Source organism: Coffea arabica, chromosome 3e, assembly GCF_036785885.1.
Source record: "Coffea arabica cultivar ET-39 chromosome 3e, Coffea Arabica ET-39 HiFi, whole genome shotgun sequence".
NCBI lineage: Eukaryota > Viridiplantae > Streptophyta > Magnoliopsida > Gentianales > Rubiaceae > Coffea > Coffea arabica.
Genome location: NC_092315.1, coordinates 47014761 through 47086849, shown reverse-complemented (window position 1 = coordinate 47086849; position 72089 = coordinate 47014761). Strand labels below are relative to the sequence as shown.

The 72089-nt window shown below is 33.7% G+C and overlaps 1 protein-coding gene, 2 long non-coding RNA genes and 1 pseudogene across 3 annotated transcripts; 3 read left to right on the top strand and 1 right to left on the bottom strand.

Moving 5' to 3' along the window:
- Positions 1 to 12966: 12966 nt before the first annotated feature.
- On the top strand, positions 12967 to 14260 carry LOC140038580 (feruloyl CoA ortho-hydroxylase F6H1-3-like; annotated as a pseudogene).
- Positions 14261 to 36324: 22064 nt separating this feature from the next.
- On the top strand, positions 36325 to 38711 carry LOC140038579 (WAT1-related protein At5g64700-like). The gene is made up of 7 exons (XM_072083965.1): positions 36325 to 36518; positions 36665 to 36727; positions 37266 to 37382; positions 37521 to 37755; positions 37924 to 38082; positions 38329 to 38480; positions 38579 to 38711. Exons 1-7 carry the CDS (start codon positions 36325 to 36327, stop codon positions 38709 to 38711), a joined length of 1053 nt encoding a protein of 350 aa, XP_071940066.1.
- Positions 38712 to 44413: 5702 nt separating this feature from the next.
- LOC140038752 (uncharacterized) lies at positions 44414 to 44913 on the top strand. The gene is made up of 2 exons (XR_011842327.1): positions 44414 to 44575; positions 44718 to 44913. It is a non-coding gene; the product is annotated as an uncharacterized lncRNA (long non-coding RNA).
- A 22317-nt stretch (positions 44914 to 67230) lies between these two features.
- LOC140038315 (uncharacterized) lies at positions 67231 to 70424 on the bottom strand. The gene is made up of 2 exons (XR_011842144.1): positions 69721 to 70424; positions 67231 to 68372 (listed from the first exon to the last, which is right to left on the bottom strand). It is a non-coding gene; the product is annotated as an uncharacterized lncRNA (long non-coding RNA).
- Positions 70425 to 72089: the final 1665 nt, after the last annotated feature.

The following is a 72089-nucleotide window of genomic DNA, read 5'->3' as shown; positions in this document are numbered from 1 at the left end:
ACATACCCGTGATCGATATATCAAATTGGAATGACCCTAACATTGAGAATATGATGTGTGATGCAGCTGAGAAATGGGGATTGATCCGACTTGTTAATCATGGGATTTCTACTGAGGTACTTTCAAATTTAAGGAATGCAACTCGTGAATTCTTTGAATTGCCACCAGTTGAGAAATTGAAATATACCATAAACAACTTTCCAAACAAAAATCTTTCTTTTCGAACAAACTTTCACCTAGAAATTGAGAAGATTCATGAGTGGCATGATAAACTTATATTTATGTATGTTTCTAATGAAGAGGCCTTGGGGCTTTAGCTTCCAATTTGCAGGTATTATACATAGAATAGAAATTTTTCTTATATACTTTGCCACTTTGCTTCTCATGGTATTGGATTCTTGAACTTTCTCATTTGGATTCCTTTACTTCAATAAAATAAATTTCTAAATGATTTTTCATAAAGATTTTACATTAACAATTTGGCAGTATATTGTTATTTATTGCCCTAATAATTCTTATATAAAGATGTCCTTTTTGTTGGGTTTCCGGAAAGAAGTGTTGGAATATATAAAATCATGCAAAGTGCTTACTAAAAATTTACTAAAAATTCTCCTGAAGCGGTTGAATGTAAAAGAGATTGAATAAAGAAAACACTCAATGCTTATGGGTACAAAAAGAATCAACTTAAATTATTATCCGAAATGTCCCTAACCTGAGCTTGCTATTGGCATAGGCCGTCATTTCGACTCATCAACTATCACTATCCTTCCTCAAGGTGTGATAGGAGGTCTTTGGGTTCGAAAATCAGAAAGTGATCCATGGATACATGTCACTCCAATAAATGGAGCTTTAGTGATAAATGTTGGTGATGCTCTAGAAATCATGAGCAATGGGCGTTACAAGAGTATCGAGCATTTTGTGACTGTTAGTAAAAATCACAATAGAATTTCAATGCCATTTTTTGTAGGTCCAACACCTTGTGCAATTATCGCACCTTTTGAAGAAGTGCTTGAGAGCACCGGAGAAGAAAGACTCTATAAAAAGTGTCTCTCCTCGGAGTATGCAGCACATTTTTACTCAAAAGCTCATCCTGAAAAAGACAAGATTCAATTTGTCCTGATATGAGATTCTGCATTTTGATGTTAAAGTGTTATAGGATGTTCGCATCCCATATTGAAAAATAAATCATGTAATTTATATTCCAAGAACACAAGGACCGTGAATTCAAGAGCTTGATAATAGTATTGATTTTTAATAGTAACAATAATAAAGCAAACCTCTCAATTTGAAGCACGACCAACTTGTAGGTGAAAAATAATAGAATCAAGTTCTTGCTAAACAAACCACACCAAAAAAAAAACACACACACACACTCAAAATACTCATTTTGAGTACCAAAATTTTACTTATCTAAGCAACCAAAAGAGTCTAAAAAAATCAAAATTTCCAAAAATAGAACATGGAACCACAGGAAAACATTAACTTTTGTTCTATCAATACTCATAATTAGAATTCTTGGGGGAGCCCATACTAATGTGATGATTATATTCACGGGCAAAGGTTTCTTCCCACTGATTATAAGAATATTGTGTTTGTCCATGCTGGTGATCCTCTCAATTCCCATGGTGCGTAGTTTGCTGATTCCCCTAATAACTATTATGGGCAGACTCTTCTGGAGCCTTTTGCTTCTCCTCTTCCTCCTTAGTTTCACTATCCCACTCAACCAACTACAATATCCATCCCCTGGTCGTCGTAAACATGCTTATTCTCATCGTAGTCTGTCTCCCATTTCACCTTCGGCGACTTCTCATCAGACTCCGAATCCTATTCCAAACCTGAATCCTCATTCTTTCTGCTGTACTCTTCATACTACCTCGTACTGGGGTCATAGTATGGACTAGTAATCCGTTCATATGGTTCATCGTTTGGATGGATTCTAGACAAGGAAGTAAAAGTTTTCTTCACCCCTGACTTCCATTCTTTGACGACATTGTCATGTACAAAAGATTCAATTTACCAAGATTTCTCGACAGGAGAAGAAAAGAAGCAGGAATGCTCAGATAATAAGTTTAAAGAAACAAAGACGTTACAATGTCGAACCTCAGTACACAGTGTTGCCATTTTATTCCAAGTTCCCAATTTCGTATAGTCACTGTAACACCGGATATGGAAACTTCTTGAAACTTAATTTTTAGTAACAATCAAATATGGAAGCTGAAGCTTAAAAATGTTGTACCAAAGGTTTCTATAAACGAGTCTTACTTAGTTTTACGTTAAATGACTCTGACCCAACCGTGACATAGGAAAAAAATACGGTATTTACTGACCCCAACAACTTTGTGGCATTTCCCTTTGTTGTGGTACCATATCTTTAACTTAATAAATGGTTTGACTTATTTTTCAAATGAAAATGTCAAATAATTGAACATGAAATTGTTTTTAGGAATCCGACATGATCATTTTGGTTTTCAATTTTTATCAAAATTTTTAATTTTTACGAGGAAATATATAGTAAGTTATAATTTTTACAATGGTAAGTTTTGGAAGTCAAATAGTAAGTTTGCGTAATAAAATAGTCAATTTAATAAGTGATAAAAACTTACTAAATTTTAAAAACTTACCATTTTGTTTGAGAAACTTACAAATAACTAGATAAGTAAGTTCGACTAGAATAATAGTAAGCTTTGGAAGATGAATGGTAAGTTTGTGTAGTAAAATGGTAAATTTTATGAATGACTAACACTTACGGTTTATTGCACAAACTTATTACTTTATTTGAGAAATTAACATATAACTGGATTCGCTAGCAATAATGGATCGGCTAATAGGTATCCAATAAGCACTCAATTACAGAGGTTTTAGACTCTTAGGCATTAGCTAACTCGTGAAAATGTCTAAATATGAGAGGCCCGCTTGGGGGGATGTTGGGGAAGGTGCATTAATTGTAACTCTGTGTATCAACATCACAACTTATATATAATTTAGGTATATTAACAAGTACCTACTGAGCATCCATTAGAAAAATCCTTAAGAGTAATAGTAAATTTTAGGAGACAAATGGTAATAAGTTTGTGCAATAAAAAGTTAAATTTTATAAATGACTATAGCTTACCATGTTATTGCAGAAACTTAGCATTTTACTTGAGAATAAAATATATCTGGAGTCTTAGACCCTCTTGGCCAGTCGTGCTTGATGCGTCATTCCCCATGTCTTTCTGAGATAGAGGCCACCTTACCATGATTTGAAAAGATCACCTCAGTAAGTAAGTGTAACTTTGAAACTGCAGAAATGTACATCTCTGGGAACAACCCTTTCGACAAAAATTCCTCATCGTCTTTTGATGATTTGCTGTATTTTTCAAAATTGCCACTATTCCTTATGTGATAGCAGGCAAGGCTCCTATTGCCTAAGGGACTACAATGACGAAGATATTCTAATTTCACATCACTCCTCCTTATTTCCTGAACCTCTTGTTCTCCACTGCTTTTGAGTGCAATGAGAAGTTTAAGTGCTAAGTTTTATATGTCAGCTTCTAGAATGAAATTCACATGATTCCAGTGCACTTTATTTTCTACAGAATATTTATCAGCAAAAAGATTTTAGAATTGACAAATTTGACCGAAGTACATTTTTAATACTAATTCAATTACATTCTCTATAAAACATGCACTATGCAGTTGCTGATTCAACAGGCAAATTTTCTACTTCACCACTAACGTTTGTTGTCTAGACTTTTATCTTTTTATTCTTTGCCCATAGGAAAGGACAGATGCTCACGATGATGAGAGACATAATAATCAAGCTACAAAAATAATAATTGCCAATTGATTGTGAAAAAGATGAATATTGTCATCCCAACTTTTTCATGTTATTGTCACCCCAACTTAATTTAGCAATCCTTTGGATTGTAAAAAAAAAGTAAAAGTAAAAATACAACTGGGTATACCCTATACAAAAAAAGGAAAGAAAATTACATAGTCGGGAAAGAAAATTACACAGCCGATTAGTGCAACCGCGAAGAGTCACAAGAAAATGCACTAGTAGATATCAACAACAAGGATTTATCAAAGCTATTCCCAAAGTCTAGTAGATATCAACATATATTCCTGACAAGGTCAGAAAAAAACAAGGTTCATCCCTCTGGCTCTAATACCAGACGGGTCGAGGGGGTAGGCATTTGTTTAGCAAATCATTGTTGATAATTCTTTCGATATTTCTTTGATCCATTCCTTGTAATGCTGTGTATTGACTCCTTGTTTGTCAAGCAAATATTTGTTGAGAATCATTCTTTGAATATTTCTTCTTTGCATGAAGCATTGTTCTTTCAATGTTTGTGCTAAGTAGTTTGAGCTTGCTGCCTTGATGTGATTGTATCTGTGAGTGTTGTAATAAGGGATTCTTTCTCCAGTATCCCTGTTAAAGTATATGATGTCAAAGTTTCTAATTCTGGATTCTTTTTTCTCGTTTTGGAGATAGTGATATTCCATCCAGAGTTGTGAGAAAGTATCATCTCTGAGTTTGATCTAGAAGGATTGAGTAGTAGGATCTTCAGGAATTAGAAATGGATTTTCGTCTTCTTCAGTTTCCTGGATCCAGTTTATTGTTGAAGTCTCATCAATTACTTGGAATTGATTTGAGATTGCTTCATCAGGCACCCAATTTGAAGTAGATTCTGTAGGTATCCAGTTTGAGCATGATTCCTCAGGGATTCACTCCTAATTAGCTTTATTCTGATCTAAAGATGTTTGGTATTTATTAGTTTGATTGCTGGATATTTCTCCGTAGGAGGTTTGTTCCCAAGTTGAGTATTCATTGAAGAGACAGTTTTTCTCTTCTGAACTGTATGATGATGAACTTCCTTCTCCTACCATATTTCTGCACAAAGAAGTAGTTAGTTTAAAGAGTATAGTATTATATATATATATATATATATGTATATGAATTTTTAGGGAGGGGTTGTACTTTTGCTGAACTTGAAATGCTCGGGACGAGCCTACCAAGCTGAGATTTACTCGTCTCGAATTCCCTCACGTTACCCAGAAAATCGGATCAATGTCAATAATGAATTTGATTTCTTTTGTTCAACTAGAGACATGTTTTTGTTTCCTAAACAAACTGAAACTCCTAAGTATAAGAAAAATGAAAAATGTTCATACTGATCATCCGAACAACCAACTTAATTTGCAACCAATATAAGTTTGTTAGGACATGAGATGTTTATTTCGTCTGTCTCTCTCTTACTGCTTCTACTTGACGTTGTACGCGATAGTATTGGTAATAGTATAAAGATCACTTAACGTTGTAGGTGATAGTATAAAGACCATATATTTATATTTATATAGGTGATACACCCGTCTCAAATTCCCTCATCTTACCCAAGAAAGTCGGATCAATATCAAAAATGAATTTCATTTCTTTCGTTCAACTAGAGACATGTTTTTGTTTCCTAAACAAACTGAAACTCCGAAGTATAAGAAAAATGAAAAATGTTCATAATGATCATCCGAACAACCAACTTAATTTGCGACCAGTACAAGTTTGTTAGGATTTGATATTTATTCAAGGTTTGTTAGGAGATATTTTCGTCATAGATGTAGAAGGAGGCTTGTTAGGAGATTGAAATTTGTTAGGAAAGAAAAAGGTATTTTCGTTCACATACTTCAGGATTGTTACAAATATAAACATGCTATCACCTTTATAAATATAAATATATGATTTTTACCCCAACTCTATTATATAAAAAAGAGTTTTACTAATTGTCCTATTACAAAGAGTTTAACAAAGAATATAATGCTTTTAAATTATACAAAAAAATTAATTTCACAATTGCCAAATTAGTGTGTATATCTTATCTTTTCAAATTAATTACTTCCAACTCTACACAGATTAAATAGTGGGGAAAAAGCTTATACATTTTAAACATTAATGTTTTCATATTTGTACTGAAATCATAGCATCTCCTTAAAATCACATTTCATCACAAGGATTTCATAATTTATTCAATTTATTGTGAAAGTTGTAAATTAATTTTTGAAAATTTGTTACTTCTATGCGTTTCACCAGTTCAAATTTTCTAAACGCTTTCCTTACTAAATTTATCAAGTTTACATTTATGTTTAAATTTTCATAAATTTTAGTATACACGATATCATATATCTTTACAAATTACAAAGAATCACTAATTGCATGTAATTGTAAAGATTTTAAATAGATTCTACAGCTTTCTATGATAATAAAAGTATTAAGTACAATATTCTAAAATTTAAATTATTTTTAAATATTTATAGTTGCATGGGACATAATGCTAGTGTGTGTTTATGTGTGTGTCATAGTTTCAGTTTAATGATTTTTCATAAGGTGTAATTGTTTTGATATAATGTGCTCAGTCACAAGATTATCTACCAACTAGATAAGAGAACAACTGAAGTTCTCCATTGAATGCCAAGTGTCAGTGTGTTATTGGAGAAAGCAAATTTTTTTTTTGAATTTTGGGGTATAAGGAGTGAGAAATGTCTATTTGAGACTTGGTATCCAAATTCAAAGGCTTAATAGTTCCTTACTATTTAGGGGCTAATTGGTAACAATGGTTTTATTATTTTCATTTGTTTCTTTTGTTTGGTTTTTAATTGGTAGGAAAGGTCAATTGAATCCTTCTATGAAAACTAACTTTTTGAATAGTTGCTAACTATTTAGGGTTATTTTTGTACATTTGAAATTATTTCTTTTATAATTTTCTAGTCAAATACAAATAGTTGTAGACTATTTGTGGGCTCCTTTTATCACATGGGCTATTTTTGAATTAATTAAAATAATGGAGTCATACCTGTTAGAACTGATGTTGCTGTGTCATGCCCGTTAGTATAACTCATGTAAGTTAGTCAAGACCACCTTAATGGTCTTATTAGTCAGTGAAGTTCCTTCCCCTTCATAAGTCAGTCTTGTTAGTATAATAAGAACTTCCTTCCCTTTTCTTTCCGTGGGATAGGTACCTATGGGCCTGCAAAATCTTCACTTTTCTATCAATTCTTCCAACAACTAATTGTCCTTCCTTTTGATTGCAACCCAGAAAATCCTCCACAGGCACGTGAAGTTTTCTTTGGCCCTAAAAATCAGCTCAGTGAAATTTCTTTTCCCCCAAAATCTATGAGCCTGCAAAATCTTCAGTTTTTTACCAATTCCGCTAACAACTAATTGTACTTCCTTTCGATTGCAACCCAAAAAATCCTCCACATGCACGTGAAGTTTTCTTTTGCCCCAAAAATCAACTCAGTGAAATTTCTTTTCCCCCAAAATCAACTCACTTTAGGGATGACTGTTGTACCAATTTATCATGTATGGTACAGCTTTCAAAACCTACTATTTAGACAAAAGAGATACAACAAGCCTTATATATACTTCTGTTTCTGACTTTTGCCAGCATTCAGACGAGCAAAGAAAATATAGGTATGTTTCTATTTTCTCTCCTTCTATTTTGAACTGCAATTTTTTAGTTTGAATGTTGTTGCATTCTATTTATTGCCTTCCGTTAATTAAAGACTACCATGTGTTTGATGTTATGCATAAAAGAATAATTATGATGGTAATTTTTAGGATTAGCTTATGTTTACTTTTTCCTCTGTTTTTAATTTCAAATGTTGCATGATGATGTTAGCTGTTTATTTATTCAATAATTACATAATTTAGTATGATTGTAGTTTGGGTTATTAAGGTAGTCATTTTATATATATTAGTTAGTTTTAGCTATTTGAGGATGCTTTCATGTTGTCATTGTTGTGTGCCTTTTGCTTAGTATCTTAGTTTCTTTATAGTAAAATTAGATTTTGATCTTTTGTGTTTCAAAATGAAGAAAAAAAGAAAATTTAGTACAAGTGTTAGATTGATAGATGAGTTGTTTGATGATACTTTTGATCTAAGAATGTTAGAAAGAAACAAAAAGACAAACTTAAATATGCTCACAGAGCATATGAAGTTTAATGTTAATTCTTCTGTTTCTCAGGCATATGAAATAAATGATCAATTGATCGAAAAATTTCCAGAAGATTTGACTGAGTACTTAAGCTATGATGAAATGTTGAATGAAATCATCAGTCTGAATATATTGATCTCCTGAATACTCTTACACCTAGCAACATACCTCCACATAGGTTGCTGTTAAAACCCAATGCCCTAATAATTCTTTTAAGAAATCTTGATCCTACTAAAGGATTATGCAATGGAACGAGACTCATAATAAGAGTTTGAGTAATAATGTTATTTGTGCTAAAATTGCAGTCCGTGATTTTTGTGGCAAAGAAGTTTTTATACATAGAACTTCTATGCAGCCACCAAGTGATGAACAATATCCAGTTCCATATAAAAGAACACAATTTCCAATTTGTTTGTACTTTGCAATGACAATAAATAAAGTACAAAGCCAAACATTCGATTTTGTTGGTATTTATTTGAAAGAACCTGTGTTTTCACATGGCCAATTATATGTTGCACTTTCAAGGGCCAAAACCGCTTCAGCTGTAAAAGTGCTTATCATGCCAACTTATTTTGATGAATCATGCACTGATCATACTAAAAATATAGTATATGAAGAAGTTCTTGAAGCTTCCTAGATTACATTACCAGGTTTGAATATTCATGGCCTTTTTTGTTTTGAAATTTATTATTTTGTTTAATTGACTATCTAATTTCTCTACGAATATAGGTCATCATACCTAGACATATATCTTCAGTGCTAGACATTCAGAAAGGAGCAGAAAAATGGACTGTTTTAGCACAAGTTGTTCACAGAGGCCATAATCAATTAACTCGTGAAGTTCCGCCTAGGCAAATTATGCACTTTCTGCTCACAGATATTGAGGTTAGCAAGTACTTTCCTATTTGTCTGCTCATTAAATTCATATATGAGAATATTTCACGATCTGTATAAGAACATTTCATGATTTGTCTACTCATTACATTTGCTTAAGAAAAAATCTTTAGTATTCATGCAAGTTTATACATACTATGATAGCACAACTATAGTTTCATTGTGAGTGAATAGTCACCTAACTATTAAAGTATTCATACCTATAATTTTAATTTTTGTATGATAAATATGATGTTAGCCATCAACATGACACTTATGGTTTTAACTCATGATATATATAAAACTAACTTTTTGTAATCCTAATCAGGGAACAAAAGTTTCTGTTGTGACTTATGAACAACACATTAAGGTTTTCAGCAAATTTCTCCAGCATTATCAAAGATATTATGTTTCTAATGCAATTGTCATTCCTACTGACCCAACATACAGAGTTGGGACCTATGAATGCTCCTAGATTTTGAACCACAAGACTTTGGTTGAAAATTATACTGAACCTGTGCCGCCTATGTTGCCTTGCATATTTGAGCTGACAAAGTTCTCTGATGTGTACAAATATGCTGATTCAGATAATCTTTGCAGTAATTTTTCTTACATTATTTTTTAATTTACTTGACAATCATTTGATATTTTATTGATTACGTATATCAATATTTTTATTTTAGATATAAGAGGCTTTATGATTCAGGCATTACCAGTAAAACAAGCAGATCCAGATTGTACTTCTAGAGACATTATAATAGTGAATGAAGAGTAAATCAAAACTGAATACTACTTTTTTATTAAGTCATTTTAGATTAATGATAGTAGTTACAATTTTTTGTTATACCTGACAGGAAAAGACTCATGCTTATGACTCTTTGGAATGAATTTGAACATGATGAAGGGAGCAAAATAGCAGACATGATTAGCACTGCCCCTCTAATCATAGCTCTCCGTGTCAAAGTGACCACATTCAATAGTAAAATTTTCATTATGCATTATGATTGCTTTACTGTTTGACTTCTAAATACTTGATATGTTATATTACTAAAAATTTTCATCATTTTTACAGCTCTGTCATTCACTACAAGGTATTCATCTGGCATTCTGATAAATCCTCCACTCCCAGATGACCGCTCTTTTAGGCAATGGTAAATATAATTTTCTTTTTATTTTTTACCATAAATTATCAATTTATTTTGTTGGTAAATTTTTTATTTGTACTCTAAACATAACCATTCAGGTATAGTTTCAACAAAGAAGAAATCAGAAATTTGCTTGATGCTAAAACATACAATGATTCAAACTGTTTACTTCCTCCTCCAAATGAAGAAGATATCAAAGCAATCGGCAATTTTCAAACATCATTTTCAGTTGTAAGTGCCATTTGTTATTTAAAAATTTCGCTTAAATATAACTATTTTGTCTCTAACTTACATTCAAATACCATTCATACTTGATTCACTCAGCAAAAGACAGCTTGGGTGCAAGGAACTATCAAACTTGCACATGGATTCACCAAATATTGGACTACTGCTTGTGTGAATTGTCACAAAATTGTAAATGTTGACATTGACTGGACCATCCATTGTCCTTCATGCAAACAGCAAAGTGAAGTTGAACCCAGGTTAGATCATTAACTTATACTTCTAAATTAAACATTATTCCGATTTGTCACCATATATTAATCTTAATTCCTTCACTCAATTAAAGGGCTCGCATTCCAATTATTATAACTGATGCTTTGAGCTCAATACATTGCATTATATCTGGAGAAGATGCTGAAAAAATGATTGAGTTCACTCCACTGCAACTTAAGCAAGCACAAGAAGATGTAAGTAAAAATTTTCTGTCTTATATTCAACCATAAATACAAATATACATACAAAACAATTCACTAAACCTAACCAAAAAAATTTTCTAGTGTAGGGCTGTGGAATAGACACTCAACTAAATGATACCTTGAAAAAGTACACAGTGGTTTGTTTTCTGAAATCCTATGAGTCTTCCTTTCAAGGTCAACTCCAAAGAAAGAATACTGTCATTAAGGCTTACACTGTAGCTGAACTATCGCATAATCCATTTTCACTAGCACTTCCAGAAAACACTGAAGTTTCTTCTGCACTTGGTAGTTCATCAGCAAAGCATGCAAAAAAATCATCAAAGGATCAAATGTTCACACCAACTGCAAAGTTGGTACTTGAAGAAATTGCTGCAGCCAGTTCTTGCAAAGAAAGCCGCACATCTACAACCAGTGGAGTAAAAAGAAATCTTGAGTTTCCAGAAAGCCCATCTCAAAATCAAGCTTTACCAGCAGACACACTTGCTAAACATGCAACAAAGGCTCCTAAACAGTTTGCCAAAGAAGCTGCAAAACAATATATAGTCCACCTGGCAATATCAAAGACAGTCAAGCAAAGAAAGCTAAAGCTAAGCAAGTCTGATATGGCCTAATTCTGTACTTTTGTTAATTACCTTAGTGCCTGCTTTCATTGCTTAGACAATATGTTTTGAATTATATTATGATCCATTAGTAATGGATCCTAATATAACTATTAATAGTTTAACCAACAATGTTTTAATTCAATAGGCAATGAAGCGTATTTAAGCCTCCTAATATGTAATTGTGGCTAGTACTCAAGTATGTATTCTACTAAGACATGAATGACTTAGTTTATGTAATCTATGGTTGTGATTTGCATATTATTTACCTCTTGAACCTATATATACATTATGATCTTTTAGCAAATTATCCTCATTGTTACAGCAAATCCAAAAAATTTAGTTGGTCATATCAGTGGGTAGGCCACTGCGTAGCACAGCCAGACCCATGCTAGTTTAGTTATATGCTGAGTGAATGATGTAAAATATTTTGTAATGAACATAAGCTTCCTTTTTCCTAAAATAAATTTAAAAAATATAATAACCACCATGACTATTGATTGAATCAAATTGTCACTTACAATTAAATAGAGTGAAAATACCTTTGTCATAAAAATTGAACAAAGAGCATGTGTAAAGTAATATCTCCAATTGATGATAGATTCCAAGGATTTGGTGATTCAAATGTTCAAATGTTTCAAGGATTTGGTGGGTGATTTAGACGTTCCAAAGATTTGGTGATAAGATAAGACTAGGTGTAGGTGTGTCATTATATATTCCTCTCCAGAGATACACAAGGTTTCTTATATTTTTCTCTAGGTACAAACGGTTTCTTATATCCTATCTTCAGATATAGAGGGTTTCTTATATTTCTCTCCAAATACAAAGGGTTTCTTATATCTTGTCCACATAGAGGGTTTCTTATATCCAAATAGATTGGTGACCATCTTTGCTGCAAACCCAACTTCTTCAACAATATCTGCACTTTGCTGACACTGGTTGATATTGCAATCCGGTTTCCAACATGAACCAATTCAAAGCCGAAATTTATTGATCTATTTGGCATATATTGATGTGATTTTTGGTCTGATTTGATATTTTCTATTGATAATGTTTTTCTCTCATTGGATGCAATCGAAATGAGTTTATTTTGGGTTTAACTTTGAAGTATTTTTGGTGTTAATGGGAAAGAATTTTCTGGTGTAACTTTGATTTTTACTAATGATTAATGTTTTGCTCTCCTAACGTCTGTACAAAGTGTACATCTCATTTTTGCTTTTGCCAACTCAAATGTGGCATAAGAAAATCTCAAATGATGAGTTTTGCTTATTAGATTAGATCATAGAATAAATTGTAAGTCATATAACTGTTGATACGTATTTTGCATTGTAACAATGACTAATATTTTTTAACTTGTGTGTCTCTTAATAGGTCCAAATAGGCTCTTGCAAGTGGAAAAGGAAAAGGTGGAAAAGGAACAGGCACTTTTAGATATTGACGGCTTGGTAAATGCTGTGGTGCTTTTTTTTTTTTTTTTTGAAAATGTCACTTTTTATTGATTTGCAATATAGCTTTACAATGGAGTTATAACTCCAGCTACATTTGGGACTCACCGATGATTAACCATTATACACTATGGATAATTGTTAATAACTAAAACTTGACTATCTACAACTTCTGAAACAATTACTATTCATTTGCAGATAAGCTAGTGACGAGTACCATTCTAACTCCATAAATTCCAATGGCCGATTTGAAAAAGACGGCAATTGCTTTGAATTCAAATAATATCAAAGCACTAATAAACGAAGGTCATGGGGTCAAGGGCCTGTCTGAGATGGACCTTAAAACTCTGCCACAGGTATTCATTCAATCACTTGAAGAACGGTTCAATGTTGACAATAGTTTAGAAAAATACATACCCGTGATCGATATATCAAATTGATATGACCCTAATATTGAGAACATGGTGTGTGATGCATCTGAGGATGGAGATTGATCTGACTTGTTAATCATGGGATTTCTACTGAGGTACTTTCAAATTTAAGGAATGCAGCTCGTGAATTCTTTGAATTGCCACTAACTGAAAAATTGAAATATATCATAAACAACTCTCCAAGCAAAAACGTTTCTCTTCGAACAAGCTTTCTCCTAGAAATTAAGAAGATTCATGAGTGGCATGACAAACTTACATTTACGTATGTTTCTGATGAAGGGGCCTTGGGGCTTTGGCCTCCAATTTGCAGGTATTATACATAGAATGGAAACTTTTCTTATATACTTTGCCTCTTTGCCTCTCATGATATTGGATTCTTGAACTTACTCATTTGGATTCCATTACTTCAAAAAAGTAAATTTCTAAATGATTTTTCATATAGATTTTACAATCACAATTTGGCAGTATATTATTATATATTGCCCTAATAATTCTTATATAAAGATGTCCTTTTTGTTGGGCTTCCAGAAAAAAGTGTTGGAATATGTAAAATCATGCGAAGTACTTGTTAAAAAGCTACTAAAAATCCTCTTGAAGCGGTTGAATGTGAAAGAGATTGAAGAAACAAAACACTCAGTGCTTATGGGTACAAAAGGAGTCAATTTAAATTATTATCCGAAATGTTCCCAACCTGAGCTTGCTATTGGCATAGGCCGTCACTCCGACTCATCACTGTCACTATACTTTCTCAAGGTGTGATAGGAGGTTTTTGGGTTCGGAAATCAGAAAGTGATCCGTGGATACATGTCGCTCCAATAAATGGAGCTTTATGATAAATGTTGGTGATGCTCTAGAAATCATGAGCAATGGCCGCTACAAGAGTATCGAGCATTTTGTGACTGTTAGTAAAAATCACAATAGGATTTCAATGCCATTTTTTGTAGGTCCAACACCTTGTGCAATTATCGCACCTTTTGAAGAAGTGCTTGAGAGCACCGGAGAAAAACTACTTTATAAAGAGTGTCTCTACTCGGAGTATGCAGCACATTTTTACTCAAAGGCTCATCGTGGAAAAGACAAGATTCAATTTGTCCTGATATGAGATTCTATAATTTGATGTTATAGTGTTATAGGATGTTCGCATCCCATATTGAAAAATAAATTATGTAATTTATATTCCAAAAGCACAAGGACTGTGAATTCAAGAGTTTGATAATACTAATGATTTTTAATAGTAACAATAACGAAGCAAACCTCTCAATTTGAAGCACGACCAACTTGTAGGTGAAAAATAATAGAATCAAGTTCTTGCCAAACAAACCACACCAAAAAAACACACACACACACACACACATGCACACACAAAATACTCATTCCGAGTACCAAAATTTTACTTATCTAAGCAACCCAAAGAGTCTAAAAAACCAAAATTACCAAAAATTACCAAAAATAGAATATGAAATCACAGGAAAACATTAACTTTTGTTCTATCAATACTGATAATTAGAATTCTTGGGAGAGCCAATACTAATGTGATGATTATATTCACGGGCAATGGTTTCTTCCCACTGATTATAAGAATATTGTGTTAGTTCATGCTGGTGATCCTCTCAATTCTCATGGTGCGTAGTTTGCTGATTCCCCCAATAACTATTATGGGCAGACTCTTCTGGAGCCTTTTGCTTCTCCTCTTCCTCCTTAGTTTCACTATCCAGCTTGACCAACTGCAATATCCATCCCCTGGTCATCGTAAACATGTTTATTCTCATCATAGTCTGCCTCCCATTTCACCTCTTCTCATCAGACTCCGAATCCTATTCCAAGACTGAATCCTCCTTCTTTCTGCTGTACTTTTCATACTGCCTCGTACTGGGGTCATAGTATGGACTAGTAATCCGTTCGTATGGTTCATCGTTTGGATGGATTCCAGACGAGGAAGTAAAAGTTTTCTTCACCCCTGACTTCTATTCTTTGACGACATTGTCATGTACAAAAGATTCAATTTACCAAGATTTCTCGGCAAGAGAAGAAAAGAAGCAGCAATGCTCAGATAATAAGTTTAAAGAAACAAAGACGTTACAATGTCGAACCACAGTACACAGTGTTGCCATTTCATTCCATGTTCCCAATTTCGTATAGTCACTGTAACACCGGATATGGAAATTTCTTGCAACTTAATTTTTAGTAACAATCAAATATGGAAGCTGAAGCTTAAAAATGTTGTACCAAAGGTTTCTATAAACGAGTCTTACCTAGTTTTACGTCAAATGACTCTGACCCAACCGTGACATAGGAAAAAAATACGGTATTTACTGACTCCAATGATAAGTGACTAATTTACGCTATATTTGAATGATATTTTATGTTATTTTTAGTCACTTTGGCTATATTATTGGAAGAAAATGGATTATTTTGGCTATAATTAGTTTAAAATACTTCTAAGTGTTTAAATGAGATTTTTATCACTTTTTACTTGCATTTTGTCCATAATTTGTGTAGGAGTTGGAAATATACTTCATTTGGATGAAAAGGAAGTTGATAGTTTTGACATATTTTTGTATTTCGGCTATAAATTGAGCTACAATAATCAGATTGAGATTATTCTTGAACTATTTTGAAGCTAAGAGATAGATCTACAATTCATATGAAGATATCAAAATCCAGTTTGAAGGTTTTCTAGGTCAAAAAGCTAAATTACAATAGCTAATCTTCTATGGTCAAAGCTGAGACAAGGCATTGAGCAGTGAAGGGGGTTTCAGTCATTTCTTAGACTACAAAAAGCCAAAAGAGGTGATTCTTGATGTATTGGAAAGCTAACTCAAAAAACTACAAGTTTTATGTTTTGATAAAGAGTTAATTCAGCTTTTATCATCAACAAAAGTTCAGTTGAAATTGAGGCAAAATTGGAGCAATATTGAAGATTGAACAGAAATTGGGAAGAATAGCAGGGGAGTAATTAGGCCAACAATCCGACTGGATTCTGGCCGGATTTGTGGCCGGATTATGGTCAGAAAAGGCTACTCTCCACTTGCACAACTTGTTTCCTCCTCCAATAATTCACAGCTATTAAGGGACATGTGACAATAACTTTACAGCTGTAAAAGTGATGTTTAAAGCCTCATTTTTTGACTAAATCATCTATAAATAGCCATGGACTTGCAAGGATAGTGAGAGCTTGGAGAGTGCAAGAAATATCACAAAAATGTAGTTCTTACATTTTCTTAATGTTAGGTTAGTATAGTGTAGGATAGTTTAGCTAGTTAGTTCATCCTTCTTGTTTATTAACTAGATGAAGAAGATGTTGGAGGATGAAGAAGGCAAGGAGATGAACTCATGTGACAAGGGTTACATTCCTTTCCAACTCTTTATGTTTTGTACTTGATTCCAAATTTAGTTAATATACAAGTCTTGGATTCTATGTTTATTATGTGTCTTTCAAAGTTTATGCCTTGGGTTTGGTTGAACTTTCTATGATTATTAATGTTTATTATTTGGCTATTTATTTCTATTATTTTGAGCAAGTTATTTAGCACTTTTGCTCTTTAAATCATAATTAATTTGGTACCATTAATTGTGATTATCTAAAGGTGTTGTTTCTTCAATGAAAATTGAGATTTAACACTAGTTCAAGAAGTGCTAAATCTAGGGAGTACACTCACGAGAGTAGATGTGCACCTATGTGGTTTTAGTGATTCATTTCATGTAATTTCATAGAAGAAATAAACTTGTAACTAATTCATAACCACGAGATAGGTATGGATTAGTTATAAATATAATTGATTTACTACGAAAGCAGATTTCACATACATAAGGAAATTACGCCATAACTAACCAAGATAGTAGTACTTAATGATTTAAAAATAGCACTTGCATGAGTAATTAGGAATGCCATAACCTAAGGAGTTTTCATTTTTTATTTTCTTGCATAAGTTTAGTATAGTTTTATTTCTTTTAAGTCATTGATCGTCTAAATAATAGAGAAATTTTACTAGTGCCGGTAATTGTCCAATCTTTCTTATGGGATCGACCCAATATATGCCCTAAACTACTAGTTGACCTGTATACTTGCAGTCAAAATGGGTATAAATTAGATTTAAACTTGTACTTATGTCAAAATCCCATCAAGTTTTGACGCCGTTGCGGGGAAGATTAGTGGCAATATCGGTGTGAAGAGCAACTTTATTAGTTTGGACATTTTATTAGTTTTCTAACGTGTTAATTGAGTCTAGTTTGTTGTGTTTGTCTTGAATTTTATTTTATTTTTATGTTTTATGTGTGTATGTGTTTTATTACCTATTTTTCTTACTAATTTTGTTTTTAAATGGTTTAAAAGCAATTTTATGAGGAGGGTAGGCCAATTTGGAGGACAATGCATGAGAAATAGAAGATCGACAATGAATGGTTACTACGTGCAAAGCTCCTTGAATAGAGGTAACCAAAAAATTATCAAAGGTATGTCATTTGAAAATGATTTAAAGTGCTTAAAGGCAAAATTTGATGTTATTATGTTACAAGTTCAAATGGACAACATTAAGCATGAGATTGAGCAAAAGAGGAATGTTAATACTTTTAATTCTTATCATATAATTTGTGACTTGTGTGGAGGTTATCATGCTACTCATACATGTAGACAAGCACAAAATGTGGATTATTATGATGAATTTGGGCATTGCAATCCTTATCTTGATCAATATGGTCCTAATTGGGGCAATTCTTATGCTTATGGTTGGAATAATCGATGTACTTTAGTGATTCTCCATGTTTTTATGATTACTCCCCTGAATGTGTTCAATTTGAATCAAAATCATTTTGAAAATTGGCAATAGAAAAGTTAGCTAATGCACCTCTACCTTGGGAATTAGAAAGTGAACCATTAGCTAATGATTCTAATGCATCTTGGGAGCTAGTTGTAGAAAATTCTTCTAATCAATTTGATTTAACTATAGAAAAGCTAGCTAATGCAACTTCTGATTGTTTTGATAGGGTTGAGGAAAGATTAGATGAATTAACTGCTACTTTTGTAGAATACAAGAACAATTATATGTATTGTGTGAAGTTATTTCTTCTAATAATATGCAAAATGACCTTATTATGAATTGTGGGAATGTTGTATGTGACAATGGATTAAATTATGATCAAAACGATGAATTTAATTTGAGTTTCAATGAAAAAATGTCCATTTCACATGATAGTATCGTTGGAGCTAACATGGAACCTCAAGAGGTGAGCCTTAACGACTCATTGATAACCCCTCTTGAGGAATGTGTTGAAGGTGTAAGTTCTAAAGGTATTATTGCCCAAGAAACTCTCATGACATCTCCTTTGGTGAGTACTCAAGTGATGTACATCCAAGGTAATATCTATGACTCACTTGAATTAGGTAAGTTACTTCCACCTCTCATATCATTAGAACACGTGGCTCTAGTTGTTAAGCTACCTTTTAATGATCCACCACGTCCTTTAATGGTGGATTATTCATTAACTAAATCTCCTAAAAAAAATAAGGTGCTATAGTCAAGCTAATGACTCTAAAGAAGTGCTTGTTGGGAAGCAACCCAACGATTTTGTGTTTTTAGTAGATTTTAGTTGTTTAACTAATGTTTTTGTGTGTTTTATAGATGGCAATGACAAGGGTTCATGCAATTTGTTTCAAATGCGAAAGAACGTAGAAGGAAACAAAAAGGAAGTTTTCATATTCATTTGATGCATTTAAAGTGCTTTATGCTAAAGTTAAATTGATGTATGATTTCAAGCATTTGGTTAAGAAAAGCACATTTTTATGGTTTAAAGTAAATTTTTATTGAAGAACATGAAAATAGTTGAAAATCAGATGAGTGCGGAAACTTGATCAAGCAAAAAAACTAGAGGAAAAATTGCAGAAAACAGATTCTTCTGTAGCAATCCAGCCACAAATCCGGCCAGTTTCTGGCCAGATATGCACAAAACAGAAAATTTTTTGCTCTTATCGGCCGGATTCTGGCTAGAAACGTGCACACTTTTCTTCTTTCTTTCTCCTTCAACCTTCACACACAGTCACACCTAAAACACATACTACTCACTAAAATCACTCTTTTCACCATTCAATCTTTAAACCAACTTCACCAAAACACTTCCCTGTACCTCTAGAGATGATTTCATAGATTAAACTTCAACAAAAACAAACTTTAATACGGATTTGAGTTTGACAAGAACAAGGGTTTCAAATTTTTGAACTCTCCATTTGAGGTCGAATTGGAGTGAGATTTTTGGGGTTTTTTCACCATTTGCATCTATAATCATCAACCAACAAGTTTGAGGTAACAAATCTTCACCAAATATTGTCATTTAAATCTTGCCATGTTTCACTTTTTTTTCTAATTTTTGGATAATTTCAAATTTCTTCATTTTAAGAAGTTTGGTGATTTACATTGTGCTTATTGAGGTTATTGATGATTATTGGTGATATTTAACTCATGGGTTTGTGATAGTTTGGTGAATTTAGCAATTTTTAGCTAATTTTGAGGATTAATATGACTTGATAATTATTAGCTAAATTCTTGAGTTAATTGGATTAAAGAAATTTTTATGAGAAAAATGGATTGTTCTAGGGTATTTACATGCTAAGTTTAGGTTTAATTTGCTTATCTCTTGATTTTTGGCATAATTATTCTAGAATTTTGGTGAAAGGAGAATTAATGACCTTTTTAAGGCTAAAACTCATGGTTAAGGTGTTATTTAGCATTTAATTATACTTATTTAAGTCCTTAAGTTGGGAGTGAGTTATATGATTGTTTAATTGCTTTCTCTAATTATTTGGACATTATATGCTTAATGTCGCACCCATTTTTTAAAAAATAAAAAAATAACAGCTTTTATAAAAATGATTTTTGGTTTATTTTGAGTTAAGATGAGTTTTTGATTAGAAAATAAATAAAGAGAAATCGGCCTAAATAAGACTTAAAAAGTGTGACGATTTTGACCCAAAAATAGTAGTTTAAAAAGGATTTTTAATGAAAAATAGGAGTCGCCACTTGGTATTGAATTAAGGTGTATCAAATCACCTAAAATGAATTTTAAATGAAATGTAGAGAAAACCTTTTTTAAACGACTCCAAATCTACGCAAATCAAAGAAAAAGATTCGAGAGTCACGGTTGAAGAAAGGAAAGACAAGGATAAAATCCAACACACCCTTTCAACCTAACCAAGGTTAGTTGTGTGATTGAGTCAAAAAATTTTTTATTTTAACATAAAAATTTATCACATTTGGATGTCACTATATGAATACAAACCTAAATCTAATGTATATCGGAATGGTCAATATGTCTCTTCAAAACTTGATTGGTGCAAATCGCATTAATTGCGACGCCCAACAATGATTCTTTAAATATGTTACGAATATGCAACTTATGAGACTTGAAAAAAAGAAAGAAAATAATATACAAGACCTAAGGGAATGCATCATAATGGGTGCAGGGAACTAAGATTCATGACTCTATTTTTCCTTTTATAGAGAGAATACGAGCGTGCTAAGGCTAGAAAGCCATACTCGGTCATATCCCATATTTGAAGGGTATTTTCTATCTAATCAAGCAAATGATCTAACCTAGTTCTAATTCTCTTAAATGAAATGCAACTCTAATGTCATGTTTCACATATAGGGGTAAGGAATATACATATAGGGGAAATATGGGATAAGTGATATACATATAAGGGAAATGTCATGCAAAAATGGAAAAAATCTAAAAAATAGAAAATATGCATGAAAATGTAGTGATTGTCACACAAATATGATCTAGCGCGTGGATGGTTCCTAAAAGTCTAGCATTGGACGCCCATATCTATAACTTCTCACTAGCGTTGGACTACTAAGAAATCGAAAAAAAATGGCCACAACTAGTGTTGAACTAGTGTGGAGTCGGGAAAAGAGCCACAACTAGCGTTGGACTAGTGTGGTGACGTTATGCACCTATTATAATAAGATAAAACATAATAAAGCAAATAAACACATAAATCACATATAACACATAGCACATAAGCATGATATCTAGATGCAAAGTTCTAAGAAAGCAAGTAACACATAAACACATAAGCATGCAAAACACTCAAAACAAATAAGAGCAAATAAAAACTTAACTATTACATTTGAAGGCCCTAACCACAATCTAAAGGGGGGAAAGAATAAAATAACTAAAATAAATACCTAACTATTACATATTCTATCTAAATACATGTCTTGAATCCTCTAACTATTACAATTTGGCATTTAATTGCCTAAAAAATTAAATTAAAATAAATATACAAAATTAAAAACAAATAAAGCGAATAAATAAATGAAACACAATCAATAAATAAAGAAAACATTCAAAAAACATTCAATTATACACATAAATCACATAGGAACACATAGGATCAAGTAATATCAAAACTAAATGTGTAGAGTGTACCTCTCTTGAATTACTGACCTAATGAAATGAAAATTTTCTTATTTACCCTCAAAAAAAAAAAGTCAAGGCACCACTTTAAGTAACAAATAATCATAAGAGATGGAAATAACCATGAAATTGAACAATTAAAGCAAGCAATCTAGATTCAAAAATTTTAAACAAGTGGGGACTTAATTGAAAAAATTAAGAAAGTTTAGGGATTAATTTGTAATTATCATAAAGATTAGGGGCCAAAATTGAAAAAATAAAGTTTAGGAACCTATTTATAATTAAATTAAGGACCTAATTGAAAGAAATTAAAAGTTTTTAGGGCTCTAGTATAATTATTCAAAAGGTCAGGGACTTTTATGAACATTTTGTGACCAGATTCTTAGCCAAACAGGCCATTGGGCCGTTTTATTAATTTTTTGGGCTAAAATCCCCTTTTGGCCTCTTCGGAAATCCAAGTAAATATGCACGCAAGCCCTCATTTTTCAGCAAACAAAATCCAACCAAATAAATGGGGTTTAATCTGCCAAGCCCATGCTCAAGCCCATAAAAGGTAAGCCAAAGTCCACTTCTAAAACCCAAGCAAAATAAACCAGATTTTTATACCAAACAAACCTCAATCCAACCCTCCAACTATTTTTATTAAATCCAATTAGATAAGATTCTACTAAAATTTATTAAAGACTGATTATACCCTAAATCCTAGAAATAATTTACTTAAAAACGCATTTAAACATGGAAAATAGGATCAGAACTCAATAGGGGCATAAATGGTTCGATTGTAAAAGTTTTTGGGCCATAATGGAAATATCTAAAACATCAGGGGGCAAAACACAAATTTTAAAGGTTTCCATGCATCTTGTTTGTAGCTTTCTGCAACTCCAAAGGGCGCTTATGCAAACCCAGAAAGATTTCTTTTACCTAGAAAAGCAAAACCCATTGATTTATTCAACAAAACTCAACACCAAGACTTCAAACTCGTTTCTTAATAAAATCCAATGACAAAACACTCCCTCAGCAAGATTAAAGCAACAGAGAAGAACCAAAAACATATAAAAACAGCAAGAAAATGCCATCAACCGCAGCGACAAAAATGCAAGAGGATAACCCAACAACGAATAAAGGTGGAAGGAATTAAGACGTGAGTTCAAGAAGATACCTGAAGAAGCTTTTTGGATCGAAATTAGGATAGGAATCGACGTGAAATAGGTGCTGGGGTTGCTTCGTTGCGGCTTCGAACCCGCACCAGTGAAACGAAGCAGCGAGATTTGGGGTTGAATTCGGGAGCCCTCTCAATATTATTTGCAAAAGTAATCTAAACAAAACTCCTTCTCCTAACTACCTAGTGTTCGCAGAAACAGAAATCTACCCGAATCAAGCAAAAATGAAAGAGATAAATTCGTCCCAAATGGGCTGAAAGACAGCCCTTTTTGCCAAAATTTTCTGTAAATTCTCTCTTTTTCTCCCTCTCTTTTCTCTCCTTTCTTTCTTTCTTGAGGGAAATCATTTAAAAAAAAAGAAAAGAGAGAAAAAATTAGAAAGAAAGAAAAGGAAACAGAAAAGAAAAGAAAAGAAAAGAAATAAAAATAAAAATAAAATAAACAAAAATATGAATAAAATAAAATGAAATTTTGGTGTCTACAGCTTGCCCCTTTTTGTCTGGATTTCAAAGAAATTTGAGACAAAGACATAGACACCAAATTATTTATCTGTTAGCTCTGATCATGATAGAAATGACTAGTGAAACCTAAACCTAAAAAAGAAAAGGGTTAGGGGGATAGAACCTAAGCCCAACAGAATAAAACGGTCAGTGGAATAAAATCCAAACTTGCCAGGTTGGTGGGATAAAATTCAAGACTAACAGAATAAAATGGTCAGTGGGATAAAATCCAAACCTGCCGAGATTGATTGGATACAACCCAAATCCAACAAGATAAAACGGTCAGTGGAATAAAACACAAGCCTGCCGAGGTTGGTGGGATACAACTTAAGCCCAACAAGATAAAAACGGTCAGTGGAATAAAACCCAAACCTGCCGAGATTGGTGGGATTAAATCCAAACTCAACAAGATAAAATGGTTATTGGGATAAAACCCAAGCCTGCCGAGGTTGGGTTTGGGTTGATACAACCTAAGTCCAACAAGATAAAACAGTCAGTGGGATAAAATTCAAGTCTGCCGAAATTGATGAGATACAATCCAACAAGATAAAAAAAAAAAGGTCAGTGGGATACAATCGAAACCTGCCGAGGTAGGAAGACACGTTAGTAGGATAAATCCGATATAACAGTAATACAAAAACATGGTACACGTTAGTGAGAAAAACTCGATGTCAACGGTGACAGAAAAAACACGTTAGTAAAATAAACTCGATGCTAACGTATATAGAAGCCACGTTAGTGGGTTGGACCCGATGCTAACAGTGATAGAAAAATACGGCACATGTTAGTGAGAAAAACTAGATGCTAACGGTGATAGAAAAATATATTAGTGAGATAAACTCGATGCTAACGGACATAGAAGCCACGTTAGTGGGTTGGACCCAATGCTAACGGTAATAGAAGCCACGTTAGTGGGTTAAATCCGATGCTAACGGTGATAGAAAAAAAGGGCACATGTCAGTGAGAAAAACTCGATGCTAACGGTGAAAGAAAAAACACGTTAGTGAGATAAACTCAATGCTAACGGATATAGAAGCCACATTAGTGGATTGGACCCGATGCTAACGCACGTTAGTGGGTTAAAACCGAGGCTAACGATTATAGAAGCCACATTATTGCATGAAAAAAAATCTTGAATATTTACCTGAAAAATCTTCTAAAAAATTGCCCCAGTTTGAATCAATTTTTATGCAATCAATCATTTGCTTTGCATTGTGGCATTGTTGCTCCTTCTTAAGGCCTTGATTTGCACCTCCTCTTCTATTTGAATCCTGAATGTTTAGTTGTTGGGCGACAATCCCTGACTTCATTACAAAAATAATTTTTCCTATTTTTGCCATGTGAAACAATCAAAATAATGCCACCACCATTCGATACGTCTGACTTTCGAGAAACGGGTAAACATGAGTATTTTGATATTTTTTCCTCGATGCTGCAAAACCAGACCTTGCACCGTAAATTGTATCCCGGTTGCCTTAGCTTCCAATGCTAACATAACATAAAAACTTATACATATGCACCTTTCGATAAATCGAGGAAACTGTCATTTGATAAAATCCAATGAGATAAATGAAACTATGCAACACCCAAAGAATTTTTATACAAAAATGTCAAAAACCAAAGTAATGCAAAAAAATAACCATCGACTTGTATTGAAAGAAAAAGACTTACTCTATTATTTAGACTAATAATCAATTTAAGAAAGAGACGTTATAATTACTACTACCTAACTAGTCTTAACTAGATATTTGCAAGGTAATAATGGAAAAAATTGACTAAATACTTGAGTCTAGGGATACAGATTCCACTTATGGCATAAAAGATACAAACAATTGGATTTACCTCTTGTTACAACTCTTGTTTAATTAGGGATTCATTTCCAATATTATCAAAGTAGCCATAAGTTTCATCTGCTCCCTAGATTTAGGAACTTAGCTACTCATATGATAAATAACATGAAAGAACATAACTTCATTGTATAAACACATATTGAATCATAAATAAAAAGATAGATAAAGAAAGTTTAACCAAAATTAGTGAAGAAGCTCCCAATGATCTTCTATTTCTTCAACAAAATGAGTTGTACAATGAAGTCTCTAATTGTTCTCACAAAAGGTCTAGTTAGAGAGAACAAGAAAAGACTCACTACTAAGCTCTAATGCTAAAATCTGATCATAACTCCTCTAAAATATCATATTCTCTTTTTCTAATGATTCTTACATCCCTTGTGTTAAGAAAGTCAAAAAGTGGTTTTTGGAGAAGATATAAAGCTCCTTTTCTCTTCCAAAATGTCCCTTGAACATGTGCAGCCGAAATTATTATCTAGAGTAGAGTTGGAAAGTAGTGTGAAAACAAATCAAGTTGATAACCTAGTTGCAGAAATCAAGAGAGAATACCCGACCTTGGAATACGCGATTTCAGCTCGCGTATGCAAGGGTTGCGTATTCACTTCTGTAAATTTGGCATCAGTTCAATTGCTATTTTCTCAATGATAGAGGCCGAACTAGCTCTTATATAAAACATGAAAGTTATAAGCCTTTGAATTAACTTTCCAATGCTTCGAGAATAATCTAATTTGAAGCTCTGTGATCCAAGAAATGACCATAATACCCTCAACTAGTCAGAGCTCTATTTCAGCTTTCGACCATGCACATGCACTTCTTTATTTCGACTTTTTGACAAGGAAAACGACTGAACTAGATTTCGATGTCTCATACCAAATGTAGATCTATTTCTTAGCTTCAAAATACATAAGAATCACTTCAATCCGATACTTGTAACTGAAGATATAGCCAAAATACCACAAGGTGTCAAAACCGTCTTCACTTGCATTTCTTCCTTGGAATGTTTTGCACTTCGTGTCTTCTTTAAATCACTTCAATTCATCAATAATCATCCAATTCTCTTCTCAATTCATGCCATTTAATGACTGAGTCATTAAACCTACAAAAACATGAAGTTTTCACCATTAAAATCCATAGAAATACAATTTTTATCACTTAAACCACAAAATGTATATTTTTACTAAAATCTAGTTAAACTACTTTATCTATATGCCTCCCTAATCTACCTATTTATTAGTTGAGACATTCTAGAAGTTTTCTAATACTAACAGTACGGTATGTATTTTATAATTTTTTAATGCTCTAAAAATTTTAAACTCATCACTTAACCTTCTGCAATACTAAACATGTTATGCTATATAAGGCTAACATGTCCGATTTTTTTATAATTCCACCATCTAAATTCTAATCCAATAATTTTCATTATCTAATTTGCTTTCATATTCAACAAACCAATTAAACTCTACCGAAGCTCAAGCTTAAAAATGTTAGAGATGATAAAACAAACAAGTACAGTTCTCTGATCAAAAAATACGACCTAAATATGCTGGGAAAATATGATAAACTTCTCATTTTAGTTGGAGCAAAAAAGGACAAACAAAACACAGGAGAACCAATACGGGGGTGCAATATGTGACCTTACACCTGCGTATTGACCTTGAGTATTCTTAAGGCAGCTATGCAACTTGCATAGCCAGTTGCTCAATTTTTACGCAAATTTTCCAACTCATTTACATATCAATTTTGGGCTAGTTTCTGTGAAAGTGACATTGGAAACTTCAAGAAGCATCCTTTAGTGATTTCAAGACACAAGTTGCACAACATTAACAAATTGATAAGAGTATATTTTACGTGTGTTTTTAGTGTATTTTATTGATTAGTTTTGATGTGTTTTATTTAGTTTTATAGCTAATTAACTAGGGGTTCGTTTGGATTAGCTGTTTTTGGGGTTGTTTTTCAAAAACAGCACTGTAGCATTTCGTTTTTCAAATACAAGTTCGTTTGGATTAGTTGTTTTTGGGGTTGTTTTTCAAAAATTATATAAAAAGCTTTTACTGTAGATGTTTTATGGATTATTTTTAGATGTATTTTTAAAACATATTTTCGAGTATTTTATAATTTATAATTTTTATATTTTTATAACAATATATAATTATACATTTATAAATATTTATAAATAAATAAATTTATATAAAAATATATAAATGTATTATATTATATATAATACATAATATAAATATATTTATAAATGCATAAATTATAAATGAATATTATATAAATGTATAAATTATAAATTATAAATTTTATATTTTTATATTTATATACATTTATGCATTTATAAAACATTTATTAATATTTATAAATAAATATATTTAAATATTTATAAATAAATATATTTGTACTTTTATAAATAAATATATTCATATATTTATATATAAATGTATTATATTATATATAATACATAATATAAATATATTTATAAATGTTTAAATGTATATTACTATAAATATATAAATTATAAATGAATATTATATAAATGTATATTATAATTTATAATTTTTATGTTTTTATATTTATATACATTTATGCATTTATAATACAATTATAAATATTTATAAATAAATATATTTATATATTGATGAATAAATATATTTATATATTATTCTAAATAAGTAAGTGTATTATATTTATAAATAAATTTATATATTATATATAAATAAATAAGTGTATTATATTTATTTATTTATTATATATTATATTTATAAATAAATATATAAATGTATTATAAGTGTATTATATTATATATAATACATAATATAAATATATTTGTAAATGTATAAATGTATATTATTATAAATGTGTATAAATTATAAATGAATATTATATAAATGTATATTATAATTTATAATTTATAATTTTTATGTTTTTATATTTATATACATTTATGCATTTATAATACAATTATAAATATTTATAAATAAATATATTTATATATTATGTATAAATAAATAAGTATATTATATTTATAAATAAATTTATATATTATATATAAATAAATAAGTGTATTATATTTATTTATTATATATTATATTTATAAATAAATATATAAATGTATTATAAGTGTATTATATTATATATAATACATAATATAAATATATTTATAAATATATAAATGTATATTATTATAAATGTGTATAAATTATAAATGAATATTATATAAATGTATAAATTAATATATTATAAATATATATTAATACTATGTATAAATGTATTAATGTAATAAATATAAATGTATACATTTATTAATATTATGTATAAATGTGTAATTAATATTATGTATATTAATATAAATGTATAAATGTATTATATTATATATAATACATAATTTAAATGTATATTATAAATATGCATAAATATATATATTATGTTTAAATGTACATTTATATAAATGTTCAATATATATAATATATATTATGTATATATTAAATATATATAATATATAACATTTATATAAATGTATAATAACATATTTATAATATATATAATTTATATAATATATAATATTTATATAAATATATAAAAATATATTTTATATAAAGTAAAATATTTATAATATGTATAAATAAATATATTTAAATTAATATAATATATATATCCTATACATAATTGAAATATATAAATTGAAATAAACATATTAAATATGTATTTGGAGTTGTTTTTGATATATTGTTTGGATATTGATGTTTTTGGAGTTGTTTTTGAAATACACATTTACTGTAGCATTTGGATTGTGAAAAACAGTTTTTCAAAAACAGGCCCAAAAACAAGAATCCAAACGGACCCTACGATTTTTATTACTCGATAGGAAACGTTAAAGTAAAGAATTTTTTAATTAGTTTTTTTAACTAAGTTAGTTAAACCTTGCTAAACTAACAGATAAACAAGCTTTTAATAAGTTAGTTTAACCACAATTTTTTCCTATCATATTTAAGCATTTCAATTAAACCAATAGATAAGTATTAGATAACATTAATTAAACTTGTTAAAGAATAAATGATTCAAAAATCTTGGAAAATAATAGATGTCATATTATTAAAAATCTTCTAGAACATATCCATTGGTAAATAATATATAGCATAGATTACCGTACTTAGACAAATCCGATTCACTTATCTTATCTACTAGCTATAGTATCGGCCCAACAAGACTGGCTGAATTTCTTAAGCTAATAAACTTAACTAAACGATGGACTTAAACTAGCCAACTAATGACTCAAATCAAAACAAACGAATTAAAGACAGCGAGCCATCCTTGATCTGCCAAGCTTGATCCACAGTCTAGTCCAACTCCTTGACAGATCCTTCTTCAACAACTTGAATGAGGTTATACATAGTTGCTTGTTCAAGTTCGATCCCTTCAAGTGACTTGTAAGTTCCAATTTTGTTGAGCAACACAAACCAAAGTTTGAAGTGACTCTTTGAATTTTTTGGCACGAACTCTTGTAACTGGACCAATTGGAACCTTCATTTGATCATCACAAGCTACTTGGACGACCTTGATGTCCGCATCATTTGCAGTTTCAAATTTACACTTAGCTGGTGAGGTGATCTTTTTAGGTCATGGTAAGTGGCCTCTATCTTAAAAAGACGTGGGAAATGAAGCATCAAGCATGGCAGGCCAAGGGACTTTAAGACTCCAAATCTATATCTTCCTTATCCTAGAGCCTTATTCTTACTTAGAAAAACAGTTGATTGTTGCTACAGGAATGAGTACTTCGGAATAAAAAGACAATAATGTCCTATTTATTTTCATGAAGGGAAAAAATAACGAGACAACAATCTACTTTTTTTTTTCCTCGTCTACTATTTTCACAAGAAAAAATAATTAAGGTTTTGGGGAATTTAATGCCTGTGCTCCTTACTTGTCTTTTATATTTATGTGCCAATTCTTTACCTTGCCCGTTTTGTCAATAATACATTGGCAAAATGAACTACAGAAACCAAGAGACAATACAAAACCATGATCATAGGAAAAAATGACTAAATACTAAATACTGCATTTTTCCTAGGTTGTGGTTCATTGATGTAGTAAATTGTCCATAAAATTTACTTTTTTATCTATCAAAACTTACTGTTAATCTAATAAAACTTAGTAATCTAGTTATATAAATTGGTAAGTTTCTGTAATGAAGTAGTAAATCATCCATAAATTTACCTTTTTATTACACAAATTTATCATTTATCTTCCAAAACTTATCATTATTATTCTATTACTCTAATTAAACTGACCAATCTAGTTATATGTAAGCTTTTCAAGTAAAATTTATAAATTTGTGCAATAAAGCAATAAGTTTTAGTCATTCATAAAATTTACCTTTGTGCTACACAAACTTACCCTTCATCTTCCAAAACTTACTATTATTCTAGTCAAACTTACTAATCTAGTTATATGTAAGTTTTTCATAGAAAATGGTAAGTTTTTAAAATTAAGTAGTAAGTTTTTGTCACTCATAAAATTCACAATTTTATTACACAAACTTACTATTTAACTTTCAAAACTTACTATTGGAAAAATTAAAACGTACAATAAGTTTCCTTGTAGAAATTAAAAATTTTGATAAGAATTGAAAACCAAAATGATCAAGTTGGGTTCCTCAAAAATTTTCATAATTAATTATTTTACATTTTCATTTGATTGTAATCCCTAAGATATTTGATTTTTGTCTGAATTCCAAATTAAGATGAGACTTAATAACCAAAAATCAGCCAAACAATTTATTAAGCTAAAGACATGTTTTTGGGAGAGAGAGGAAGGGAGTGTAAGTAATAGATCTCAGATTCAAAACCTCATGCTTACACTTTAAAAAAAAAAAAAAGCACATATTTTTCCTATGTCACGGTTCAGTCAGAGTCATTTGATTAAAAATTAGGAAAGACTCGTTTATAGAAACCTTTGGTACAACATTTTTAAGCTTGAGCTTCCAGATTTGATTGCTACTAAAAATTAAGTTGCACAAAGTTTCCATATCCGGTGTTATAGTTTCTCTGCGAAATTGGGGACATAGAAAGAATTGGCAACACAGTGTACTATAAAATGACCAGTAGTCAGGTTCGAAAGTGTAAGATCTTTGTTTCTTGAAGCTTGTTATCTAAGCATTGCCGCTTCTCTTCTTAGCTTCTTCTGTCAAGAAATCTTGGTAGATTTTAATCTTTAGTACCTGACAATGTCGTCAAAGAAGTCATGGAAGTCACGGGTGAAGAAAACCTTTACTTCCTCGTCCAGAATCCATTCAAAGGATGAACCATTTGAACGGATTACTAGTCCATACTAAGACCCCAGTACGAGGCAGCACGTGGAGTACAGTAGAAAGCAGGATGGCTCCGAGTCTGAATCAGATTCGGAGTCTGATGAGGAGTGGCCGGAGTTGAAGTGGGAGGCAGAATATGACGAGAATGAGCATGTTTACCAAGGCCATGGGAGGGAATATGGCGGTCGAGTCAAGTCGGATAGTGAAACTGAGAAGGAAGAAGAGAAAAAAAAAGGCTCCAGAGGAGTCTGCCTACAATAGTTACTGGGGGAATCAGCAAACTACGTACTATGGGAATTGGGAGGATCATCATCAGCATGGACAAACACAATATTCTTCTTATAGTCAGTGGGAAGACAACTTTGCTCATGAATATGATCAGCACATGAGGATTGGCCCGCCCGAGAATTCTGATTACAAGTATTGATGAACCAAAAGTTAATGTTTTCCTCTGATTCCATGTTTTAGTTTTGGTGCTTTTGGCGCTGCAAAGTTACGAGTTTGTATTTTATTTTCCCAACTAAAATTCCTTTTGAATCTAAATGCCTAAATTTGTTTCTACGAGTAGTGATATTATTGACTATGCCAATAAGGAATGAAAATTCGGTGATTGAGGGTTCTACTCTGAGTTTTGAGGAGCAAAAGAGTCTTTCAAACTTTTGGCTTAAAAGATTTGCAACTGATACCAGGAATAATCAACTAAATTACTCAAATATCTCATTATTAACTAAAAAGGTTGCAAAATTATATAAAATACAAAAAAAAGGAACTTTAGGGTGCGTTTCATAAAAGTGAAGAATCTAAAATCTGAAGTTTGAATTCATTAAATTATTGAATTGTTAAATATTAAATTAAATATATTTGAATGTATATTACATTCATTGATAAGTAAATAGCTTATCACTTATTTTTGGAAACAAGTTCTGCCTAGGAAATTCAGTGCTAAATAATTAATTCAGATGTTTAATTTTTGATTATCAAACGCATCTTAACATATTAAGATTTGAATCCATTAAATTTAAATGATTAATTGGGTTATCAAATAGGACCTTAATAACCCTTTTGGTCAAACGGATGAGCTCTTGCTTGCTTTTATGCTTGGCCTATAAAGGAAGAATGGGGGACTTTGAAATAGATAAATAAAAAATAAAAGAAAGTAACATGCTAGAGATACCTTGTAACAAAATGTTCCAATTTCTTTTTGCTTGTGCAATGCACACCCTCTCAATCTATAAGACTCATACACCAATGAAAAAAAAATTAACTTTTTCGATAAATTAAAATGTTGACTTCATTCAATTGAAAAACCATAATATAATAAATTAAAGAAAATTAATTGCCCGATACTCAAAATTTAAAGGACTATCAATTTTTTTGTGTTCATGTGCATACTTGTGACTTGTTCATAGAATTTCAGTCTACATTCATCGGTTGCCACTAAATAAACTCAAACAACATTTAGTAATTATCAACTGTTTTATTTCAACTCGAATCAAATTCTCCCTTTTTCTTCTTCCTCTCATAATATTCAAAATTTCTTGAATTGAACAAAAAAAGTCAACTCGATAAAAGCAACAAATTACAAATTTCTAGTTGCTTAACAAATTTACCAAACTCTTGAACAAAAAAGAAATAATAATATTAGAACCCAAAAGAAAAAGCTATAAATAACTAATATTTCGTTCAATTAAACTCGTTTGCGTTCCTTACGTTATTGGCTTGTACGATGTGCTTCATGTATTGTACATATGCTGTGTTTAAACTTTAAGCCAATGGATAGCTATTTCTTCTGGCAATGAGGATAGCCTCTGCCTTTTCCCCTGAAGCACCAGCAAACTTATCGTAGCTCAACAAGAAAAGGAGGTGCTACAAAATTTCAGAACTGGTCGGCTACTTTTTTTTTTCTTTCTTCACTGGTTGGAAATTACTAGCAAGTAATGAAATTTGGATCCTTATTTTCACTTTTCTATCTCATATTCATACTGATCATCCGAACAACCAACTTAATTTGCTACCACTACAAGTTTGTTAGGATATGATATTTATTCAAGGTTTGTTTGGAGATATTTTCGTCATAGATGTAGAAGGAGGCTTTTTAGGAGATTGAAATTTTTTAAAGTGAATAATGAAAAAGTGATGCTTAAATTTAAGGTTGTAAAGTAGATTTAGCCTTTGAGAAAAATGAACGTATTTGCCGCTAATTTCCCATCTATATTTGTATAGTCGTTTGTTTGTAGAATGTTGAAGACACCCTTTAAGCATGATTTGGTGTCTTGCACGGTTTGTGCTCACAAGAGATTCATGAAAAACTGTCCTATGTCCCAATAAATTGGAAACCGCCTTTGGCTTTCTTGCATGAAGCGAAAAGGTCGTCTCTCGCGTCTTGGATTGACCTTTTCTTAAATTATGTCTTGTTTTGTCGCTGAACCAAAATCTTTATTCTGTCAACTTTGGTATGAACCTGTAACTTTCAAAATAAATTCTGAACCACCCAATTGGAAGCTGATTCAGACAAATTAGAATTGGTAGGGACTGATGTTTTTCATGCACGAGTTAGATGAAAAACAAATACGTTTGAAAGATTGAAAGAGATCAGTGGCAATTTGAAGTCAGGCCTACGTTGTGCTAGTACAAAAAATCATGCAGCGGAAGATATTTGTATTTTGTAAACCAAGAATTTGTTGGTTAGATAGTACACAAACAAACAATGAACAAATATGATAAGTCGTGAGGCTATTTGAACATACTAGAAAAGGACGGAAAAGATCCCGAAGCCGGAAAACACACAGCTTGATAAGCTGGACTAATGAATATGAAGGCACAGGAGGATAAAGAAATTTATTCAACTAATTGATTCTCCTCAACTACAAACCTAGACTTAAGTCTTTAAATAGAGAAGCAAATGATAAAACCTATTTTGATTCTAATTCTTAAACAAAATTCAACTAGATTTTCAGAACAAACTATGACGCCAATTCTAATCTAATTACCAAATAAAAAATATACTTCTAAATATTGCTTGGTTTAATTATTCCAATATTGCTTCCCTTAGAATCAATCTTCCTCTTGCATTAAGTCCAACACAATCACAAACAATAATCTCCTTTGCAAATTGTGCTAATATCAGTTTGAATTCTTCATCTTCAAAAGTTTTTGTTGCTGTAATATTCCATGCACTTGGACAAATTTATCTCGCCGCTCAATTTTTCCTCAACTACAGTTTTTTGTTGCTATAATATTCCCCGCAACTGGACGAATTTATCTCGTCATTCAATTTTTCCTCAACTACAGTTTTTGTTGCTGAAATTGCTCAGTTTTTTTTTTCAACTATAGTTTTTGCTCAATTTTTTTCAACTATATATAGTTTAGTTTTTGTTGTTGTAATATTCCACACACTTGAACAAATTTATCTCGTCACTCAATTTTACGGGGCTGGGGGCAGTGACGGGCTGAGAGAGGAGGAGAAACAGCAAGCAAGGGTTCGTAACTGAGAGTAAGCAGAGGAGAAACTAAGAGAAAAGGGAAGAACTTTGCGGCTGAGGTTGTAAGAAAGCTACGGCAAGGTTTCTCCATCAAAGCCTGGGTTGATTCTTCATCAAACTCAAGCTGAGGCTTCAGATCCAAAGGCGGTGAATAGGTAGTCTTCAATCTTTTCTTTTTTTTTCTTTCTTGTCCACTTCCATTCCATATGAAACCTGGTCTGCGTAACCAGAGATTCTGGGCTCTTACTCATGCTTAAATGTTGAAATACTGTGTCTTGATTGCTAGAGTAAAGTTTGGTACTTGTTTGAATCTCTTGACATGAAAACCCCGAAATTCATAGCCTGTGAATGTAGCCGAAAGATGAGAGACAGCATGCTGTTTTCTTGCGTTCACTTGCATTTCACAGGCTGAAGTTGTTTCTTTTCTTCGCAGTTTACCTATATTCATAGCCATGTCTGAAGGTATTGCTTTTGTCATCATTTGGTTTCTAAAATTTGTTTTAACCCAAGAGCCATCTGTCCTTTGTAGCGTTTCATCCAACACTTTCGGTTTCATGTCCGGGTTTGTATTTGAGGAAGTTTGAGTTATACTTCTGTTTTGGTTAAGAAATTTGTGGGCTTCACTTGGGTTTTGGGGGATAAGAACGTGGGGGTTTGTGTGAGTTTGATTGATGGGTTTTTATTTGAATAGCTGTCTATATGGAATAAGCTGCAAATTCGCAGCAGAAGGTGCTTGCAGAGAAACTCTTGCTGCATTTTTTTTTTCTCTTTTTTTTTTTTTTCTTTTGGTGGCGGTCAGACCCGATTTGCATGTTCTTGTCCTGGAAATTTTGTTTACCAGATTTGGGGTAGTTGATGTTCTTGCTAGATGGTTTGTTTCTTGTTAAGATGGCATGCCATGGTTTTCCTTCCTTCCCTGTATTGATTGTGCAATAAATCTGAGTGATAACATAGCTGAAAATTTACGGAATTCTCAAAGCATTAGAAGTTGCAGACAGTTTTTTGCCATTACAGAAGTGTTTTCCCCATTTTGTTGTCGTATGTCCTGTTGGGTTTCCGTTGTTGAATCTTCAGCAAACGTTGCATTAGAGTTTGGCATGTTAATGGTTTGAGTCTTGTGGATTTAGTAGACAGGCTTACATGTTTCTTTTGAGTTCATGTTCATGGCTGTCTTCCTGCGCATATAGAAGCTGAAACATTGCAGAAATGAACCCATGAATGAGTTCAAGTTTGCTAGTTTCATAGCTTTCTTTCGTTTGCATGTTAAAGTTCTGTCTCAAATTTTCCTGAGCTACGTGGGCTGCTAAATGGTTTCAGTTGCAGAATGTTTTCTTCGTGGTTGCTGCATTTTATGTTCTTCGTGTTTTATGCTCAGAATAATATTGATCCGACTTTCTGGGTAAGCATAAAGACAGACGAAGCAGTAAGAGAGAAAGACAGACGAAGCACGCACGAAACACAATGGTGGCTGTGAAGAAATGGATTAAGGATGGAAGATTTGCGCTTGCAATGCTAATCGTGCAACTTATCAGTGGCGTACTACAAATTCTGGCTAGAGTAATATTCAGTCAAGGAGCCTTTGTTTATGCTTACTTGTTTTATCGACATGTTGTAGGTGCAATTTGTACTGCTCCTCCTGCCCTCTACCGCGAAAGGTTGATAAGTCTGTCTTACGTATTTTGAATATTTTTTCAATATTTGGTGGCCCTCTTTATCCATTTTGTAGAATTGTACAGTAATTTAAATCATCCTTTGCTATAGTGTGATTATGCATGCTGTTAATTAATGGTTTCTAATGTAGAGATGGTGGAAAGAAGTTGAGTTGGCGCATTTTCTTCTGGCTCTTCGTGGATGGATTAACCGGGTATTCCATTTTTCCTCCTTTTGTGCACGATATGGCATTTAGTGAAGTAGCACTTTTAATTTTTTTTTTTTAATTTCTAGTAGGGTAGCATTTTTATTTTTATTTGTTTGGCCAATCCAACAGATTGTTAACTCGGGTAATTAGGTTTGATGAGAATAAACAAAAAAAAAAAAAAAAAAAACTTAAGATGTATTATTTGTCGGTATTTAGATATAGAAAATTAAACATGGTTTGATTGTTTATTGTCTTCTCAGCCATCATTCAAGCCAACACCACTAAGAATTGAAAGTTTATACTTTTTGGATTAATTACTAGTACCGCTCTTTTCTATGACATGTTAATTTGTCATGGTTCAGGATTACTTAAAATTGAATTCTGTAACAGTTGAGGATTAATACTTAAAATCGAATTCTTGATATTGATTGATATTTTACACTCAAACACAAAACATAAAACCACGGCCAAAATGGCAGCTGCCTGTACTAGAGTGTTGAGGGCATTAGTGTCCGAATGTATTGCTTTGTGTTTTTGTGTTCAGGATGACCATTGCGTTGGGACTTTTTTGTTACGGCCTAGCAGACACCACTGCGACGTATGCAACAAACTTCCTTACCCTCATTCCTGTGGTCACCTTTCTCTTGTCCGTAATTCTAAGGTAGTCATGATCATCTCCTTAGTCTTTTGAACATCTTGTTTTTTTCATCTTATATCTGTGCTTTAAAAAAAAAAAAAATCTATTCCAACACATTCTAAATATAAATTGTTTGAATCTACTTCCAATTGAATTTTTCAGAGTGGAAAAATTGCAGCTACATACCATAGTTGGCAAGATGAAGACTTTGAGTGCAATACTGTGTCTTGTTGGCGCACTGGTTATTGCTTTGTATAAAGGGAAAGCCTTCCACATCATCCACAGCAGTAGGGAGCAACATATCGTAATGGAAAAGGTCAAGCCTCATAACTGGACTCGTGGAACCATATTTCTAATTGGCAGCTGCTTATCTAATGCTTTATGGTTCATATCACAGGTATTCACTGTCTTCAGTAGATTCTATGTTTCGTTCTTTATCTAAGTTGGGACTTGAAATTAGTTAGTATAGAAACTACATTGTATTTGTTTCACTTCTCTGCAACCTCACAAATAATAATAATTTGGTTCACATACCTGATTATTTCTTAAAATTGATGTTTGATAGGGAAAGTTATTCGAACTATATCCTTATAAGTTTTGGGCAACGTTTTATACTTGCACCATTGCCTCAGTGCAACAAGCAATTATAGGGTTGTGCATCGACAGATCCAAGGAAGCTTGGCAATTGGGATGGAATCTACAGTTGTTTACAATCTTTTTCTCGGTAATAATCTCAAGTTTTACTCCAAAATTCTCTCTTTTTAAATACAAATAATTTTTTCTCGGTAATAGTCGAGACTTTTACTCTAAAATTCTTTCTTTTTAAATATAAAAAAAGTATGTCAATATGAATTAATTTGGTGTTAAAAGTTTGAATATGAAAAATAGTATGTCAATATCAATTAATTTGGTGTTAAAAATTTGAATATGAAAAAAATGATAGGTGTGGTATTAAAATCGATCATTTCAGGGAGTTTTGGCTACGGCTTTATCTTTTTGCGTGATTTCTTGGGCTGTAGCAGAACGAGGGCCTACTTATCCCGCGATGTTCACTCCACTGCGTCTGCTTTCTGTGACAATTGGAGAAGTTGTCTTCCTCAACGAAGCATTGAGTGTTGGAGGGTAAACATTGATTTATAGTATTGGAGCACATCTTTATTATTAATCGCATGTGAAAGTTTAACTTTTTTAGAATTAATTGGTAATTATTATTTTTGCAGCTTACTTGGTATGTGTTTTATGATCGTTGGTATATATTCTTTCCTATTGGCAAAGAATAAGGAGATGAAAATCAAGACAACAAATGCTGGATCAGAAAGTCAATCTGTAGAGCCTACACTTGAATCAATATAGACTAAAAGATGGACACCGTGCTTGCAAGCGGTGAGAAATTAAAATGATGCCCAAGCACAGTGAGAAATTAAAATGATGTCCAAAAGCGGTTCTTAAAAATGTATTTTATAATTTAATTTTTTTTTTGCATAATCAATGAAATTAAGTTGTTATATCTAAATACACAAAATCGATAGGGCACCAAAAGTTAGTCAAGTATAGATATATATTCTGTTGCATGGTTCTCAAATGTGTTACTAAACTGGGCTAATAAAAGGAAGGCCAATATTATAATAATATACCAAAACTTGGCTAATAAAAATAAGCAAAAAGATTTAGCTGATTAAATTTGCTCATTTTGTTTTTACATTCGCTTGAGAATTTTCATGATAGATGATACTTGGTCATCCAAACACCACCGTTGCCTACAATAAAAGAAAACAATCAGGAATAGTGGGGTTAATAAAAAAATCACTTGAATGATATTTATTTAATTAATTACAATATATAGATATGCATTATATATGTGGAGACCATGACTATAGGCATATAGTATTTGGAGTTATTAAAATTGTTACTGCACTGGTATAATTGAAATGGAAATATAATAATTACGCATATGCACTAAATTTTTATTAGCTCTAGGCTCCTATGGTGCTCTTTCTCGGTATTTTTTTTCTTTTTAAAGGGAGAAAAAGAGGAAGAGGAGGAGGATTTTGGTGAAATGATAAAATTGTCCCTATTAATTCGTATACATCTTATGTAGTGTTAATGATAAGATCTCGGTAGGTTGATTAAATATTGACACGAAAAAAAAAAAGAAAAATTAGAATGGGTTAGATGAGTTTCTAAGTACAATTTGGTAATCTGCGGTGCACGTAATTTATTGCTATAATTCTTTAGTTCCCTTGAAAACTATTTTAGGGTATTCACTTGTACATTTACCAGAATTTAACTTGACACCGCAAAAGCTTAAACTAAACAATGAGTTCTATCGTGCTTGGCCATTAAAATTTGTGCTGATTCTTTTGCGTGATTGCTGTTGATAATTAGGTCCGATTCAACAACAGAAATGTAGCTCCTCTCTTTACAACGGGTCCAATTGGGAAAGGATAATGCCGTGGCCAGACATGGTACTCATGGCCTCTGAATACAATATTTGTCTAACATCTCGAGACCAAGCGAATACAATACGTGACTTTCTGAAATTAATTCTGGATTTGGTGTAATCTTGATTGCTGGAAATTGTTACTGGGGTTGGCTTGGTTTATGCTTATGCAGAATTTTCCCCCTTTTTTTTTTCTCCTTGAAAAAACAGTGCGCAAGTAGAATTTCTCAAAAGTAATAGTTGGATTAAAACATTTCAGCAATGGAAAATGGAAAAGAAAAAACATTTGTCTACACAGGTACTCTGATAACATGTTATGTCAGACTAGTACTACTATTTATTTCTACTTCACAATAGGAAATAAGGACTGATCCACAATTTGAAGGTCCACAATAAGAAGACATTTCTGTCGATGAACCCTTTCACGAGTACGTTGCTACTCTATTACTAGAGTTTGTAATTCCTATAGTATTCATGAATGACATAAAATCCCTCGGTTTTTACACCAAGACAAGTACTATCAGTTCATAAATTCACAAGTATGTTGGGCAGCATTACTGGAGATTATGATTCCTATCGATTCATGCACATATAACGTTCTGTGTTTCTACATTTATTGAGAATTTTACGTTAGTTCGATGATGCGAATGAGCAAGCTGGCCATGATGTTTACGTAGACTCTGTGAAGGTTCCATAAGGACCAGTGACACGTGCATGAGTTAAGAGGTTCAAAGAGTCCCTTCAAGCCTTAGTTCATGCCGTACAAGTTCAAGAAAAACCGTGCTCAAGCATTGAAGGAATTGACTTGGAGAATTCTTGCAAGCCTACCAAGATGTTGCTAACAATTGAAGATGCAAGTGATCAAGCTTCAATGTCGGATTGGACCTTAATAAATTAGCTTCAATGACTTGGAGCAATGTTTATTTTATTTTTTTGATAGAAAGCAAAACTTTCATTTATTAAACAACAGACTCCATGATTTTCGGTCTCTATTTTGTTGGTGATTCAGTTGCCTCATTTGCGCTGGAGTGTATTTGAGCTGTGCGTTGTTCAGTTTTATTAGTGCTTCTTTTCTGCTCATGGATTTTTCGTGTTCCTTCAAATTAGTGGCCTGAGTTTAGCTGTAGTTGTTGTTGCGCCTTGATTGCATCGGTACGATACGCGGCCGGCCGTTGTCGCGGCAAGTGCGCCTTGGTATAAGCTCCAAAATGTTGACACTAATGACTAGAAATAGTGTATTATTGCATTCGTTTCGTAGATTGATCGAGTCATGTATCTTCGTCTTCCTATGAACAATTAGATATGAGTTAATGTAAATTAGTGAGATCAGAGGAGTGTGAAAACTGCGGTAGATGAACGAATCAGGTATTATTTTTTCCATCTACTTAAAAAAAAGGGTTCCGGAAGTTAGTTTTTTTTTCCTCCAAAAATTTATTTAATTTAGAAAAATCTAAATAAGGGATATAATAATTGTAATTATATACGTCCGTGTATGAACGCTAGTTAGAATGATCTAAATTTTTTATAATCTCAAATTTTTTTTTTTCATTTTAAGGTATGGCTATCTAAGAAATGATCGTGCTTAAAAACACTGGAGTAAGGCTATATGGTTTTATTTTAAAAATTTCTGCGGTTAATTAAGTAGTATGCAGTTTGGGTCTTCGGGAGTTGGTAAAGAATAGCTTCGTTGCAAAATGTTGAATTTAAAAGGAGCAGGACATAGGCTAGCAAGTAGTATTAGACTATTAAAAGGGACAGGGGTATGTTTGGTGTCGGGTTAGGAGAAATAAAAGTATCTACATGGACCTTAAGTAGTGAGAGTTGACGGAGGGTCAACTACGGTAATTTCTGATCAAGCGAGGAGAATGGCTCCTGAGAGCCCATGTATCCTACCTTGTGCTGTTATACGCTTTCCTAAGTGTTGAACTTTAATACTTGCTACTTGCTTTATTTGACTGCATGTTTTGGGGCACCATTGAGCTTTAGCTCACCCCACGATATTTGTTTTCCTTAACAGGTTTTGGCATTCGGAAGTTTTGAAGTCTGCTTTTAGCTTTTGTAACTGTTGTGTTGAATCGACTATATATCTTTTATTTTGGGTTGCCACTTGAAGTTGGAAAAGTGTAAACTCTAATTCTGGTATCTGGTTTGTATGTATATATTTGCGTTGTATGAGTTTATATGTTTTTGTGATGGTATGACTTTACTCCTTGTAAATAACGCGTGAGGTATTTAAGAGTCGACGATTGGCTATCTTGAAGATGCTGTTATCTCTGAAGTTAATGTGGATTTCGTCATCAGCCTATTTGGAAGGAAACGGTGTTGCAATAGCTTAGGTTATTCTTCGGAAGGATTTGGACTAGATTGCTTGCGTGAGTCCTGGCGAGAGTTAGGCAGGCGACCCGCCAACCCTCTGGTTCGCCTTAGGGAGAAGTGGGGCCGCCACAATATTATTGACTATGCAAATAAGGAATGAAAATTCGGTGATTGAGGGTTCTACTCTGAGTTTTGAGGAGCAAAAGAGTCTTTCAAACTTTTGGCTTAAAAGATTTGCAATTGATACCAAGAATAATCAACTAAATTGTTGACCTTGGTCGATCAATCCTTGGTTTTGATGATTAACAAACCAAAATGTAGATTTGGGCTAATGTTTTTATGTGAGCAATTTGTTAGAACAGATTCTTGTGGCACAAAAGAAGAAGCAAAAACAGGACACTCATGTCGGACGTCCGAAAGGAAGCTATCGGACGTCCGAAAGGATGAAGAACATCAAGAAGGAAACTCTGTCGGACGCTCGTGAGGAAGCATCGGACGTCCGGAAGGATCGGACGCACGCCTCGGACGCACATCGATCGCATCGGACGTCCGAGAAATTTCGCAAAGATTTGATGACTCTCTGACGACGTTCGGACGCAGGGTTCGGACGCAGGGTTCGGACGTCCGACAGGTGGTTTGGACACAGGGTTCGGACGTCCGACAGGTGGTTCGGACGTCCGACAGGCCAACGGCTAGTTTTGACAGCATTTAATATTTGACCGTTGGAGAGCCTTTTGGAGCCATTTCTCACCTTCTATAAACACCCCAAAGCACAAGAAGACACTAGACTTTTGCCAACACAAAATACAAGCTTACAAGTGAGATTTTTGAGTAGAAAGATTCTTTGTTGGTTGTATAAGGGGTTGGGGAAGTTGGGTTGTGAGGTTGCTCAAGTGAAGGTTATTCTCTAGGAGGAGTAAAACCTTGGTGAAGGTGAACCTATCACTTGAAGTGGTAAAACCTTGGTGAAGGTTGCCTCATTTGTATAAAATAGTTCTTAATTGGGTGAGTGATCTTTCAAGTGTAGGTTGTTGAGGGTTAACTAGAATTGTTGTAAAACTCCTTGGCTCAACCAAAGTGTGTTTGGGGTGAGGAAGGAGTGAGCCTTCACTTGTACATCTTGGTTAGCATCGCCATCAATTGAAGAGGCTATTGGTTTGATATTTGGTTTGCATTTCTTATCCTTTATCTTTAATTAAGTTTTCTTTATTGTGCTTAAATTTGATATATCTTTGTGCATCATTGTGAATTTGTTTGTACTCATTGGGTTGCACCGGGCACTTACATAAATTACTCAAATATCTCATTTTTAACTAAAAAGGTTGCAAAATTATATAAAATACAAAAAAAAAAGGAACTTTAGGGTGCGTTTCATAAAAGTGAAGAATCTAAAATCTGAAGTTTGAATTCATTAAATTATTGAATTGTTAAATATTAAATCAAATAAATTTGAATGTATATTACATTCATTAATAAGTAATTAGCTTATCACTTATTTTTGGAAACAAGTTTTGCCTAGGAAATTCAGTGCTAAATAATTAATTCAGATGTTTAATTTTTATTATCAAACGCATCTTAACATATTAAGATTTGAATCCATTAAATTTAAATGTTGAATTGGGTTATCAAATGGGATGTTAATAACCCTTTTGGTCAAACGGATGAGCTCTTGCTTGCTTTTATGCTTGGCCTATAAAGGAAGAATGGGGGACTTTGAAATAGATAAATAAAAAATAAAAGAAAGTAACATGCTAGAGATACCTTGTAACAAAATGTTCCAATTTCTTTTTGCTTGTGCAATGCACACCCTCTCAATCTATAAGACTCATACACCAATGAAAAAAAAAATAACTTTTTCGATAAATTAAAATGTTGACTTCATTCAATTGAAAAACCATAATATAATAGATTAAAGAAAATTAATTGCCCGATACTCAAAATTTAAAGGACTATCAATTTTTTTGTGTTCATGTGCATACTTGTGACTTGTTCATAGAATTTCAGTCTACATTCATTGGTTGCCACTAAATAAACTCAAACAACATTTAGTAATTATCAACCGTTTTATTTCAACTCGAATCAAATTCTCCCTTTTTCTTCTTTCTCTCATAATATTCGAAATTTCTTGAATTGAAAAAAAAAGTCAACTCGATAAAAGCAACAAATTACAAATTTCTAGTTGCTTAACAAATTTACCATACTCTTGAACAAAAAAGAAATAATATTAGAACCCAAAAGAAAAAGCTATAAATAACTAATATTTCGTTCAATTAAACTCGTTTGCGTTCCTTACGTTACTGGCTTGTACGATGTGCTTCATGTATTGTACATATGCTGTGTTTAAACCAATGGATAGCTATTTCTTCTGGCAATGAGAATAGCTTCTGCCTTTTCCCCTGAAGCACCAGCAAACTTATCGTAGCTCAACAAGAAAAGGAGGTGCTACAAAAATTCAGAACTGGTGGGCTACTTTTTTTCTTTCTTCACTATTTGGAAATTACTAGCAAGTATCAAAATTTGGTTCCTTATTTTCACTTTTCTATCTCATATTCATTTTTTCTGATTATTAATTTTTTCTTGTATATAAATTGTTGTTCTTGCAGATGCTACCGGGGACTTGACATTTCCAAATAATACCCTCTATCCCATGAAGATTTATAGGTTCTCCTTTGGTCCTGTTGTTTTCTAAATTTTGTTTTGTGGATACCAATTGTTCGACGAAATGCCTATTTATTCTTCATACTCTGTGGTGTCATCGAACGTCATCCCACTTCAATTCTGCAACCTGAAAATCCAAAATGTGTCTGTTTTACGTCCATCCCTCGAATTTGTTCCTCGTAAATGTTCAACTTATCTGGCTTCGGGCTGCAACAAAAGCCAAGAATCATTTTACAAAGTGGGCGGTTGAGAGCTGGAAGCAGCAAGAATAGTAGTAATGTGGTTGCTGAGGAAAGTGCAGTGACAAGGGGTTTCGAGTGGGATGATGGTCAAGTAGAAGAGCTTGGAGAAATGGTGGAAGATGAGGAGGAGGGACCATTACCACGGGAAGGTGCAGCAATTTATAAGAGAAGTGCTTCGATATCCCATATAGAATATTGCACTATTTTGGAAAGGCTAGGACTGGGAAAGGTTTCATCTGGAAAGGCTATTTGACTAGGACTTTTAACAAGCCCAACAAGCCATATGGCCCAAGGTATTTTTTTCAATTCACAAGTCCATTTTGATTGACTCAATAGTGCCCAGTAGACATTTGATTTGTAAAGGCCTTTATTTAATATCATTAGAAGAACCAATCCGGCCCAAGTCTTTTCAGTTTAAAGCTCATTTTAGAAAAGTCCAAACATAAGCTTCACCGATTTGACTAGATCCGACCCCTTTGAAAAAGAACATGATCCGACCCGGTTAAGAAATGGGTCTCATTCTCCCCCAATTTCAGGAAAAAAAAAAATCAAATTTTCTGGTGAATGCAGTCCGACCGATTTGAAGCCTGTTTTATTTAAATCCAATTAATGATAATGTTGGTAAAATTAATGAGAAAAGATATGCAAATTAATGATAATGTATCGTTTTATTTTAACTGTGATATTTTGACTCGTTCTAAACATTTTCAACATGTTATCATTGATTTCAGAGTTTGAAATGCATCCAAAATTGAGAGTTTAAAGTGAATAATGAAAAAGTGATGCTTAAATTTAAGGTTGTAAAGTAGATTTAGCCTTTGAGAAAAATGAACGTATTTGCCGCTAATTTCCCATCTATATTTGTATAGTCGTTTGTTTGTAGAATGTTGAAGACACCCTTTAAGCATGATTTGGTGTCTTGCACGGTTTGTGCTCACAAGAGATTCATGAAAAGCTGTCCTATGTCCCAATAAATTGGAAACCGCCTTTGGCTTTCTTGCATGAAGCGAAAAGGTCGTCTCTCGCGTCTTGGATTGACCTTTTCTTAAATTATGTCTTGTTTTGTCGCTGAACCAAAATCTTTATTCTGTCAACTTTGGTATGAACCTGTAACTTTCAAAATAAATTCTGAACCACCCAATTGGAAGCTGATTCAGACAAATTAGAATTGGTAGGGACTGATGTTTTTCATGCACGAGTTAGATGAAAAACAAATACGTTTGAAAGATTGAAAGAGATCAGTGGCAATTTGAAGTCAGGCCTACGTTGTGCTAGTACAAAAAATCATGCAGCGGAAGATATTTGTATTTTGTAAACCAAGAATTTGTTGGTTAGATAGCACACAAACAAACAATGAACAAATATGATAAGTCGTGAGGCTATTTGAACATACTAGAAAAGGACGGAAAAGATCCCGAAGCCGGAAAACACACAGCTTGATAAGCTGGACTAATGAATATGAAGGCACAGGAGGATAAAGAAATTTATTCAACTAATTGATTCTCCTCAACTACAAACCTAGACTTAAGTCTTTAAATAGAGAAGCAAATGATAAAACCTATTTTGATTCTAATTCTTAAACAAAATTCAACTAGATTTTCAGAACAAACTATGACGCCAATTCTAATCTAATTACCAAATAAAAAATATACTTCTAAATATTGCTTGGTTTAATTATTCCAATATTGCTTCCCTTAGAATCAATCTTCCTCTTGCATTAAGTCCAACACAATCACAAACAATAATCTCCTTTGCAAATTGTGCTAATATCGGTTTGAATTCTTCATCTTCAAAAGTTTTTGTTGCTGTAATATTCCATGCACTTGGACAAATTTATCTCGCCGCTCAATTTTTCCTCAACTACAGTTTTTTGTTGCTATAATATTCCCCGCAACTGGACGAATTTATCTCGTCATTCAATTTTTCCTCAACTACAGTTTTTGTTGCTGAAAATTGCTCAGTTTTTTTTTTTTCAACTATAGTTTTTGCTCAATTTTTTTCAACTATAGTTTAGTTTTTGTTGTTGTAATATTCCACACACTTGAACAAATTTATCTCGTCACTCAATTTTCCTCAACTACCAACCTAGGACTTCAAGTCCTTAAATAGAGAAACAAAATGATAAAACCTATTCTAATTCTAATTCTAATTCTTAAACACAATTCAACTAGATTTTCTGAACAAACTATGACACCAATTCTAATCTAATTACCAAATAAAAAAATATAATTCTAAATATTGCTTGATTTAATTCTTCTAACATTGCCTCCCTTAAATCACGTTTTTTCTTGAATTTAATCCAACACAATCACTAAGAGTGATCTCCTTTGCAAATTTTCCTAATATCAATTTGAATTTTTCATCTTCAAAAGTTTTTGTTGTTTTAATATTGCACGGGCAAATTTATATTTGACTAGGTAAAATAATCCAAACCTCTGGATAAACTATTTTCATTCCATAATTTGATGTCAATTCATTGACAACTCGTCACTTTACGATTTTGGTGACCACAACTCAAGATTCTTCTCCTATCTTTGTCGCAACACCGCAATCAATCTGACAATTCTTCTGAACCAATCTTATGGTCCAATCTTTACCAATTGGATACTCCATGACGAAAATTGTGGTCCAACTCAATCAATTAATTTTTTTTTATTACAATTCTTATGCTCCAACTTTGACATCAGGAGATGCTCAAGACTAAACTCGTGGTTGGGACAAATTTTCAATGTTCATAAGCACCCCAAGATCAATTTTTTGAAGTTAGGGCTCTGATACCAGATGTAGAATCCAAAATTTTGATCAAAAAATATATAGGCGATAAATTTCATAATACCAACTATTATATATTAATCACACACTAAAATAACAAGACCATCAAATTTTACTCTCCTCAGCTGACAATAACAATAAAACTCTCTATTTATTAATTAGATGATTTGGTAGTGTTACAACAACAAAAAATTTTCTAATAAAATACTAATTTCCAAAGAATAAAACTACTCTAACTTAATCCCAATAAAATTACCACAATTTTAACTTAACTAAAACACCGTTAAATAATAATATAGAAATTTTTTTTTGACTTGATTTAACATGCCAACACCTTACCATTGTTGACAAGAGAAAGGTGTACTATAGGAATGAGGGTAATGAAGTTGGTTGTGTATGTCACTGTTATATCCCCTAGGATGTAGTAAGAGAGTTCCATGGCCATGGATATCCTGAACACGTATAGCAGATTGTTGTAGAAAGCAATTAATGGAAGGCAAAAATCCTTGGAAATGGCGATACCTAAATTCATGCATATTTTTGGGGCATTGATGCCCAACCAATCCATGCTTAAGCTGCTGCTATTTCGGCAGTGGCCTTATTTTTAGAGTGTCAAAATTATCAATCAATGTAAAGAATGTGGGTCGCTTGAATAGGTATCTATCACCGTCCGGGCAGGCAAATGCAAGCACAATGAGCAAATGTGGGCCATTTAAACAAGAAGACAGAGATCGTCATGAGTGGAATTGATTCAATTAAGACTATTCAAAGGCTTTCTTAAACAGTGTATAGTAAACTTCATTAATTAAAAATATTAAACATATAATCTTTTAATTAGAAGACAAAAATATATATCATTATATGGTTGGAATCAGGTTACAGATGTTACAAGGCTCCTTTATTGAGGAATTGATTACTTACTAAAACTTCCTCATGTCACTTTAATGGGTTCACAAGACTGCCAAACAGCATGCACCGAGCAGGTCCTGGGACATAGGACAGTTTTTTCATGAATTCCTTGTGAACACAAATCGTGCGTTCAACATTCTATAAATAAACGACCATACAAATATAGATGGAAAATTAGAGACAAATACATTTATTTTTCTCAAGGACTAAATCTACTTTATACCCTTAAACTTATATCACTTCTTCACTGTTCACATTAAACTCTCAATTTTGTATATTTTACATTTTAAACGCTCAAATCAATGATAACATATTGAAAATGTTTAAAATGAATCAAGGAATCGCCGTTAAAATAAAATGATACATTATCATTAATTTGCATATCCTTTCTCATTAATTTTATTAACATTGTCATTAATTGGATTTAATCAAGAGTAAATTTTATATAAACTGTCAGTTTATACACTATCACGGTTGGATGGATTGACACATGAATAAATTTTAAATTTCAAATTCAAAATTTGCACGTGTTATATATCTAATACTGATAGTGTATACATTGGCAATGTATATAAGATTAATCCTTGATTTAAAGCAAACTTGAAAGTTTAGTTTGTATGTCCCAAATTGAGAATTTAAGATGTAACGTATCCAAAATGGTAAAGTTAAGTAATGCAAATTAGAATTAGTCCCTTTCCTAGCAAACATCTATATCTAAGTAAACGACATCTTTGTTTTATTTTATTTTTTCGATAGAAAGCAAAACTTTCATTAATTAAACAACAGACTCCATGATTTTTTGTCTCATTTTTTTTTGATTATTCAGTTGCCTCATTTGTTTCAAATTCCAAATGCATGGAGCCATTATTTTTTTCTTTAATCTTCTCATAATAGTTTTTAAAACTTTTGGCTCTGTTTGGATCCCCCGTTTTTGGGGTGTTTTTGAAAAACTAGTTTTTCAAATACAATAGGGTTCGTTTGGATTCCTTGTTTTTGCACCTGTTTTTGAAAAACTGTTTTTTACATTCCAAATGCTACAGTAAATGTGTATTTCAAAAACAATTCCAAAAACTAAAATTTTTAAAAAGTACTCTAAAAGATAATCTAAAAATTAGTTTAAATTTTTTTAAAATTTTAAAAAATATCTCAAAATATATTCTAAAAACTCTTCTATTTTTAAATATTCCAAAATATTTTTTAAAAATATTTCAAAATATACTCTAAAAACTCTGCTACAACAAATCTAGCCGTACTCATTTTTTTCCATTTAGCATTGCCCCTTAAAATGGCCAGATAATTCCCTATATATGAAATTTCACCTCTAAATTGATCTCTCTATTCCTATTGAAGCACTTCAACTAAATGTATAGCCGACAAATCTGATGTAAGAGACATCAAAGTCTATTCATTCAGCAAAGAATTTCCATTACCGTGAAGCAGTGGTGCACAAGACAGCTACGTTGATAGAGAAGTTTATTTTGTCGATGATATTATCACAAAAAAATTATTCATTGCTTTCTATATATTAGTTCAAGAACCAAACAAACCAAGTCATATTGTTTAAACATTCAGATGTGATTGATGCCAGTCAGAGAAAGTCTATTATTTGTCTCTGAAAAGACTATCCATTTTGTAACGTTAGAAGGTTTTAAGGGTTTATTTTACGTATTTTTAAATGCATTTTATTAGTTGATTTTGGGTTGATTATTTAGTTTTATAACTAAAATAAATAGGTTTTGGTAAAAATATATATTTTTTTGGTAAAAGTGGCTAATATTGCATTTCTATTGATTTTAGTGGTAAAAACTTCATTTTTATGCAGGATTAATGATTCAATCACCAAAGAATGTCAAGTGGGTGAAAAATAGATAATTGGTGATGAATTCAGGTGGTTAAAAGAAAAATGAAGTGAAAAACATTCAAGTGAGGAAATGCAATTCAAGACAATTTTGACACTCTTCGGTATTTCGACTATATCTAGAGCTACACTCATCGGATTGAGGTGATCTTTATACCATTTTAAAGCTACGAAAGAGACCTACAATTGGTATGAAGACATCAAAGTCCAATTCAGCCGTTGTCTTGGTCAAACAGTCGAAAAACATAAACTTATCTGGATGGTCGAAAGCTGAAACCCAGAATTGACCAGTCTATGGTATTTTGACCATGTCTCTGTCCAATGATCTCCAAATTTGATGCTTCTTGAAGCATTGGAACGCTAATTCAAAGGGCTACAACCTTTGTGTTTTGCATAACATCCAGTTCGGTGGCTATCATGGAGAAAAATACAGTTGAAGTGAGGTCAAAAGTGAAAACGCGTTTTGTAGCGGAAAATCTGCAATTTGCTCATCCATTTCTCTTGTGTTCATACCACTTTCCAGCTATAAGTTGCAAGGGAATTCAGTGCACATACTTCAGAAGACAAAAGGGCATACAATATGGCTTATTTTCAAGTAAAAAACATTGGTTATTGACTATCTTAACAAATTTCAGATTTGGGAATCAAAGGATGGAAAATTTGACCAGGAAAAATGAGTTTTGGACCAGCTTTTATGAAGAGACATTGGAGAGGTCAAGGGATGATATGTAGCAAGATTTTCTGATAGCAAAAACTCTCTCTAGCTAGGAAATTTTGCAGGAACACTTGGAAGCTTCATCTTGTAACCATCTAGTACAAGACATAGCAGATTTTTCGAGGGCTTCACCATTACTTGGCTAAGCTTTTCTTTATCTTTCTTGTACTTGTAAACTGAGATTTTTTTATTAATGAAGTTATGAATTTGATTATTATATCATCAATGAGTAGCTAAATTTCTATTCTAGGGAGTAGATGAAACTTATGGCCAAGTGATATGAATTGAATGTGATTTATACTTGTTGTATCTTGTATTAACTTGTCTACTTGTGTATGCTTGATTATTTGTTGTTGTTTGATCACCAATAGCAGGTTTATAGTTGTTATTACTCATTGAGAAATGGTAAAAACAATAGAATAACATGAGTGGAGTTTGAGTTGTTAATTCATGAGAATAGAATTACACTCAAGTGGATTAAATCTGCATTCCATGCATGAACAAGTGCAGTTTCGGTTTTCACCAAGAGATTAGGATAAACCAAACTGTTTTAGACCAATTTTATCATGAGAATGAAGTTTTGGCAATTTTGGAAATGAATCCCTGGTTAAACAAGAGTAGTAACAAGTGTTAAATTCATTCATTTGGATCATTTGTATCATAAGTGGAATCTACATCCCTAGATTCAAGTAATTAGTGAATTTTTTTCTCCATTTGTGATATTGCAATTATCTAGTTAAGGATTTTAGATAGTAAAAAGATTGTCGTCAGATTTAATTCTGAATTTTCTGCTCAAATATATTGTGAGTCTAAATAATAGAGTAAATTGGGATCTAGTAATTGTTTAAGTTGCTCCTCATGGGATCAACCCGATACATACCCTACATTACAATTTTGGCCTGTATACTTGCAGTCAAACAGGTATAAATTCGGATTTAACTTGCACTTGTATTAAAAACCCGTCAAGTTTTTGGCGCCGTTGTTGGGGAGCGGCAATATTAGAGCCTAATCATCTCTATTAATTTAGACATCTTTATTTTTTTTAGTTAAGCTGTCTATAGCTAATTTTACATTTGAATCAGCTTTTGATAAATAAAAGTTGCATAATCTCTCTTATTTCTGTTTGTAGTGTATGAACCGGATATCTCAAGAAGTAGCATCTTTCGATCCAGAAATTGAGAGGACATTACATAGACAAAGAAGGTATACACAATAACAAGAGGAACAAGAGGTTTGGCAACCAATAGAGGAAATCTTAATAGAGCTACCATTTGAAGAAGAGATGGCCGAAAATGAAACAAATAGGCGAGCTCTACGAGATTTTGCTCTACCGGGAATACAAGGATCTCAAACAAGCATAGCAAGGCCTACGGTAAATGCTAACAATTTTGAGATTAAACCATCACTTATTCAAATGGTTCAACAATCTCAATTTGGAGGTAATGCAGTAGAAGATCCTAATTCACACTTAGTTACATTCTTGGAAATATGTGATACCATTAAAATGAATGGAGTTAGTGATGATGCTATAAAGTTAAGGTTGTTCCCATTTTCTTTAAGAGATAAGGCAAAAATATGGCAGGTGAAATATTGGCATGATAAGCATATTATCCCTAAACAATTCCAGGTAAGGCAAAAAGTGCTTTTATTCAACTCACGCTTGAGATTATTTCCAGGGAAATTAAAGTCAAGGTGGTCGGGACCATTTGAAATTACTCAAGTATTTCCTTATGGAGCTGTTGAAGTGGCAAATTCAAGAAATGAAAGGTTTAAGGTCAATGGACAACGATTAAAACCCTACTTGGCAGGTGAAATCGTTCCAAAAGGACTTATATGTCTTTTGGGCGACTCATCTTCAATTTGAGAAGCCGAACCTGTGAGTCGAGCCAACGACTATAAACAAAAGCGCTAATTGGGAGGCAACCCAATGTTTATGTTATATGTGTTAATTTGGTGTGATTTTGTGGTTTGAATAAGTGTTTTAGTTAATTTGTTGTTTTTGGGCTATAGGGTTGGCAAATGGAAGCAAGAATGACCATTTGAAGTGAAAAAGGCGAACTTTGATCAAGCAATTCAACCCCTTGATTTGTGTTAAAGGTGTAGTTGATCCGTTAAAAAGGGTTATTAGTTGCTTGTAAATGGTTGATCGGTCGATGGCTCGCGATTCAAGGATAAACTGGACCGCATCCATCTCAACTGGGGAGTAACTTGTTCTTACTTTTATGACTTTTCTTTTCTTTTCTTTCCCTTACACATTGAGGATAATGTGTATTTTAAGTGTGGGGGAGGAATTGTGTGGTACTTGTGATTTTGTTTAGTTGTGTTGTCAGTTGTGTTTGAAGTTGGATAAGTAGTTGGTTTAAATGTTGTTTATCTTGGGTTTGCTGGCAAGGAGTTTAGTCCACTTTTAAAGGGAGATTCTGTCAAAATTTTTCCAAAACCTTATACTTGTATATATAATAATCATAATAAATAAATAAAATTTTGTCAAATACTCTTTTGAAATAAATATACGTGGTTTTGAAACTTCTTTTGCTCATTTAATTTGGAAATGACTATTATGTCATTATAATTTTTACATCTATAGGAAAGTATATCTAGTAAAGTAGAGAAGATTATGCCTACATTTTGCATATTTGATGAAAATTATTCTTTTTATCTGATTTTATAAGTTAAGAAATTAATATGGTCAATAAGTGTCATACTTTTCTCATATTATTCTTTAGAGGGAATTTTATTATTATTTCTCTATATATATATTTATATAAAAAAAGAGTTATTCTACTCCAATAGTTCTTGTACTTAGTAACTAGGAGTCTTCATCTACAAATATCGACTTTTGCGTAAAGCGGTACTTGAATTAAGAGTATGAAAAGCAACTTAAGTATGTGAAATGTTGAGTAATCGGCGATCTTCATCTAAAAATATCGATCTTCGCGTCAAAAGGCATTTTTCACAACTTAAGTAGTATTTAACTCTTAAAATATATAAAAAAAAGAAGAAAAAGAAAAAAGAAAATAAATCCCTCTTTAATAAAATAAGAAGTTGATCATGAGAATTAGTTAACATCTTTATTGACTATATGAGTTGCTTGCTTGTGAAATTGGGTAAAAATGAGAAATTGAGTTGAATTAGTAAAATTATGGTATACTTGGCTTTTCTTTGTTTGATATTATGAGTACTTGAAGTTAATGGAAAGATCACATAAGGGTTATTTACCTTGATTCAAGGAAATGAAGTTGAAATGCCACATATGTTTATTTTCAATCTTTGGATCATTGATGGTTGGAATTTCATATTGCTTGAGGATAAGCAATGGTTCAAGTGTGGGGGTATTTGATAAGGGTTTATTTTACGTATTTTTAAGTGCATTTTATTAGTTGATTTTGGTTTGATTATTTAGTTTTATAACTAAAATAAATAGGTTTTGGTAAAAATATACATTTTTTTGGTAAAAATGGCTAATATTGCATTTCTATTGATTAATGGATTTCAATCTTCTTAAGTTGGGCGCTTTAGACACCCCTCTAATATTCCATAATAGTGTATTAATCATCGCGAATTACCTGGAGAAAGTTATTGATCGAAGTTGAGGACCGTAGCTATCTGTCGGATTGAACTCGAACACAATCCCTTGCCCTTCATCTTTTTAGTATTCTTTCCATTCCCATCAAGGGGGTCGATGTTCAACTCCAAGAGCGTAGAGGGCTAATCCGGCTCCTGTATGACCACCAATCTTGGTGACACCAGAGGGAGTTTCACCTCTCTCCCTTCCTCACTCGCATCACTCTCCTCCATGTCCGTTACTGCTGCCCTCGCCCCCTACAACTCTATGGTCAGCTCATCTCCCATTTCCTCCAGGTGCAATTCGCTGCTGGGTTGCGAGTCCTCTGCACACCCGCGCAAGCTAGCAGGCTGGCCCTCCACCAGACGTTGCTGTGGTTGGGCCTCCTACGCTTGCCCCAGATGCTGCCGCACCAAGCTCTCCTTCAAGTTCCCCCTCTTCTGCCTATGTAGTCACACCCTCTCGTGCCTCCCTGTCCCTACCCAAACTCTCGCTACCCCCTCCTGCTTTGCCCCCCACCAGGTCTTCTTCTCCCAACTGTGATGGCCGCATGCCAGGACTATCCGTCCCAGTTGGAAGCGGCACCATCTCCCTCTTCGCCTGCACACTAGCCACGAACTGGATGTCCACTACCGCAGCAGAAGCTCCTCCACTAGAGCTACGGCCACGGCTAGCAGTGCGACCACTGCGGCCATATGCCCACCCACTACATCTTAGGCAGTCTCCTTGTGGTTGCGCACCTCCTCTGGCTGCAGGCGAAACTTCCCAGCTTTCTTACCCTCTGTTTTAGATACCCGGAGGTCTGGGTGCAAGATATGACACCCCTCCACTCCATGTCCATGCCGAAAACAATGGGAGCAGTATGGATGGAGATTTTCAAGTATGAAACTCTGCCAAAACACATCGTTGTCGCCGTTCCCAATCTATATTCGTGATGGCTGAGGCTTGAGCAGGTCAACCTCCATACAGACTCTCGCACAGCTTGGACGAGTCGTCTCCGACATTGCCGCATCCACCAACAGCGGAGTACCCAGCGTTGAGATGATCTGAAAGAGAACATCCTTATTGAAGTAGTGCACTGGCAGTTTTGGGAGTTGGAACCAAACGGGGGCTACAGCAGGCTCCTTATCCACATGGAACGCTGTCGACCACTTGAAGACTCTCATCGGAAAGCCATGGACATACCAGATGCTTCTGGCCTAGAGTCTATGAAAATCAACTTCATTCCCCAGCTTCATGAACACATGTCATGAGTCAAACAACCCCACCGAAGCTACTTCTCGTAAATCTAATGAGAAAAAGAACCTGCGTATCTCCTCCATTTTCGGTCTTCCCCTAGAGAATTTTCCCACCAGGGCATACTTGTAAGGAATGGCCAGCCGATTGAGATCCTCCTGTGAAAACATGAGAGTTGGTTCCCTCTCATGGGTCGCAGATGATGCATGGACGAATAGAGCCGGCTGTGAAGATCCGGCTGAGAAGAGAGCAGCAAAGGATTTGCGTTGGAAGGTTTGGGAAGGAGAGGGACACCCCCCAGCAGGTGGCTGGAGGGCAGCCATGGCCGTGGACGACAAGCAGCGAAAACCCTACTAGCGGCACTCAAGACGCAAACGGCGATGTTCCTATTTTCTAAAACTGTAAGAAATCTTTTTTAAATCGGTTTTCACTTGGACATTTTCTCAAACATGTGGAAGGCATGATTTTAGCTCACATGCTTCTTGAAATTTGGCCAAATATAAACCCCAAAAATTTTTGCCAACAATCAAAGGTTGAATTTTTTATCAAAAATTTTTTATAACTCCTATTCCTAGTGTCGCGCCCCATTTTTTGAAACAAAGAAGAATAAAAACGAATTTGGAAAAAATGGCTTTTTGAATCAATTTTTATTGAAAAATAAATTTTTGATTAAAAATGAAAAACTTGGGTCTAAATGGGACTTGTAATTGCGACGATTTGACCCAAAATATAGTTTAAAAAGGGTTTTTGATTGAAAATGGAGTCACCACTTGGTATAGGGTTAAGGTGTACCAAGTCACCTAAAAATGAATTTTTAAAAGAAAAGTGGAAAAACCCTTTTTAAACGACTCCAAGGCTACGCAAATCAAAGAAAAAGGTTCGGGAGTCACATTTGAAGAAAGGAAAGGCAAGGATAAGTATCCAAGGCACCCCTTCGACCTAGCCAAGGCTAGTTGCGCGATTTAGTCAAAAATTTTCCTTATTTAACCTAAAAATTTATCACATTTTGGATGTACTATATAAATGCAAACCCTAGACCTAGGGGATATCGAGGGGTCGAAATTTCTCTTCAAAACTCACTTGGTACCAATCACATTAATTGTGACGCCCAATCAAGATTCTTTGAAGAAGTCACTAATAATGCAAGACATGAGACTCAAAAGAAAGAAAAAAGTAAAGAAAATATAATAATATACAAATGTGTATGTCCTAAGGGAATGCATCATAATGGGTGCGGGGAATTTTATACTCGTGACTTCAATGTTCCCTTTAATAGAGAGAATACGAGCGTGCTAAGACTAGAAAAGCCAAACTCGTCCATATCCCATATCCAAGGGGTTATTTCCCTATCTAATCAAGCAAAAATGCACTAATCTACCCCCCTAATTTCCTAAATGAGATGCAATGTCTAAGTGTTGTATACATAGGGGTAAGGGATATTTTATTAGGGGAAATATTATGAGAAAATGATAAAATCCTAAAAATAGAAAAAATATGCATGAAGTGGAATGTAATCATACAAACATGACCTAACGCTTAAGGGGCTCCTAAGGGTCTAGCGTTGGACTAGCCCATGTCTATGAGTTCTCACTAGACTAGTGGAAAACGGGATAATAAGCCACAACTAGCGTTGGACTAGTGTGGTGACGTGCATTCATCCATCATATTCATCTACGACTATAGAAAGCAAGTAGACATGCCAATCACCTATAAACACGTAGCACATAACACTTAGCATGCTCGACTAAATGCAAGAGCCTAATAAAGCAAATTAACACGTAGCAACAAGCATGCAAATAATCACACAAAGCAAGAAGAGAAAGCGAATAAAAACCTAACTATTACATTTGAAGGGGGGCCTACTATCTAAGGGGAAGACTTAGAAAAGTAAATCCTAACTATTACATTGGCTAACTAAAACAAATGGGGAAGGGGAAAAATGAACAAAAATGCTCTCCAAACCCTATCTATTACAAGCCAAGAGGTGTACACATATCCCATAAAAGAATAACTTAATAAAAGCAAAAGTAAATGAAATAAATAAAAGGAATTAAAGAAAGGCAAGGAAAGCAAAGTAGACATGTAATTCTCACTTAACACGTTGGATCACATAGAGGAGAGACCAAAAAAAAAAGATAAAAGAAACTATACCTCCCTTGAATTGGGGTCCTAATGGAGTGAAACCACTTATTTACCCTCCAAAATAAAAGAAAGGGTCAAGGCACCACTTTAATTCATAAAGAATCACAAAAGATAAAATAAACATGAAATTGAATCAATTAAATCATATAAACAACCCACATTCAAGAGGTCAAAAGAAGAAAGGACTTGATTACAAAAATTAACAAAGTTACGGGGTCAAAATTAAAGAAAAAATAAAGTTTATGGGCCTATTTGCAATTAATTTAGGGACCCAATTGAAAGTAATGAAAGCTTGCAGGGCCATAGCGAAATTAAAGAGAAGTACAGGGACTGATTTGCGAATTCATTTCTCTGGCTTCGTAATGGATTAAACCACTGGGCTATTTTATTTATTTGTTTATGCCCAAAGATCATTCGGCCCAATCGGAAGTCCAAGGAAAACAATCTGGCTAGCCCATCATTTTCACTAATCTAGCTCATACAAAATTAAGGGCCTCAAGTTTCCAAGCCCAAATCATAAACCCAGAAGAAGCAAACCAAAATCCATTAGTCCAACCCAACTAAGTATTATTACCCAAAAATCTAAACCATAACTAAAACCCAACAAGAGTAGTAAATTAACTAAAATTATTAAGCCACAATTATGATCTAAATCCCCGAATTAATTTATCCCAAAAAGTCACATAAAATGGGCAAACATAGGATTAAGCTTAAGAGGGCGAAATTAGTTCAGCTTTTCCAATTTTTGGGGTCACCTCAGAACAGGGGGAAACTTGAGGGGTTCATATGCAACAAAAACAGGGATCTAATTGAAGGAATTACAACAGTTTCGGGGGGGGCAAATTATGAAGTTCAAAACTCTTGGGGTTATATTCCAGAGGAAGCAAAAATGTATGGGCTGAGAATGCCATTTTTAGACAATTGATTGTCTTCTCCAACGAGCTTAACATCAGTTTAGCATTTTAGATCCCTTTTTGGTCAGCAATACCAGAACATCTGGTTTCAATTCCAATTATTTCCAACAATCAATGAAACTCCAACAACACTTCCTCTCACAACATTTATTCGGATTCAAGCATAGAGATATGAGAATTCATACGTAAAATGCGGGCGAAATCCTCTTCAAATAGAATGTTCATTCGGGCATTTTAATAAACAGCAAATGGGCATGAAAAAATTCAACAGATTTTTGCTCAATTTATGTTGTAACTGGCCCCAAAATTATCAGAAACACACAAGGTTTCAATCCAATCAACCCGCGAACATGTATATTCAAGATCATGTATGATCACAGAAACATTATTAGGAACCAATCTTCGAAATACATGTCTCTGAAATTTCAAGAGTCTATGCTTAGAAAAGGGAAAAGGAAAAAGAAAAGGGTTGCTTACAGCTCCCTCTTGAGCGGTGGTGACTTGCTGATGGCGGTGGAGGATTCCATCGAGATGGTAGCTGCGAAAAATTCTGGAGCGGCCAGCAAGATGTAATTCCTCCGCTCAGTTTTTCTGCTTGCCTGAAATTCCTTTTCTTCTTGCTCGGTTTTTTGCAACTCCCTTTTCTTGCTCTGTTTCTGTTTGCAGCCGCGGCCCTTTTCTCTATTTTTCCTTGGCTTTTCACCAATTCTTTTCCTCACTTAGTTCCTCCAGCCCGCAGCCTTTTGCTTTTTCCTTGTTTTCCCTTTTCCTCCCCTGCCGAAACCTCCCCTGTTTTTCCTTTTGTTGCTCCGTTCTTTTTTCAGTTCTCTTCTTCAACCAAGAGCCTCCCTCTCTGTTTTTTTTTTGTTTTCCCCCAAAAGGTCTCCGCCGCCACCTTCTTTTTCTTCCCTTATTTTTTTTACTCTCTCTCGCTCATTTTTCTCTTCCCGGAAAACCTCCCCCAATCTTTTCAGATTTTCCCTTTTGATCTTGCTCTCTGTGTTTTTCCAGCCCCTTCGTCTACTGCCAACTTCTCTCTGCTCTCTCTCCTCTGCTGCGGCCCTCTCATCCGTGGCTTCCTCAATCCTTTTTTTTTTTTTTAAGCTAAACAAGTGTCCCCCTAAATGTTGTGTTGTCAAAATAAGCAAAGGGACACTTGTCCCCCATATTCCTTAACCACTTGTCCAACCGTCCCTAATACACTTTTCCCTTTTTTTTCTTTTTTTTTTTCCGAAAATTTAGTGCAAAAAACCCTTAACTCAATTAAAATAAAACAGGGGACACGAATCAAAAAAAAAATAAAATAAAAATCTAAAATCGAAACAAATAAAATAAAAATTGAATAAAGTTTAAAATCAAAATTTGGTGTCTACAGTTTGCCCCTCTTTGTCTGAGTTTTGGAAAAACCTGAGACAAAGAAGTAGACACCAAATACTTACCTGTGTCTTTGGCTGCAGCTGCTCGAATGACTGTCATTATTGAAACGAGGACTGACCTCTTTAATGAAACTTTAAAATGGGAATTGACCCGAACAAGAAATTTAAAATCATGGGACTGACCCGAATAAAACGAAAATCATGGGACTGACCCGAATAAAATTTAAAATCAAGAGATGCACGCTAGTGGGACTGACCCACGGCTAGCGGCGGGGTAAAATGAAAGGCGCACTAGTGGGACTGACCCAACGGCTAGTGACGATGCAAAATGAAATGCACACTGGCGGGACTAACCCATGCTCCAATGGCTGTGAAAATGAAATGCTTACTGGCGGGACTGACCCACGTTCCAATGGTAGTAAAATGAAATGCTCACTGGCGGGACTAACCTCACGCTCCAGTGGCTGTGAAAATGAAATGCTCACTGGCGGGACTAACCTCACGTTCCAGTAGCGGTGAAAATGAAATGCACACTGGCGGGACTAACCCACGCTCCAGTAGCTGTGAAAATGAAATGCACACTGGCGGGACTAACCCACGCTCCAGTGGTAATATAAATGGAATACCTTGACAATCGGACAGTGGAATCAAACCCGAGCCTGCCGTGATAACTGGTCGGTCAGTGGGATAACACCCGAGCCTGCCGAGGTAACCGGTCGGTCAGTGGGATTAAACCCGAGCCTGCCGAGGTCGGAGGGATAAAACCCATGCCCAACGAAAATAAAAGCGGTCCCAATGTGATAGAGGCTAAACACACACGTTAGTGAGATAAATTCGATGCTAACGGTGGTAGAGTAGAATAAAACGCACACGTTAGTGAGATAGACTCGATGCTAACGGTGGTGGAATGAAAATACACGCGTTAGTGAGATAGACTCGATGCTAACGGTGGTGGAATGAAAACGCACGCGTTAGTGCGATAGACTCGATGCTAACGGTGGTGGAATGAATTAAGGGTGGTTGTCAAGAAAAGGGGTAGAAGGGTGCGCGGCATATGCTGAAACTTCGCGCACAAGAAATTTTGATTTTTGATTTTTGATTTTTTGATGATTTTTTTTTTGAAAGAGAATCTCTTCAAAAATAATTTGCCCTAGTGTGGGGTCTTTTTCTTTCTTTCTTCTTGTTTCTCTTTTTCCATTATCGGCCTTCCACATCATTGGATGCTTCTTCATTATGTTCAGCCATGAATACCTGCACAGGGGCTTACCGAAATACAATATGCACTTAAATTTCTTATTTTGAAAATTAATGCAACTACTACTCATGAAAAGAGCAGCGTGATTGATTCGAAATCCTCAAATGTATTGTAAAAAATTTGCCTCGGTATGGGCTTATTTTGTGAAATGTCACAAATAAAAGAATTTGCCCCAGTTTGGGCCTATTTTGCAAAATCTCTCAAATGAAAATTTGCCCAATGTGGGCCCATTTAATTGCAAAGATTTGTTCGGATGACTCTCCATTTATTTGAACATATTAAGAAACTATGTTTTCTAACAGAAAATTTCATGATGAATTTATCAAAATAATACCAAATTACAAATGATTCTTTCCTCATTTTAGCATTGATGCTTAGGGTAAAGGGTCACCACTTCTTGTTAGCTCATCCTTCAGGACTAATCAAGTAGGTGTTATTTCTGCTTTTGAGGTGGCTAAGGAAAATGAGAAATCAAGATTTGTCTTGTTCTTATGCCCAAATTTGTTTGTAATCCATTCAACATCATATCTTAGTGAAAGCAAATAGTATGTCACCCCTATTTCTTAAGAAAATTTAGTCAACATAGATGCTTTGAGCCTGCAATATATGGGTAGAAACGATGTGGAATCAGGTTATACCCTTTTGATCACAAATGATTGAGAGATTCCTTAGAAGCATAATCCTCACTTTGAGTTGTCATGAGAGATAAGTCAACGATGGACTTTATGAGCTTGTAATGTGGCTTGAAAACGATAGTTAAAGAATAAGACTTTCAAGGACATTGCACCGAAGATCGCATTTCCAAAAATTGGCCCAATTTGAATTCGAAGATTTTCGACTTTTATCACCACTCAACAGGGAATTCACTATCGAAATTTCTTTTGCATTTACTTTTCTCACTTTCTCTCTCTTCTTTCCTCAAAGGTGTCCCGCGGGTTTTCATATGATGAACACTGTCCACCTCACAGCTAATCAATGCAGAAATACATTTAAAAAAATTCTTGGCATCAGTATAGGAGCATCACCTGCCAATTAGAAAATTTCTTGACAGAGATATGGCAAAGAACAGAAGTCAGGGCTTCCGACTTTTGTAATGGGGTCAGGTGGGGTGCTTAGAAAGGTTAGGGCTTGAAAGCAAATTTTCTGAAAATGGTTTAAATGACCTGAGATCGCATTATTGTATCAACCCTTTTCTTAGGGTTAAATCAGAACGTGCCCCAGTTGATTCTCAATTGAGGCACTTTTTCCTTTCATTTGTTTTTTTTTTCTCGACCTCTTGCCATTCTTTTGAATTTTCAAAATTTGCCCAGTCTATTTTTGAACTGAGGTTCTCTTTTCTTCTTTTGCCCTTTTGCTTTTGTTGTTTTTCACCTCTTGAGACTTTTCTTTCTTTTTTCAACTCAAACTTGCCCCCAGTGTGGGGTCTGCGATTCTCAGGGGTTGCCAAACGAAATATTTTATTCTGAAGGCTCAAAAGGGGTAACTAGGGATAGAATGTTGGATTGGAAAAGAAGAGGGCCTGACTTGTATTCCGTTCCTTACATTAGCTCTGAAAGGAAACTTTCATTAATGCGAAATTTTTTTTGCATGCATCTGAATTAATTGACTGAGGAAAACTTCTGTTCATCCATATCTGTGAAACATAAGGGATTTGCGGACACTCCTTCTTCTTTTTCTTTTCTTCTTCTTTTTTCAAAATTGAAGCCCAGGTAGAACCAAATTTTTCCCATTTAGGGTTCTCTCTTTTTGGTTTCAGCATTTTTTCTTTTTTCCTTTCCCCTTTCTTTCGAAAAAAATCTCCAATCTCCTTCCCCAAGGTGGGGTGCGATCATAAGTGCCTTTGAAAAGAACCACCCATTTTAGCTCAAACGAGGATGCAAGGGATAAATATTGTTTAGGTTGTAGAAACGATGGCCAAAGTATCATTCTTACACTTCATGACAACCAAAGTAATGAAATGCTCATTGAGAATCCATTCCCTTTTTTGATATTTGAAAATTTTCCAATGTAGGGCAGTGATCATTAAGGCTCTTATTTGAAACGAATTTATTCTTTCAAAGGCTCAAATGGGAGAGCAAATGATAAAATTTGTATGGATAGAGAATCGAACGCTTGAAATATCATTCCAAATTTTCAAAATAAACAAAGATAATGCACCATTTTGCTTTCACTTAGATGTGAATTGAATATAATTAGACACAGTGAACATTTTTCAAGCAAGGATTGCCCCAATTTGCAATTTATCAATCAATGTGACTGATTTTATTTTGGGGTTAAGTGAAGGAGAAAAAGTATCTGATAGGGTCCTTTTGAGTGACTGTTCACCCTTTTTATTCTGAGCACTTTTATTGTATAGCTCGGATCCCCAATCAAGTGTACGTAAGGATTTCAGAAAGCATACATTTGTGAATTTCAGGCTGGAAGTTGAGAAATTCTCAATTTGGTCTTATTTCTTAAAATTCATCATGAAATCTCCGAAAAAATAAAGAATGAAATGTACATGAATATACATAAAACAATAATTGTCCAAAACTTTATTGCTGAAAAAGTTTACAACAAAATTTCTCGTTCAATTATAATACAAATGAGAAGAGAAAACTTCTAAAAAGCTTCACATATATACATTTTTGTCTCCCTTTCTTTTTGAACAAAATGTATCAACAAATCAAATAAACAGAATTTGCCTTTGAAAAACAATTATAAAGTCTCTCAGAGGCTTTAGCCTAGCGCTTTCGGATAGATCTTTCATGTTTTCATTGCAAGGCTTGCCCAAGAATCAAGTGATACTTGAAATTTTCAAATTAAAATATTTACACCTCATTAAAACATTTTATGAATGCAGGGGAGGGGGAAAAAATAAAAGAAAAATAACCAGAGTTAGTAAGCAAGACTGCAAAATGAGTATGCATGTCCTATGGGGGAACCCTTTTATGCTAAGGGTAGGCCTAGCATGAAAATGCAATCCTCTGGGGTAGGCACCATACATTACCTGATGAATCCGATCAACTGATCGAGTGAAAAAAGATGTTTTGAAAAAATTTGGCCAATTGAAATGAGAAAAGGACATCTGTCCAAAAGATGAGAACAAAGTCCGAATGGATTGCTTGCTTTGATCAACACAAAATGATGCGTAAAAGATATTGCAATGTCTCGATTAATTTATTCAGTGAACCTTAGACTTATTGATGATCTATTCAAAAAAATCGACCGGATCACCCTAAAAAGGGTAAATTGGACAAATGAATTGAATGAAATTGCTGATTTTTTCAAAAATCGACCAGATCATCCTAAAAAGGGTAAATTGGACAAATGAAATTGCTGATTTATTCAAAAATCGACCAGATCACCCTAAAAAGGGTAAATTGGACAAATGAATTGAATGAAATTGCTGATTTATTCAAAATCGATTCGATTGCCCTAAAAATGATAAATTGGACAAATGAATTGAATGAAATTTGATTTATTCAAAATCGATTCGATTGCCCTAAAAATGATAAATTGGACAAATGAATTGAATGAAATTTGATTTATTCAAAATCGATTCGATTGCCCTAAAAATGAGTGAATTGGCCAAATGAATGAAATGAAGTTATGATTTATTCACATTTGATTGATTGAGTGAATTAACAAAATGGATTGGATGAAATTAAGGAATAAAATGATCCAATGGATTGAATGAAATTGATAGTAAAAAATCGATTGAATCATAGCAATGCATTAGTCTATGAGCCTCCCAAAAATCAAAATTTGGCCTCAATACATTTATCGTTTCAACAAGGAGGAATTACTTGTGAATTTCTTCAAATTAGTGTCCTTTACGCAAGGGATTTTTACCAATTTTTGATAAAGTGACCAAAAAGTGATAATTAGCTGCTCATATTCTAATGTGCAAAAAATTGCTGCCGTCTTTAAAAAGATCAGATCCTACCTTACCTCGTGCACTACCCCTTTGGATGGTACAAGAAATGTAAACGTGCAAGTCTCATTGGATTATATATCCGATACACACAGGGCGGTTTATTCCTAGTACGGGATCCCCTATGTGGCATTCCCTTCTAAGGTGGATGCATGATGCTATTTATTAAAGCGATGTAAATATGTGACAAATATAGCCTAAGGGACATAAATAATGCATTGGGGGGAAAAGGTCTAAAATGAAATGTACTTGTTGAAAATTAAGTGTAAAAATTGAAATTTAAACATGTGAGTTATCTAGTGGGTAAGTCACTAAAAGAGTGCCAAAGAGGCCTCTTATTGCTAAGGCACATGAATGCAAGCCAAGAAAACAAAAAATGGTTAGTGCAATTGATAGTACACATAACATATTGGGAACAATTAAGAAAAGAAATACAATAAAAGCAAGTAAAAGGGGTGGAACCCCTTCCCTCGTGCCTAATGAGCTTAAAAAAGGTGAGGCTGACTCTAACCTAGGAAAATTCCAACATGAATGCATGAGGCTGGGGCTCACTAATGCGACTAGACTCGATAAGGTCTAAAAAGGTCCCCAAGCCTTCAGACCTAAGGGAATGGGTCATCAATCCCAAGACCCTCGGTCGGTGGCTCGAGCGATCCCCTAGGTATTGCTATGGGCACAGGGCACACCATCCACATACCTAGAGAAATCATTCCTAGTCCTACAAGGCGGTGTGGGAAAGAGCCCACGAAAATAAAATAAAATGGGATAACAGTAAATAAACGTGCACGTATGAGGTGTTCCCTATTTTGAGGGAATGGGTTGAGAACCAACGCGAGACTCTAAAGGTGACACACACCCCCCCCAAATGCAATGCAAAGCGCGAAACACAAAAAAACCATTCATCCATCAAAGCAATCATACACAAATGTGAGGTCGTGAGTTGATACGCGCGAATATGCAAAAAATCCTAAAAAAAAGGAAAATGCAACCCTAACATCCAAATGCGATATATGAAAAATGTTAAAAGAAGAAAAAGGTTGACTAAATCGAATGCTCGGACTCTCTAAGTCCCCAGTGGAGTCGCCAACTGTCGCGCCCCATTTTTTGAAACAAAGAAGAATAAAAACGAATTTGGAAAAAATGGCTTTTTGAATCAATTTTTATTGAAAAATAAATTTTTGATTAAAAATGAAAAACTTGGGTCTAAATGGGACTTGTAATTGCGACGATTTGACCCAAAATATAGTTTCAAAAGGATTTTTGATTGAAAATGGAGTCGCCACTTGGTATAGGGTTAAGGTGTACCAAGTCACCTAAAATGAATTTTTAAAAGAAAAGTGGAAAAACCCTTTTTAAACGACTCCAAGGCTACGCAAATCAAAGAAAAAGGTTCGTGAGTCACATTTGAAGAAAGGGAAGGCAAGGATAAGTATCCAAAGCACCCCTTCGATCTAGCCAAGGTTAGTTGCGCGATTTAGTCAAAAATTTTTCTTATTTAACCTAAAAATTTATCGCATTTTGGATGTACTATATGAATGCAAACCCTAGACCTAGGGGGTATCGAGGGGTCGAAATTTCTCTTCAAAGCTTACTTGGTACCAATCACATTAATTGTGACGCCCAATCAAGATTCTTTGAAGAAGTCACTAATAATGCAAGACATGAGACTCTAAAGAAAGAAAAAAGTAAAGAAAATATAATAATATACAAATGTGTATGTCCTAAGGGAATGCATCATAATGGGTGCGGGGAATTTTATACTCGTGACTTCAATGTTCCCTTTAATAGAGAGAATACGAGCGTGCTAAGGCTAGAAAAGCCAAACTCGTCCATATCCCATATCCAAGGGGTTATTTCCCTATCTAATCAAGCAAAAATGCACTAATCTACCCCCCTAATTTCCTAAATGAGATGCAATATCTAAGTGTTGTATACATAGGGGTAAGGGATATTTTATTAGGGAAAATATTATGTGAAAATGATAAAAATCCTAAAAATAGAAAAAATATGCATGAAGTGGAATGTAATCATACAAACATGACCTAACGCTTAAGGGGCTCCTAAGGGTCTAGCGTTGGACTAGCCCATGTCTATGAGTTCTCACTAGACTAGTGGAAAATGGGATAATAAGCCACAACTAGCGTTGGACTAGTGTGGTGACGTGCATTCATCCATCATATTCATTTACGACTATAGAAAGCAAGTAGACATGCCAATCACCTATAAACACGTAGCACATAACACTTAGCATGCTCGACTAAATGCAAGAGCCTAATAAAGCAAATTAACACATAACAACAAGCATGCAAATAATCACACAAAGCAAGAAGAGAAAGCGAATAAAAACCTAACTATTACATTTGAATGGGGGCCTACTATCTAAGGGGAAGACTTAGAAAAGTAAATCCTAACTATTACATTGGCTAACTAAAACAAATGGGGAAGAGGAAAAATGAACAAAAATGCTCTCCAAGCCCTATCTATTACAAGCCAAGATGTGTACACATACCCCATAAAAGAATAACTTAATAAAAGCAAAAGTAAATGAAATAAATAAAAGGAATTAAAGAAAGGCAAGGAAAGCAAAGTAGACATGCAATTCTCACTTAACACGTTGGATCACATAGAGGAGAGACAAAAAAAAAAGGGATAAAAGAAACTATACCTCCCTTGAATTGGAGTCCTAATGGAGTGAGACCACTTATTTACCCTCCAAAATAAAAGAAAGGGTCAAGGCACCACTTTAATTAATAAAGAATCACAAAAGATAAAATAAACATGAAATTGAATCAATTAAATCATATAAACAACCCACATTCAAGAGGTCAAAAGAAGAAAGGACTTGATTGCAAAAATTAACAAAGTTGTGGGGTCAAAATTAAAGAAAAAATAAAGTTTAAGGGCCTATTTGCAATTAATTTAGGGACCCAATTGAAAGTAATGAAAGCTTGCAGGGCCATAGCAAAATTAAAGAGAAGTACAGGGACTGATCTGCGAATTCATTTCTCTGGCTTCGTAATGGATTAAACCACTGGCTATTTTATTTATTTGTTTATGCCCAAAGATCATTCGGCCCAATCGGAAGTCCAAGGAAAACAATCTGGCTAGCCCATCATTTTCACTAATCTAGCTCATACAAAATTAAGGGCCTCAAGTTTCCAAGCCCAAATCATAAACCCAGAAGAAGCAAACCAAAATCCATTAGTCCAACCCAACTAAGTATTATTACCCAAAAATCTAAACCATAACTAAAACCCAACAAGAGTAGTAAATTAACTAAAATTATTAAGCCACAATTATGATCTAAATCCCCGAATTAATTTATCCCAAAAAGTCACATAAAATGGGCAAACATAGGATTAAGCTTAAGAGGGCGAAATTAGTTCAGCTTTTCCAATTTTTGGGGTCACCTTAGAACAGGGGGAAACTTGAGGGGTTCATATGCAACAAAAACAGGGATCTAATTGAAGGAATTACAACAGTTTCGGGGGGGGGGCAAATTATGAAGTTCAAAACTCTTGGGGTTATATTCCAGAGGAAGCAAAAATGTATGGGCTGAGAATGCAATTTTTAGACAATTGATTGTCTTCTCCAACGAGCTTAACATCAGTTTAGCATTTTAGATCCCTTTTTGGTCAGCAATACCAGAACATCTGGTTTCAATTCCAATTATTTCCAACAATCAATGAAACTCCAACAACACTCCCTCTCACAACATCTATTCGGATTCAAGCATAGAGATATGAGAATTCATACGTAAAATGCGGGCGAAATCCTCTTCAAATAGAATGTTCATTCGGGCATTTTAATAAACAGCAAATGGGCATGAAAAAATTCAACAGATTTTTGCTCAATTTATGTTGTAACTGGCCCCAAAATTATCAGAAACACACAAGGTTTCAATCCAATCAACCCGCGAACATGTATATTCAAGATCATGTATGATCACAGAAACATTATTAGGAACCAATCTTCGAAATACATGTCTCTGAATTTTCAAGAGTCTATGCTTAGAAAAGGGAAAAGGAAAAAGAAAAGGGTTGCTTACAGCTCCCTCTTGAGCGGTGGTGACTTGCTGATGGCGGTGGAGGATTCCATCGAAATGGTAGCTGCGAAAAATTCTGGAGCGGCCAGCAAGATGCAATTCCTCCGCTCAGTTTTTCTGCTTGCCCGAAATTCCTTTTCTTCTTGCTCGGTTTTTTGCAACTCCCTTTTCTTGCTCTGTTTCTGTTTGCAGCCGCGGCCCTTTTCTCTATTTTTCCTTGGCTTTTAACCAATTCTTTTCCTCACTTAGTTCCTCCAGCCCGCAGCCTTTTGCTTTTTCCTTGTTTTCCCTTTTCCTCCCCTGCCGAAACCTCCCATGTTTTTCCTTTTGTTGCTCTGTTCTTTTTTCAGTTCTCTTCTTCAACCAAGAGCCTCCCTCTCTGTTTTTTTTTTTTTGTTTTCCCCCAAAAGGTCTCCGCCGCCACCTTCTTTTTCTTCCCTTATTTTTTTTACTCTTTCTCGCTCGTTTTTCTCTTCCCGGAAAACCTCCCCCAATCTTTTCAGATTTTCCCTTTTGATCTTGCTCTCTGTGTTTTTCCAGCCCCTTCGTCTACTGCCAACTTCTCTCTGCTCTCTCTCCTCTGCTGCGGCCCTCTCATCTGTGGCTTCCTCAATCCTTTTTTTTTTTTTTTTAAGCTAAACAAGTGTCCCCCTAAATGTTGTGTTGTCAAAATAAGCAAAGGGACACTTGTCCCCCAAATTCCTTAACCACTTGTCTAACCGTCCCTAATACACTTTTCCCTTTTTTTTTTCTTTTTTTTTCCGAAAATTTGGTGCAAAAAACCCTTAACTCAATTAAAATAAAACAGGGGACACGAATCAAAACAAAAATAAAATAAAAATCTAAAATCGAAACAAATAAAATAAAAATTGAATAAAGTTTAAAATCAAAATTTGGTGTCTACACCTAGGTTTAAATTTTTTATCTCATTTCCTCTGCCTCGACCACCGCTCCTATTCTCATTAAACAACCATCCCTGCCAAGTCTTCTTTCCCTTGCAAAAGTTTTTCCCCTTTCTATCGTGAGCATCTATCCTTTCCTATGGGCAAAGAATAAGGAAATAAAAGTCTAGACTACAAACGTTAGTGGTGAAGTAGAAAATTTGCCTGTTGAATCAGCAACTGCATAGTGCATGTTTTACAGAGAATGTAATTGAATTAGTATTAAAAATGTACTTAGGTCAAATTTGTCAATTCTAAAATCTTTTTGTTCATAAATATTCTGTACAAAATAAAGTACACAGGAATCATGTGAATTTCTTTCTAGAAGCTGACATATCAAACTTAGCACTTAAACTTCTCATTGCACTCAAAAGCAATAGAGAACAAGAGGTTCAGGAAATGAGGAGGAGTGATGTGAAATCAGAATATCTTCGTCATTGTAGTCCCTTAGGCAATAGGAGCCTTGCCTGCTATCGCATAAGGAATAGTGGCAATTTTGGAAAATACAGCAAATCATTAAAAGACGATGAGAATTTTTGTCGAAAGGGTTGTTCCCAGAGATGTACACTTCTGCAGTTTCAAAGTTACACTTACCTAGTGAGGTGATCTTTTGAAATCATGGTAAGGTGGCCTCTATCTCAGAAAGACATGGGGAATGACGCATCAAGCACGACTGGCCAAGGGGGTCTAAGACTCCAAATATATTTTTTCTCAAGTAAAATGCTAAGTTTGTGCAATAACATGGTAAGCTATAGTCATGTATAAAATTTAAATTTTTATTGCACAAACTTACCCTTTGTCTCCTAAAATTTACTATTACTCTTAAGGATTTTTCTAATGGATGCTCAGTAGGTACTTGTTAACATACCTAAATTATATATAAGTTATGATGTTGATACACAGAGTTACAATTAATGCACTCTCCCCCCGGCCTCTCGTATTTAGACATTTTCACGAGTTAGCTAACGCCTAAAAGTCTAAACCCACTATAATTGAGTGCTTATTGGATACCTATTAGCCGAACCATTACTGCTAGCGAATCCAGTTATATGTAAATTTCTCAAATAAAGTAATAAGTTTGTGCAATAAACAGTAAGTTTTAGTCATTCATAAAATTTACCATTTTACTACATAAACTTACCATTCATCTTCCAAAACTTACTATTATTCAGTCGAACTTACTTATCTAGTTATTTGTAAGTTTCTCAAACAAAATGGTAAGTTTTTAAAATTTAGTAAGTTTTTATCACTCATTAAATTGTCTATTTTATTATGCAAACTTACTATTTGACTTCCAAAACTTACCATTGTAAAAATTATAACTTACTATATATTTCCTCGTAGAAATTAAAAATTTTGATAAAAATTGAAAACCAAAATGATCATGTCGGATTCCTAAAAAAATTTCATGTTCAATTATTTGACATTTTC

Excerpts from the sequence above, each read along its gene's own strand:
- LOC140038579 (XM_072083965.1), top strand. The coding sequence starts at position 36,325 with ATGGTGGCTGTGAAGAAATGGATTAAGGATGGAAGATTTGCGCTTGCA. Across the intron at positions 36,728-37,265 it reads TTCGTGGATGGATTAACCGG|GATGACCATTGCGTTGGGAC; the intron begins GTATTCCATTTT and ends TTTTGTGTTCAG. Across the intron at positions 38,083-38,328 it reads TGTTTACAATCTTTTTCTCG|GGAGTTTTGGCTACGGCTTT; the intron begins GTAATAATCTCA and ends CGATCATTTCAG.